At 38.0% G+C, this 72,089-nt stretch overlaps 3 protein-coding genes across 3 annotated transcripts; 1 reads left to right on the top strand and 2 right to left on the bottom strand.

Annotated features, from left to right (window-relative positions):
* Positions 1-9,457: 9,457 nt before the first annotated feature.
* On the bottom strand, positions 9,458-9,830 carry LOC110919175. The gene is made up of 2 exons (XM_022163452.1): positions 9,771-9,830; positions 9,458-9,727 (listed from the first exon to the last, which is right to left on the bottom strand). The coding sequence occupies exons 1-2, from the start codon at positions 9,828-9,830 to the stop codon at positions 9,458-9,460; spliced, it is 330 nt and encodes a 109-aa protein (XP_022019144.1).
* An 11,988-nt stretch (positions 9,831-21,818) lies between these two features.
* On the top strand, positions 21,819-25,373 carry LOC110918671 (dentin sialophosphoprotein). Its single transcript, XM_022162948.2, has 3 exons — positions 21,819-22,372; positions 23,019-24,283; positions 24,944-25,373. The coding sequence occupies exons 1-3, from the start codon at positions 22,052-22,054 to the stop codon at positions 25,131-25,133; spliced, it is 1,776 nt and encodes a 591-aa protein (XP_022018640.1). The 5' UTR covers positions 21,819-22,051; the 3' UTR covers positions 25,134-25,373.
* A 24,457-nt stretch (positions 25,374-49,830) lies between these two features.
* LOC110918766 (cellulose synthase-like protein H1) lies at positions 49,831-55,485 on the bottom strand. The gene is made up of 8 exons (XM_022163052.2): positions 54,966-55,485; positions 54,550-54,880; positions 53,831-53,956; positions 51,950-52,066; positions 51,659-51,868; positions 51,462-51,573; positions 51,160-51,347; positions 49,831-50,889 (listed from the first exon to the last, which is right to left on the bottom strand). Exons 1-8 carry the CDS (start codon positions 55,238-55,240, stop codon positions 49,981-49,983), a joined length of 2,268 nt encoding a protein of 755 aa, XP_022018744.1. The 5' UTR covers positions 55,241-55,485; the 3' UTR covers positions 49,831-49,980.
* Positions 55,486-72,089: the final 16,604 nt, after the last annotated feature.

Here is a 72,089-nt window from a genome sequence, read left to right as displayed (position 1 = left end):
GTCAAATGAGTCATTGGATCGGATGGTTGTCCGATCGGACGGTTGTCCGATCGGATTACCGGTCGATTGGATGGCATTTATGTGATAGTAGACAGATGGCTGCCCGATCGGATGGCCATCCGATCGGGTTGCCACTTGAGCTGAATTTCATAGAAGGGGATTAGGGTGGCTTATCCGATCGGATTGCCACTCGATCTGAGTGTAGGTATCCTGGTCCTCCCAATCGGATGGCTGCTCGATCGGACAGCTGTCCGATCGGGTTGCCATTCGATCAGACTTCCAAGTTTTGATTGTTTACCGAGTGTTTGAGAGTTTCAAGACAAAGGAAAGTGTCACTTGTTAGGGTGGTTATCCGATCGGACGGCTGTCTGATCGGGTTACCGCTTGATCAGGAGACCCTTGTTCTTGTTTATCATCTTTGTAAAAGTTTCTAAGTTTCTAGTTTAACGATGACAGCACGGCATGTACTGTGACAACAGTAACTCCTTAGCACACAGCCGTTCTGATCGGATGGGAATCACCCCTGTCTGATCAGTCGTCCGTTCGCAACAAGTTTATGTCAGAATCCGTCCCATGCTCGTCTTTTCTGGTAAGAACTCAGATCTAAGTCGAATTTAGACTATTCATCCAGTCCACAATCCGTTTAGACCCGGGTTCCACCGATTAATGGTGAAAGTTTGAGAAAAAGATGAAGATACTCAAGTTTTATGGGAAAATTCTAGATTTAGCTTGGATTTAGGTTAGATTTAGTTGTAAAAACGCATGAAACATCTTAGATCTGGGCTAGATCTTGCTTAGAATGACATCACATGTCAGTTTGTACAAACCTCCATGATGACATCACCCTCAAGAACTCAGATCCGAGAGATTTCACGGTGAAAAGTGTGATTTCAAGTGAGAATCACGTAGAGAATGATGTGTAGATCAAGAAAGTACAAGAATCTAGCTTAAAACGTACCGAAATCAGCAAGAAAAGTGAAGAATTGAAGAGTGCGCGTGTCTGGTCGAGCAGAGCTATCACATCACTCAAAATGGTGATGTGACAGGTCTATTTATAAGGTGGGATTGCATTAGGGCGGTGCAAGGTGGATAGGGTGGTAACCCGTTCGAGTGGTCATCCGATTGGATGGTCATCCGATCGGGTGGTCATCCGATCGGGTGGTCATCCGATCGGACGACCACTCTGGCCAATCCATCTTTTCCGCTTTCCCGATTTTGATTCGTTTTACGCGTTAGGTTAGGCGTTGCGTTGCGCATAGTTTATGTAAAGTATCTAGATTACGTTACAACCCAAAAGTTTCCAAGTTTCAAAGATTCCGCCAGTGACAAGGCTCCAGTCTCTCGTTCAACCAAGAATCAAGTTTCACGAGTCTAAGGAGTCAAGCACCAATTTAAGTCTCAAGAGTCAAGAATCATAGTTTCTCAAGCATCAAGAATCAAGAGGCCAAGTATCGAGTATCAAGAATCATAAAGAATCAAGAATCAAGTAACTAGTTTAATCATCAAGAATCAAGTGTCTAGATGAAGTATCAAGAGTCAAGTATCTAGATTATGTATCAAGTCTCATAGTTTAAGTATCAAGAATCAAGCGTCTAGACTAAAGAATCAAGCATCATAGCATCAAGCATCAATATTAATAAGACTCACGCCAAAAGTATCAAGGTATCAACATCACATAACTACAGGGACTAAAACTGACAATTAATAGGAGTTCAGGGGCTGATCTTGCCAAATGTCTAAAGTTTAGGGACGCTGGGCATTACATAATCGAAGTCGTGAATTAAACAATAGAACTTGATCTCCTACTCGAAATCATTAGGTTTAATGTGTTTATCATGCAAGTTTTTTATTCTTTCCTTACAAATTTCAGAGTTAGAGTATGCTTGATTCCTTAATTCGTCTAATTCATTTAATTGACAAAATCGATTTTTACCGGCAGTTTCAATGTCTAAGTTTACGTTTTTTAATGCCCAGTGGGCTTTGTGTGCTATTTCTACTGGCAAATGACAACTTTTTACCGTAGACAAGCTTATATGGGATGGGACCTATGGTTGTTTTATATGCTTTTCGAAAAGCCCATAAAGCGTCGTCTAATTTATTGGCCCATTCTTTCTTATTTAACCCTATGGTTTTTTCAAGCATTCTTTTTTAAACCTCGATTAGTCACTTCGGCTTGTCCGTTTGTTTGAGGGTGATATGCGGTGGAGATCCGGCGATAGACCCCATATCTTGTTAAGATTTTTTCAAGTTGATGGTTACAAAAATGGATACCCCTATCACTTATTAACGCTTTTGGAGTTCCAAAACGAGAAAATAGTCGTTTCAAGAATCTTACCACAACTCTTCCATCATTTGTTGGAAGCGCTTCGGCTTCGGCCCATTTTGACAAGTAATCCACTGCCACAAGTATATATTTGTTTCCTTTTGACGGTAGGAAAGGTCCCTTAAAGTCTAGTCTCCACACATCAAATATTTCACAAACAAGAATGCCATGTTGTAGCATTTCGTTTTTGGAAGAAATATTACCAGATCATTGTCATGTATCACATGTCTTGATAAGACTTTGGGCATCTTTTTAAATGGTTGGCCAATTGAATCCCGAATCAAATACCTTTCGTGCGGTACTAGCGGCACCATGATGTCCTCCGTATGGACCTTCATGACAATGGCGGAGAATTTTTCTTGCTTAGCTACCATGTACGCATCGTTGGATAAGTTGGTCGACACACATTTTGAAAAGATAAGGATCTTCCCAAAAATAATGCTTTACATCGACAAAGAATTTTTTTCTTTGATGATGTGACCATCCTTTTGCGACTATTCCACTAGCTAGGTAGTTGGTGTAGTCGGCGTACCATGGTTCTTCTCGGTATTCCCCCATTTTTAAGGACTCTGATGGGAATTTTTCATTGATGAGCTCGTCCCTAGTTGCCTCCAAACCTGGATCTTACAAGCGGGATAGATGATCTGCAGCGGTGTTTTCTGCTCCTCTTTTGTCTTTTATTTCAATGTAGAATTCTTGGAGGAGTAGAATCCACCTGATTAAACGTGGTTTGGCATCCTGTTTTTTTAAAGAGAAAACGAATGGCTGCATGGTTTGTATAAACTATCGTTTTAGAAAGAACAGGATAAGAACGAAATTTATCAAAAGCAAACACTACAGCTAGTAATTCTTTTTCAGTTTTTGTGTAATTTTCTTGTGCATCGTTAAGTGTTTTACTAGCGTAGTATATTGGGTGAAAATGCTTATCTTTTCTTTGTACCAAGACAGCTCCAACTGCAAAGTCACTTGCATCACACATGATTTCGAAAGGTAATTTCCAATCAGGCGCTATCATGATAGGTGCATTGACTAGCATTTCTTTTAGAGTTAGAAATGCTTGGTTGCAATCCTTGTCAAAGATGAACGGTGCATCTTTTTCAAATAATTTTGTTAAAGGTCTTGAGATTTTAGAAAAGTCTTTGATAAATCGCCTATAAAATCCGGCATGCCCTAGGAAACTTCTGATGGCTCTAACGGAGGATATGGGTGGCAATCGGGAAATGGTGTCTATTTTAGCCCGATCAACCTCCATTCATTCGCTTGAGATTTTATGACCGAGTACTATTCCCTCCGTTACCATGAAATAGCATTTTTCCCAATTAAGGGCGAGGTTAGTTTCCTCACATCGGGATAGCATTCATTCAAGGTTATCGAGGCATTGGTCGTATGAATCTCTAAATATAGAAAAGTCATCCGTGAAGACTTCCATAGTCTTTTCTATCATATCATGGAAGATGGCCACCATGCAACGTTGGAAAGTTGCGGGGGCAATACATAGACCAAAAGGCATGCGTCGATAAGCAAAATTTCCGTAGGGGCATGTGAATGTTGTCTTCTCTTGGTGTTCGGGAGCTATCGGTATTTGAAAGTAACATGAAAACCATCTAAAAAACAATAAAATTTGTGACCGGATAATCTTTCTAACATTTGATCAATAAAAGGTAATGGAAAATGATCTTTCCTTGTTGCCTCATTTAATCGACGATAATCTATGCAAACTCTCCATCCGGTGACGGTTCTTGTTGGTATTAATTCATTTTCTCGTTAGTGACCACTGTCACACCTCCTTTCTTAGGAACTACTTGGACGGGACTTACCCAAGGGCTATCGGAAATTGGGTAGATGAGTCCGGCGTCAAGTAGTTTTATGACTTCGTTTTTAACTACTTCTTGAACGTTTGGATTTACTCTACGTTGTGGTTAAATTACTGATTTATAGTCATCATTCATTAAAATTTTGTGCGTGCACATGGAAGGGCTTATTCCTTTAATATCTACAAGCTTCCATGTGATCACGTTTTTGTGTTTTTTCAAAAGCGTGATTAATTTTTCTTTTTCTAAATTAGTTAATTTTGAAGAAATAATTACAAGTAGCTTACCATCTTTGTCGAGAAAAGCATATTCCAAACCTTTTATGAGTTCTTTGAGCTCAAGTGGTGGGTCTTTGGGAGACTCCTTATTTGGTTGCTCATTTTGGTCAAGGACCAAAAAGGTTTGTTCAATAGCGACTTCTTCTTTGACAAAGTGGTCGATTTCATCTTCCGTATCGGGTGGTTCATCTTCATCTTCAATTAGGGGGTCGTCATTGCCGATTAGATATTTCATTGATTGTTCAAGATCAACATTTCTTTTGAAGGCTCCTAATTGAATGGGTAAGTTGTTTTGCTTCCGATTAATCAAAGCTTTGTGGGTTTTCACAAAAGGTCATCCCAACACAAGTGGAGCGTCATCAAGTATGAAAAAGTCGGTTGGGACTACCGTTTGATTTGTTTGGACTAACACATCTTCAACTACTCCCATTGATTTTATTATTTTCCGATTAGACAGAAAAATGGGTAATTGAAGTGGAGAAAAATCACCAATACTTAATTTTTTGAAAATGTAGTTTGGCATTATATTAACACAAAGATCTTTATCAGTTGTAATATTACTAATAAAGGAATTTTGAAAGAAACATAGAACCAGTGTAATGTTAATTTCAAATGGATCGTCTTTTATTAGCGTAGTTTGATCATTTGTTAACTTAATGCTTATCTTTTCGTCAATTTTAGTGTTAGTGTTTAACCTTTTTAAAAACTTAGCATGAGTAGGTACCAAATAATGGTTTTCGAAAGAAGGTGTTAAGAGATTAATTTCTTGAAAATTAGACTCTTTTTGAAAACTAGCGTTGTCGGACTTACCTTTTTCGTTGTTTGATTCATGCGTCGGTTTTCCACTTACTTGTTCTTCCATTTTTACCTCTTCTACTATTACCTCTTTAGTACAAACTACCTCTTCCCTTGCGCATGATTCTTTTATACAGCGTTCGATAGTTTTGAGGTGTTCTATTATTCTTTCGGCTACAGGGAGGATAGCTGGTGGTTCGTCAAAGTGAGCGGGATAAGTATCCCAAAAGCTTGAGTTCGAAAGTTCGATCCTTGGCTCCTCATAATACTCATATGAGGTAGATGGTTCATACCATTTTTCCTCATTGTAAGCATATGATGGAGAAGGTTCGTACCTTGGTTTTTCATAATACCCATATGAGGTGGGTGGTTCATACCATTGTTCCTCATAGTAAGTATATGAAGGAGATTATTCATACCTTGGTTCTTCAAGATATGAGTATATAGGTTCGTACCTTGGTTCTTCAAGATATGAGTATGAGGGAGAAGGTTCATACCTTGGCTCTTCATAGCGTGTGTATGAAGTGGTTGGCTCGTACCTAGGCTCCTCATGGTATGTATACGAAGTGGATGGTTCGAAGAGGTCACAATATTGTACCGAGTGAGGATTACCGCAAATGGTACAATACTCTTCTTCATAATCATCCTCTTCATAGTGATAATTGTAACCTCCTGAGTATTGATCCATAAGAATCACTTAGTAGACCACAAAAGAGTCTCGGGACCAGAAAACAAAAATAAAAACGGAAACAGAGGCTCACCACGGCCTCGTGTTCAGCGAGCACGGCCCGTGGTCAGATTCTGTATCTGGGCGTTTTAAAAAATGCAATTGGTTTTGTTCAGCACAGGGGCATGTTCAGTGAGCATGACCCCGGGTTCGGACTCTGTATCTGGGTATTTTTGTTATTTTTATGCAGCACGAGGGCGTGTTCAGTGAGCACGGCCCCGTGTTCAGGCTACTGTAATGCAAAATTTCCTAAAAAATGTAAAAATGTGCGCACAGTTTTAAAAAGGTTTTTGAAAAATGATTAGGCCGTCGATCTTAAGCTTTCTTAAAATCCTTGTGCCCCCGGCAACGGCGCCAAAAACTTGGTGTGTGCAAGGTGTAAAATATTTTTATTGATATTTTAAGCCCATTTTTGTACATTAGTCAAGTTTTAAATTTATAAAACACGATATTCTACTAACACTAAACACACACTTGGGCAAGTGCACCCATCGTGAGCGTAGTATAGCGTTGGTACGATACCGAGGTCGTCCAAGGACACAAGAGCTTTTAGTACCGGTTTATCCTCAACGTCTAATCAATCTAAATTTTTGAGAAAAGGTTTTAAACATGAAAAATAAAACTAAAAATAAAAATTAAATAAAAACAAATAGACAAGATGAATCACTTGTATCCGACTTGCCTTTTAAGTATCCTTTGATGATTTTTGCACTTTCGGACTTTTTAAGAGATTATCTTAGTTATAGTAGTAGGCCCCTCTTTTGAAGGTGACGTTACCCTCAACCCAGTGGTTTGAGTCAGCAAGGATACAATCCCAAAGGGTCGGAATATTGAAAGATAATTAATTACGTTATTAATGCGAAAATTGGTAGGCCCCTCTTTTGAAGGTGACGTTACCCTCGGCTAAGTGGTTTGAGTCAACAAGGATACAATCCCAAGTAGCCGGTTTAATGTATTAATAGCAGTTTACATATGAGGGGATCAAGCCATTCGCACCCCCGCCATCCAATACCAGTGGGTATTGAAGGAGGTTCTAGTAAGCTTGACCCAGGTCCTTGCAGGATCACTACACTGAACAAGGCAAGAACCTTACTAAACCATTCCCTTAACCCCCGACCAGGTAGCCAACATATCTCTATATAGACCGTAGAGATATGAATGGTGTAAATCTTTTACTTTATATAGACAGTAAAGTAATTCCAAGACACCACGGACAAATGATAAAGAAAATTCACCTTCAACATAAAAAACTAATTATTAAAGTCATTAAAACAAAACCAAATAAAAAGTGCCGAAAGATTAAAAATCAAAAGTAAACATAAAAGACTTGTCTTCACCAAGTGATGTAAGAGGCTTAGCCAAACATGGCCTTTGATTGGCAAGAACTCTTACGATCAATCTTGGATCCCGAGACTACTATACACACTCTAAGGTGGATGATGGATGATGGTGGTGGATGTGGGTGGTGGAGTGGTGGTGGAGTGGTGACAAAGTGGGAGAGTAGTAGTTTGCCAAGGGATGCCTTTGAAGTGAGCCAAGCACCCCTATTTATAGCCTGCACAGAACCCCAGCCACGGCCCCGTGTCTAGCGAACACGCCCCCGTGGCCATCCTTTTCTCTTCCTTCATTAAATGCTTTTGTCAGCATAGGGCTCCACACGGCCCGTGTTCAGCGGGCATGGCCCCGTGGGCAGAAGCGTATCTGTACTACCAAGATTTTGCAAGATTCTGCGTATCTTAGCGTTGACCACACCCCGTGCTGAGCTGGGCACACCCCCGTGGTGGGTGTATAAGCTTCTATAGCTTTGTCTTTTTTGTAGATACCTGACCACGCCCCCGTGTCCAGTGGGCACGGCCCCGTGGTCAGTCTTCTGTTTCTTTGTTTTTGCTTTGGGGATGTTGTCGAGGGGTTGGGCATGTCACATTTATTCCTTTTATTTGTATTTATGTTGGTTTTGGTTGTATATTTGTTCCTTTTGCTTGTTTAAGCTCATTTGGTCCTGTAAATTCAAAAGGAAGACAAAAACACACTTTTTCCAACAATAGTATTAAAAAAGGGTTATTTTTATGCCTCATTTGATGTAATTTATATGTTACATTTTGCACACATCAACCCCAAGATGGCTGAAGCTGTGATCGTGATTCAAGAGCAGTCCATTCGAATTCCAGATACGTTGGATCTGATGAGTTTTCATGAGGAAGATATCTTGATTTTAAATCAACACCAAATTCGCACGAATGATAGATATGAAGAATGTGCAAAGTCCTGGACAGGTGTGGTTGGGAACATTGTCAGGAATCGTCTGTTCGCTGATCCAGATCCAGCTCAAGGTGGACCTCAAAACTGATGCAGCAACTAATCCAGTAAACCTAGGGGGGATTGTTAGGCCCTATAGGTTTATGGATTACTAAGTTTGTGGGCATTAGTTGTGAGCTTATAAGTTTTGGGCCTAGGGTTTAGGGGGAATGCTCCCTAATCCCTTTCTATAAATAGTAAATCACCATTAGGAGCATGTTGTTGGTGAATTGTTTTAGAAACTTGTATTGGACAATCTATTGTATGCAAGTTTAAGCATCAATCAACAATCTTTCTTCTTCATCTCTTTTCTTATCTTTGAATCGTAGCTTGTTTGTGTGATTCCGCCACCAAACAAGCTTGTGTGATATCGTTGTGATCTCGTATTGGGACTTACAGGCATGCAAGTTTCGAACCGGTAACTTTTAGCAACAAGAATGGAAATATTAAAGTTAACTCCACATTTGAAAATGTCGTAGAGTTTAGAAGAGCATTGTCCCATTATGCAATCATGAATGAATTTGCGTACTTTAGTGAGAAAAGTGAGGCAATAGGTACACCTAATGGACTAATTATATCATCAGATATGCAAAAGAGTCTAGACATTGCAATTACACAAGTTTACCCTAATGTTGAGCATACAGAGTGCATTAGGCACTTATTTAGTAATTTCAAGAAGTGTTTTCTTGGTGATTTATTCACAAGAAATTTATGGCGAGCTACAAAGACCTATAGTGTTAACGAGCATGATCAATTATTAAATGAAATTGTTGGAGCAAATAAAGAGGCACTTACTTATCTTAATGAGAATCACAATAAAATATGGAGTCATTGTAGGTTTGGGGAGACATCAAAGTGTAACTATGTTACAAATAATATTTCGGAGTCATCTAACGCGTGGATAGGTGAGGTGCGATATAAACCAGTTCTTGAATTACTTGATTCAATTAGAGAGAAGATTATGATATGATTTGACAAAAAAATGGAGGCTTTCAAAAAAATGGAAGGTTATCTTAGTACCTAAAAATAAGACTTACCTCGACAAAATCTCTAAGGTAGTGTTTGGTATGAAAGAATGAGAGGCGGAATGGAATGGACTATTACGAGGGAAGGAAAAAACATGTGTTTGGTTGGTCAAGGTAATGGAATAATCCATTACTTAAGGCATTCCATTCCCTCAATTTCATTCCATCCACTAACCCTGTTTTTTTTTTCATTCCATTCCCTCTCACCCTTCTTCATCAACATCCAACCCACCACTCGCCACCACCACCACCCACCATCGTTGCCAATACCCACCGGCAACAACAGCCACCGCCATCCCGTGTCGTCGCTCGACCACCCCCGCCGTCACCCTCCACCACCGACCACCGCCACCACCGTCAACAACCGCCGCCGACAACCGCCACCCCCCGCCGCATCCACCAACCACCGTCACCCTCTCCACTGAACACCGACACCACCACTGACCATCACCACTACCGACCTCGGCCACCGCCTGCCACCACCACCAACCACCGCCACCCACCAACCACTACCACCTGTCGTCGCTGCCACCCGCCTGCAACAACCACTGCCCGACCATCGCTACCCACCGTCATAGGCGCCCTCCACCACCGCCGACCACGACAACCACCCACGACCACCACCGACCACTAACCACGGCCGCCGTCACCGCCGCCCATGCTGTAACAACTCTCAACAAAAGTCGTATTTATTAAAATAATTTGTCCAATAGGAAACCCTAATTGAGATACCCAAGTGATTCTATACAAACCCAAAAATTTTCAGAACAATCGGAATCAGGATCAGGGCCCCTAAAACTCAGGGGGGGGGGTAAACCCTAGTGAACGATTATCTAAATAAAACGTTGTCAAATTCGAATTTTACGAAGTTGTCAACTCAGCTAGGCTAGTCCCAGACGTGGCTACCCTATAGTTATTAGGTGTGCCTTACGGACCGTAAGGGATAAGTCTTACGGTCCGTAAGCATGTCCAAATTTTGGGTATAAATAGCGGACTTTGGCAATCGAATTTGGGCACTGAAACGACGAACAAAGTCGAAATATACACTGAGATAAGCTCTGTTTACCTCTAAAAACACACACGGATCACTAATTGCTGCCGCAATCAGGGTAATAACTCGATCGCTATTACGATACAACGTCCGATCGATTGTAACTATCCAACGATTGTTTGAGTGCTGCTCAAATTGAGTTTATACTTTGTTATTCATCGTGATTTCGACTTGAATGTTTGAGTGCTGTCCGAACTCGGGCTATACTCTGTCATTCGTTGTGAATCCGCTGAATTGTTAAGTATTGCACTTGTAAATCGTTGTGAGGGTTTAATCTCATGAATTGTCGTAACAGCTGTATTAGTTACTAACCCGTTTGTGTGTGCAGTATTATTTAAATTAGGGTAATCAAGGCTAATCAGTAGGCTTATACACTGCTCGTTAAATCTGCAATGTGAGTCATTCTATTTTTATTAACTATTTTACAATACTCCAAATTATTTTCAAAAGTTATAATTACAGGGACTAAGTCGTGGATATCTTGAATCACTGGCTATTGGGGTATTGTGCACATTACTAATTTTCTCCCAGTTAGGTTCATTGACCTACTAGGGATAATCATCACTATTTGGGTTCATTGACCTAATAGTGGTATGACCATCGTCACCATTGTGACATGTCACTATTGTGACACGGTGCCAGATAAATATAAGATATAAACCATTGTAATCGCTCTTATGCTGTAATCTATAACTAAGGGTCATTTTATAAAACCTGAATGAACTCACTCAGTATTCCCGCTGACAAAACCTTTTTCAAACATGTTTCAGGTGATCTGTTGTGAGCTAAGAAAAGTGCCGTGGAGCACTACCAGCTTAGAGAAGTGGCTCATTGTAAATAAATAAAGAAACATGTTTTGAAAAATAAAGATTTCCTAGTGAAATCACCTTATTGTAAATTACAGGGTTTTATCCCTAAATTATGTAACGTGCAGTTTAAATATTGAAAGATCCTGTTTTAAAAGACTTCCGCTGTCGTTTAAATTAAATACCACGGGATTTCTGTCCCGCGGCTCCTGGGACGGGTCAAACCGAGCCGGGGGCCGTGACAGAAAAAGGTGGTATCAGAGCCACTGATCAAGCCACTAATTTAAGCCAATTAAGTATTTAGAAAATACTTAATTTTTAATTGCTATTCTGTGATTATGTGTTTTATTATCTGACTAATTGTGTACAGTATGGGCAGATCTTTATATACTAGCCAAAATAGCAATTAATGCAAATCCTTAAATAATTTGACCCAAGTTTTAGTACCTTTATTATCTACAGTCTAGAAGCCTTATTCAGTAAATAAATAAATTTACAAATAAAACCTAGTGTGTTTTAAAATTTCCGTTGTTTTGGTAGTTACCCAGTATGAAATAATATTTAAAAGTTTTTCTATAAAATTTTGTTATAAATTTTAACTTAGTAATTGTGTGTATTTTGCTAAAACAGCATGAGTGACTTGTCTGACGCCCTTCAGAATTTAAATCTCTATCCGGTAAGAATAGAGGTTTCCAGAGATTTCAATAGGTATATACCAGACATAGAAGAACCTATAGAATTCAACGCTTTACCTCTCGAGAAACCCAAGCCTAAGAAAATGGAAATTGGGGAAAGTTCTAGGCAAATTGAAAAGTTACCATCTCAGGAAGAGCTAGATTTTATATTGGCAAGCTATAATACTATTAAGCCTGTTAATGAAAATGTTTTTATTCACTCTCTTGAAACACAACTACCAATTAACTTAAAACCAGCTATTCCAAAACCTTCAATCCACTCGCAACCTTTCGGAATAGACGAATGGTTGACTAATGAAATACAGTTACAAAACAATCCCTATAAGCTTTTTCCTCAGTTCAATTTAGAACCTTTACCAAATCCACCAATGAGTAACGAGAATATGGCTGAACTCCGCCACTTTGGCAAAGAACTGATGGATACTGGGGATAGGATCCAAGAGATTGGGGGACAGATCTCCTAGAAATACGATGAGAGGGAACTCCATTACTAGAATATCATCTAACAAAGGATAGGGGATTTATGGAACTGTGGTTGTGTAATAGTAATAGTCAAAATTAGTCTGTGAAATAACTACAAATAAAATTTTGTATTGATGCCTACTATAACATATAAAAATGGGAATTGAGAAATCGATAGTTTTGGCTATATGTATATTGTGAAATTGGTATGGTGATTTTGTATATAATTGTTATTTATTTGATACTAATAAGTTATATATATATATATATATATATATTAATTATCAGATGGAAAACGCGAATAATGAACCAGTTAATGAGGTTACTCAATCTGAGCAACAACCGGGGGATCAATATATGACTAGGCAAGATAGAGAAAATATCGTTGCTCAAGGGATAGCCAACACTATTCCAACAATAATTGCTCAAGGGATAGCCAACGCTATTCCAGCAATCGTTGCTGCTGTTAAAAATCCAATAGAACCGCAACAAATCGTTCCTAGCAAACGTATTTCTAAAGATAACTTCAGTAATAGCGTAAACGGAGACAATAATCATGTTAATCATGATAATGAACCACGACAAGCTCCGCTCCCTAAGAAAATGAAAGTTGCAACGCCTGGTTGCACTTTCAAAGAATTTCTTGCTTGTAAACCCATTGAGTTTGCAGGCAATGAAGGAGCAACTGCGGCACTGCGTTGGTTAGAAAAAACCGAGGCAGTAATTGCCATAAGTAAATGTGCTCAGGATGATCAGGTCATGTACGCGTCAAACCTTTTCAAAGAAGGGGCGCTAGAATGGTGGAATACGGTGTTACAAGCAAAAGGAAGAAGGATGGCGTATGCTATGAACTGGGAAGAATTTAAGAGCTTTGTAGAAAGAAAATTCTGTCCCGAATATGAAAAGGAACAAATGACAAATAAGTTTTTAACCCACCGGATGGTGGATGTAGATTGTCGAAAGTATACTTCGACATTCTTCGAGTATGCTCGAGTAGTACCAACCCTGGCTTCGCCAGAGCCGGTACTTATTTCCCGTTATATTTGGGGATTGATTGCTGAAATCCGTAATATCGTCAAGGCTGCGAAACCTCGCACAATTGATGATGCGGTGGACTTAGCCAATACTCTGACTGACGAACTAGTACGGACAAGAGAAGAAAATAGAAGGAAGGAAGTAGCCCAAAAGATTACCCAAGGATTTCGTCCGGGTAACCATAACAATTTCAAGAAAGGAGGGAACGGGCAATCTTCCACTAACCCATTTTGCAATTCTTGCAAAAGAAAGCATTTTGGAAGATGCAAAGGATATTGCAATTTTTGCAAAATTTCGGGGCATCAAGAAGAAGACTGCAGGAGGAAGAGATTTTCAGTCTGCTACAACTGTGGAGAAACTGGACATCTTAGGCCAGATTGTCCAAAACTGAACAAACTATCTAACAATAAAGCCGAACCCGCCGAAGAAGCAAAAAGGAATGTAAGAGCCTTCCAACTGACTGCTCAGGAAGCAGAGCTCATTCCAGATGTGATAGCTGGTACGTTCTTAGTTTACAACATTTACACAAAAATATTATTTGACTCTGGTGCAAACCAAAGTTTTATAAATACTTCATTCTGTCAAGCTCTTAACTTACCATTAGCCAAACTTAGGCAAATCTTTACAGTCGAAACGGCAAACGGAAAATCTGTTAGCGTAGATAAAATTTTTGCAAAAGGAAAATATAGAACTCTCAGGTCATAAATTCTTTGCAAATCTATTACCTATAAAATTAGCTTAATTTGATGTTATGTTAGGAATGGATTGGTTAGTAGCCAACCATGCTCGAATTCTCTGTGATAAGAATTTTATAGAAATTCAGGCACCCGCCGGAGAAGTAATTGTGATTACAGGAAATAAACCATGTAAGGTCACGAAGTTCATATCAGTAATGAAAGTTGCTAGTTATGAACGAAAGCAAGGAATAGTATATATGATTTTAGTAATCATTAGTACTAAGAGTAAAGAACTTAAGGAAATTCCTGTAGTTTCAGAATACCCAGATGTATTCCCAGAAGAGTTACCAGGATTACCACCAGATAGGGAGATAGAATTTAGGATTCATCTAATTCCAGGAACTATACCGATAGCCAAGGCACTTTATCGGTTAACTCCCACAGAAATGTTAGAACTGAAAAAGCAATTAGATGAATTACTAAGTAAAGATTTCATACAACCTAGTTTATCCCCGTGGGAGGGGGCATCAATATTGTTTGTTAAGAAAAAGAATGGTTCGATGAGAATGTGTATTAATTATAGAGAATGGAATAAGGTTACAATTAAGAATCGATACCCATTACCTAGGATTGATGATCTTTTCGATCAACTTCAAAGAACTAGATATTTTTTCTAAGATCGACTTACGTTCCGGATATCATTAATTGAAAGTACAAGAGGAAGACATACCTAAAACTGCTTTCATAACTAGGTATGGTCATTACAAGTTTACAGTCATGCCCTACGGATTAACGAATGCACCTGCAACATTCATGGACAAAATGAATAGGATCTGTAAACCATACTTGGATAAATTTGTAATTATATTCATCGACGATATAACAGGAAAAACATTTTCAACTCTTGCATACACTCTTAACTTTGTTAAGAAAAGAGAAGCTTTTTCACCCAATTCTGGAAGTATGAATTCTGGCTGCCAGAAGTACAATTTCTAGGCCATATGGTGAATCATGAAGGTATTCACATAGATCCTGGTAAGATAGCAGCAATTACCAAATTGAAGGTTCCGCAATCCACAATGGAAAATAGGAGTTTTGTAGGGTAACCGGATACTATAAACAGTTTATTAAGGATTTTTCCAAGATAGCTATATCATCAACTAAACTAAACCTGTAAAACAGTTAAGTTTGAATAAGGACCTAAAGAAGCCTTTAGGATCTTAAAGCATAAATTAACAAATGTCCTAATCCTAGCCTTACCAGAAGGAACAGAAGATTTTAAAGTATACGGTGATGCTTCAAAGCTAGGATTTGGATGTGTGTTAATGCAACGCAAAAAGGTAATTGTGTATGCATCAAGGCAATTGAAAAAGCACGAAGAAAGCTATACCACTCATGACTTAGAATTAGGAGCCATAAGTTTTGCCCTTAATAATCAGAGACATTATCTGTATGGAAGTAAGTTTACTGTCTATACGGGTCATAAGAATTTAAGATATATATTTGAGCAAAAAGAATTAAACATGAGACAAAGGAGATGGATGAAAATCGTAAGTGACTACGACTGTGATATTCAGTATCACGAAGGAAAAGCTGAAGACGGCTAGAGGTTGCCAGAAGAATTATACAGATAGTAGACGAAAGCCGTTGGAGTTTCAAGTTGGAGACAAAATGCTATTATCTCCTTGTAAAGGAGTTGTTAGAATTGGTAAGAAAAGAAAGCTAAGTCCAGGGTACTTAGGACCATTTCCAGTAATCAAACGTATAGGACCAGTTGCTTATCGTTTACAACTACCAGAAGAGTTAGCTGAAGTACATGATGTATTTCATGTATCCAATCTCAAGAAATGTTTATCAGACGAATCCCTGGTAGTACATCTTCAAGATATAGACGTAAATGAAAAATTTAAATTTGTAGAGAAACCACTACAAATAGAAGATAGAAAGATCAAATTTCTCAAAACACAAACGATTAGTGTTAGTAACCCTAATACACTTAGGAACTGGAATAAAAAAAGAAGTGAAAGTATCCTCATTTATTTCAGTAAATCTCGAGGACGAGATTTTTCTTAAGGTGGGGAGGATGTAACAACTCTCATCAAAAGTCATATTTATTAAAATAATTTGTCCAATAGGAAACCCTAATTGAGATACCCAAGTGATTCTATACAAACCCTAAAATTTTCAGAACAATCGGAATCAGGATCAGGGCCCCTAAAACTCGGGGGGGGGGGGGGGGGGGTAAACCCTAGTGAAAGATTATTTAAATAAAACGTTGTCAAATTCGAATTTTACGAAGTTGTCAACTCAGCTAGGCTAGTCCCAGACGTGGCAACCCTATAGTTATTAGGTGTCCCTTACGGACCGTAAGGGATAAGTCTTACGGTCCGTAAGCATGTCCAAATTTTGGGTATAAATAGTGGACTTTGGCAATCGAATTTGGGCACTGAAACGACGAACAAAGTCGAAATATACACTGAGATAAGCTCTGTTTACTTCTAAAAACACACACGGATCACTAATTGCTGCCGCAATCAGGGTAATAACTCGATCGCTATTACGATACAACGTCCGATCGATTGTAACTATCCAACTATTTTTTGAGTGCTGCTCAAATTGAGTTTATACTTTGTTATTCATCGTGATTTTGACTTCAATGTTTGAGTGTTGTCCGAACTCGGGCTATACTCTGTCATTCGTTGTGAATCCGCTGAATTGTTAAGTATTGCACTTGTAAATCGTTGTGAGGGTTTAATCTCGTGAATTGTCGTAACTGCTGTATTAGTTACTAACCCGTTTGTGTGTGCATTATTATTTAAATTAGGTTAATCAAGGCTAATCAGTAGGCTTATACACTGCTCGTTAAATCTGCAATGTGAGTCATTCTCTTTTTATCAACTGTTTTACAATACTCCAAATTATTTTCAAAAGTTATAATTACATGGACTAAGTCGTGGATATCTTGAATCACTGGCTATTGGGGTATTGTGCACATTACTAATTTTCTCCCAGTTAGGTTCATTGACCTACTAGGGATAATCATCATTATTTGGGTTCATTGACCTAATAGTGGTATGACCATCGTCACCATTGTGACATGTCACCATTGTGACACGGTGCCAGATAAATATAAGATATAAACCATTGTAATCGCTCTTATGTTGTAATTTATAACTAAGGGTCATTTTATAAAACCTGAATGAACTCACTCAGTATTCCCGCTGACAAAACCTTTTTCAAACATGTTTCAGGTGATCTGTTGTGAGCTAAGAAAAGTGTCGTGGAGCACTACCAGCTTAGAGAAGTGGCTCAATGTAAATAAATAAAGAAACATGTTTTGAAAAATAAAGATTTCCTAGTGAAATCACCTTATTGTAAATTACAGGGTTTTATCCCTAAATTATGTAACGTGCAGTTTTAAATATTGAAAGATCCTGTTTCAAAAGACTTCCGCTGTCGTTTAAATTAAATACCACGGGATTTCTGTCCCACGGCTCCTGGGACGGGTCAAACCGGGCCGGGGGCCGTGACACATGCCACCACCCCCCACCATCCACTGCCGACATCCCTCCACTGCCACCACCCACCATCCACCACCACCGCCACCTAGTGCCGATTTTATTCCTTCATCTTTTGTTGCCTACCAAACAACACAAGGTAATGATTCATTCCATTCCCACATGGTAACCAAACAAGACCATTCTGGTAATGATCATTTCATTCCTTTGTCAATTTCATTACGTCGTCCATTCCATTCCATTGCCCATTCCATTACCCCATACCAAACAGACCCTAAGGTTTGTATAATGTTCCTTTTTTACATATATTTCAAATATATTTTAGGTGAACGAATTATTAATATTCTGAATGTTGTATGTAGAAATTGGGTGCATATGAAATTTGTAGAAATGGCGAAAATCGAGCTGAGGTGAAATACGAGGACTAGCGTTGGGAGGTTTCACTTGATGAAAAAAAATGTACTTGTCGGGTTTGGCAGGTAAAAGGTGTTCCGTGTGTGCATGTGATGTATGTAAAATGCAACATATAAATTACATCAAAAGAGGCATTAAACTAACCCTTTTTAAGTATTAATGTTGGAAAAAGTGTGCTTTTGTCTTCCTTTTGTATTTTCTGGGTTAAATGAGCTTAAATGAACAAAAGAAGCAAAAATGCAGCCAAATCTAACGATAATACAAGAAAAGGAATAAACGTGGCATGCCCGACCCCTCGACAGCATCTTCCCAAGCAAAAACAAGACATCAGAAGGCTGAACACGCCCCGTGCCCAGCGGACACGGGGGCGTGCCCAAGTGTCTGCAGAAAAGACAAAAGGGTAGAAGCTTCTATTCTTCAAAACGGGGGCGTGCCCAGCTCCACACGGCCGTGGTCAACGCTAAGATTCGCAGATTCCAAGCAAATCTTGATAGTACAGATACGCTTCTACACACGGGGCCGTGCCCAGCGGACATGGGGGCGTGGTCAACTAATGCAGACAAACTGCATTTAATGAAGAAAGAGAAAGTGGATGGACACGGGGCCGTGCACACTGGACATGAGGCCGTGTCCGGGCTTCTGTGCAGGCTACAAATAGAGGTGCTTGGTTCACTTCAAAGGCATCCCTTGGCAAACCACCTCTCTCACACTTCACCCACCCTCCACCACCATCACAACCCACATCCACCACCATCATCCATCATCCATCATAGAGTGTGTGTAGTAGTCTCGGGATCCAAGATTGATAGTAAGAGTTCTTGACAATCAAAGGCCATGTTTGCCTAAGTCTCTTACATCACTTGGTGAAGACAAGCATTTAGTGTAATACTTTTTATTTTTAATCTTTTCGCACTTTTTACTTAGTTTTGTATTAATGACTTTAATAACTAGTCTCTTATGTTGAAGGTGAAACTTCCTTATCATTTATCCGTGGTGTTTTGGCGTTATTTTACTGTCTATATAAAATAAAAGATTTACACCATTCATATCTCTACGGTCTATATAGAGATATGTTGGCTACCTGATCGGGGGTTAAGGGAATGGTTTGGTAACGTTCTTGCCTTGTTCACTGTATAGATCTTGCAAGGACCTGGGTCAAGCTTAGTAGGACATCCTTCAATACCCACTAGTATTGGATGGCGGGGGTGCGAATGGCTTGATCCCCTCATATGTAAACTACTATTAATACATTAACCCGGCTACTTAGGATTGTATCCCTGCTGACTCAAACTACTTAGGCGAGGGTAACGTCACCTTTAAAAGAGGGACCTTCTACATTACGCATTAGTAACTTAATTAATTATCTTTCAATAATCCAACCCTTTAGGATTGTATCCTTGCTGACTCAAACTACCGGGTTAAGGGTAACGTCACCTTCAAAAGAGGGGCCTACTACTATAACTAAGATAATCTCTTAAAAAGTGCAGAAATAATCAAAGGTTATACTAAAGGCGAGTCGGATCCAAGTGATTCATCTTGTCAATCTGTTTTATTTTATTTTTATTTTCAGCATTTTTTAGTTTTTATTTTCATGTTTAAACCTTTTTCTAAAATTTTGATTTGATTAGACGTTGAGGATAAACCGGTACTAAAATCTCTTGTGTCATTGGACGACCTCGATATCTTACCAACGCTATACTATGCTCACGATGAGTGCACTTGCCCATATGTGTGTTTAGTGTTAGTAAAATATCGTGTTTTATAAATTTAAAACTTGACTAAAGTGTTAAAAAGGGCTAAAAATATACATAAAAACATATAACACGACACGCACATCAGCATGCAACAACTTTTATTATTTTCACAAGGGATGTTAACTGGCACATGCAGGTTGATCCATTTTATACTATTGAGAAGTTTAAATTAGCTTATGCTTTAGAAGTTGCTCCAATATCTATAAAGGATCAATGGGTGCATATAGATAATGAGGAGAAGATACACCCACCTTCAATCAAACGTCCACCTGGGAGACCAAGAAAGAATAGAATTAGAACAGGTGACGAGCCTAAAAAGGACAAATGTCCACGATATGGTAAGTATTGACACCGTGAAAAGACATGTAAAAACTCAGCACCTGAAGATCCTACACAACATCAAGCGTCAACAAGTAAAAGGGGACGCGGAAAGAGTACAAAAAATATGTGAAAGTAGAAGAATTGGGGGTTGAACGAAATTTATGTTTTTATTATGAACAGAATTTATGTTTTTTGAACGGAATCTATTATGAACGGAATTTATGTTTTTGAACGAAATTTATGTTTTTATTATGAGTATTATGGTTTTGTATGTATTGTTTGACAAGAGTAACAAGTAGAAGAATTGAGGTGATACTACATAATCTGGGTAAATATGTAATTGATTTTACATATGTGAATGGGAAAATATGTAAATATTCATTTAATAAGTCATTAAAGGTAAAATAGTCATAAATAAGAGTGATTTAAATGAAAAGGGGAAATGTGTAATATATATGAGTTAGGGAGGTGAAATATGTAATTGATTTTATTGTTTGGGGAAATACGTAAGACCATCCGTAGTCGTCGATGATGTGGGCATTTTTTGCCTGAAAATGCCAAAGCACGCCCAAGGCATGGCCCCGGCCCCCTGGCCCCCGTGGGCGGTTTTTTTTGAATTTTTTTGAACGGCGTTGTAAAAAGAACGCTTGTGCCCAGCTCGATTTTCGAAAGTTAACCGTTGAGAAACGGTAACAACATTTAAACTTTATTTTTTATTCAAAATTTAACCCTATATAAATCCCACTTTTCATTCATTTTTTTATAAACCTTTCATCTCTACTCTCCATTTTTTTAAAAACTTCTCCACTTTTCACCCACAATCATGAATCCCTCCCGACCTCCATTCGGTGTGCCTTCGAGACCCGGTAACCCCAACGCAAGATTTCGAAGAGATGAATCGACGCCTTCAAGATATTCGAGATCTCGGTCATAGGCGTTTACAAACTATCGAGGAAAGAGACGCTGAAAACAAAAAGTTTGTTGTGATACAAGAATCGGGACAAATGGAGAAAGATATCGAATTTTTGTCTAAACCTATCGACCATCTCACAGGCGACTCGTTGATCCTAGCCCAAATGCGTCGGGAACAAATCCGTAAAAAATACGGACTCTAGCTTATTTATTTGTTTTGTTTTTTTAGAGTAAACTGCTAAAACGGTCCCTGAGGTTTTGTCACTTTTGCCACTTTAATCCAAAACTCAAATCTTTTGAATCTAAATCCCTGTGGTTTCAATTTTGTTGCTATTTTCATCTAAAATCAAAATCTGGTTAGATTTTTCAGTCAACATTCAACTTTTTTGTCCCTTTCCTCTCTTTTAATGAAGGGCAAAATTGTCTTTTAATGTTTTATTATAACAAATTAAAAAAAAATCTGACAATTTTACCTTTTATTAAAAGGGAGGAAAAAAACAATAAAATCATGATTTTAACTGAAAAGTCTGACCAGATTTTACTTTTGGACGAAAATGACAACAAAATTGAAACCACAGGAACCCAGATTCAAAAGGTTTGAGTTTTGTATTAAAGTGACAAAGTGACCAAACCACAGGGACCATTTTGACAGTTTACTCTTTTTTTTTTATTTAATTGTTTCGGTTTTTTAGGATTTTATTTTTTTCTTAATTCTGTTTTTTTAAGAATGTAATGTTTTTTATTTAATGAAATTTTATTAGTTTTAATTAAAAAAATTTAATAATCATGTAATGATTGATGGGTATTATTGGCCATTATCATCACTACATTCGTGTGAATAATGCTTCTTTGATGACTACAATTACACGTGACGTAAAACGTGTCACCACTACATATAGTTTGATAAGAAGGATTAGGACGGGAAAATATGTTAAAAGTGACGAAAATGTAAATTTTTACATAGGCCGAAAATAAAAGAGAAGACCAGAGCAGTTATCAGCCCCAATAACCCTAAGCCCATCATCTAAACACTCAACTCCACCACACCACCACCACAACCGCCACCGGAGATTCTCAACAGCAAAACCCACATCCACTTTTGAACAAACTCACCACACACACACACACTCTCACACCAATCTACCAACCACAATGGACTTCGACACACCGTCAGATCTCATCCACAAAGCTCAGATCGGCTTCAAACAAGCCGCCGGACTCTCATCTTTCAACCGTAACGACACAACTCTACCGTCCATTTCCACCGTCGAAGCCTCCATATCCTCCTTAGACCCTTCGCCGCCCTACCTCAGATGCAAATTCTGTCACGGTAAGCTTCTCAGAGGCTTACAGTCACTCATTTGCGTTTACTGCGGTGAATACCAGAAGAAGGATCTAGATCCTGAACCTATATCGTTCAGTTCCACCCATGGTTATAGCTGGTTAATTCAATCATTGAACTTCAACGGATCGGTTAGGGTTTCTTCTCTTTTTATGTGTTTTTGTTCAATTCCAGTTTCTGCTTTTGTACTTGAAACGAGTAACATATGAAATGAAATCTGCATTCCAATTTCATCAAGAATACATTCTATTTTGTGAAACGAACACCACCTAATTGTTTATGGATGCGTATATAGGAACAAGGACTAGGAAGGTGTACAATGTACATTAACCACCTGGCTTTTGTTTGAGATTTGAGACGGTGAAGATAGATTTTGAAGTCCGATTTTAAGACGGTGAAGCTGTATTGTGATTATTCTTAGTTACATTTCGATTTGAGGACTCTTATATAGTTTGTCATTTGCTAATTAGTTAAAGTACTACTGATAACCTAATACGCGACAACCGATAGTTATTGTTTTATCCTCATGGATGTCATCATTTAGTACGTATCGTATCATATAACCTAAACATGAGTTTGTGATTGAATAATAAAGAGAAAGACACGAAACGTATATAAGAGTCCTCAAATCGAAATGTAACTAAGAATAATCATAATATAGCTGCGAATAGTTTTAATAATATCTTGAAATTTACAATCTGATGTTGTTTCGATGATCATTTTTGTTCCTGTATACTTCCATTATTGCCCTTATCATACAATTAAATTTACTTTCAGGAAAGAGTCGGGTCATTAGCTGAAGGAGGTGGAGTAAACGGAGGACAGAGTGCCGCAGAAGACGAATTAACTTTATCCGATCTTCTAGATTTAAAAATTTCATGGCGGGAGCCTGAGAAACCCGAAAGTAACATCAGTATCAAAACCTCTGATCATAACAGTTCTTCAAATCTCGATTCAACTGATTTTGACGACTTCTTTACAAAGTCAACGTCAAAGAGCGCAACCGCGCCAGATGTACTCAAACAACAACCAGTTGCTGTTGCCAGCAAAGCAGATCAAAATACGATCGTCGAGGATCAAGAAAGTCTTACTGACTGGAATGCAGAGTTTCAATTTGCGGATACCAAAATCGAAAGCGAGAAGCGCGAATCGGTTGACCTGTTTGCAGGTTCTGAAGCTGACGTGTCTGCAAACATAGATGCGGTTTTTGTACAGACAGAAAGCTTTGATTTCGAAAAACCGAATAGCGCTTCCGACCCGTTTCAAGATGATCTTTTCGCCAACATGCCAGATGTTGATCTTGGACAGACAGAAAGCTTTGATTTCGATAAACCGAATAACGCTTCGGACCCGTTTCAAGATGATCTTTTTGCCAACGTGAGTTCTAAAACGTTTCAGCAGAATGATCAGTTGGATTCAGTTCTTCAAGCGAAAGATGATTTACCCGGTGATCGAAACGATTCTAGTTTAAAACGTGCGGATGACGATTGGTTTAGTGACGATAACTGGCAGAAAAGTAGCGTAAAAAGCACATTAAACGATGTATCCGTACAGGACAATCCAAATGTTTCATCAACAGATTGGTTTGAAAATACCAACAATACGGCTACCATTAAAGAAGATAGTTTATTTGATATTAAACCACATGCAAATGACACGATTCCGTTCGAAAAGTCAGACGTTAATGACTGGTTTCAAGATAGTCAGTGGGCGATCGGTGGTTCTAGTTCTACTACTACTACTAACGTTGTGGTCAGTAACGTTGATGATGACAATGACGGGTTTGGTGAATGGAATGATTTCACAAGCTCTACTGGTAATCAAGATTCTGTTCAAGATTCTTGGAAAGAAAGTGGTACTGAGAAAGTCGATTATGGTAGTAGTGAAAAGATGTCGGAATTGGATTTGTTTCAATCGGCGGTTGATTCACAGGATGTGGATTTCGGCAACTTTATGCAGTCGGATATGTTTTCTGGTGATAAAAACACGACTGTTACTCAGACGGTGTATGATATCTTTTCGGAACTACCTACAGGAAACAGGTAAACACAGTTTTTGTTTATATTTTATAGAGTATAAAATGCCATTTTCGTTCTTGAGGTTTGGCCAGTTTTGCAACTTTCATCCGAAGGTTTGTTTTTCCGCATCTGGGTCCAAAAGGTTTAAAATCTTGCCGTTTTCATCCGGCTTGTTAACTCCATCCATTTTTCTCTGTTAAGTCGGGGGTATTTTCTTCTTTTTTCTCCGTTAAGGGTATTTGGATACTTGTACTTTATGCAAAATGCTTGTGCATAAAGTGAAAAAGATCGAATTGCCCTTTAAGTTAACAAAACAGACGGAAATACCCTGACCTAACAGAGAAAAATGGATGGAGTTAACGAGCCGCATGAAAATGGCAAGATTTCAAACCTTTTGGATCCAGATGCAGAAAAACAAACCCTTGGACGAAATTCGCTAAACTGGTCAAACCTCAGGACGAAAATGGCATTTTACTCTTTATTTTTATTTTCAGGAGTATCTCTTATTGTTTCAAGTTTGAAAAACGAATAAAAGAAGAATTTTTTTTAGGTTTTGAATCATATAACCAAAGCTGAATCTTTACTTGTTTCTTCTGATAACGAAAGAACAATTCATTACTATCTGTTAAACAGAATATTATAGCGTATAGTGTTTGTATCTGCACTAAATACCTACATATCCAGGATTGCTAATACTGAAGCTGGAAATAATGCCGAGGGATTAAACAAGGACGAAATTACCTCTACTGCAACCACAAGTCCGAAAGATGATGTACAAATGCTGATGTCACAGATGCATGACCTGTCGTTCATGCTAAAAAACGAGCTTTCAGTTCCATCAAAGCCCGATGATATTGGCACGTCTCACAGTTAAAGACCAAGGTGAGATGCATGTGTACATTTGAAACTCGGTGTTAAGTTTTTGAGTTCAACTTTTTAATGGTTTAATCACATTTTTAATCCTCTTGTTGTACCACTTGTATACTTTTGAGCTGAGTTATTAAGAGAATAGTGTGTAGATAATAGCTAAGATGACCATCGAGATCCGGTTTAAACTTTGCTTGATTTGTGAATCTGTGATTTTTTATTATGAATTTTGTTGATTTTTGGTTAATTTGATTAGCATTTATTTGATATTAGAAAGAAGGCTACCAAATTAACTTGTGGTTTTAATTGATTTGAAGATTATTTTGTTAGTTTGTGCTTCTGACTTGGGGTGTTACAAGTAACATATATTGCTGATAAACCAGCCCGGGTTTAAATTAGAGCTCATATAATAAACCAGCCTGGCCCGAGCCTCATATATCGAGTTTGAGTTTGACCAGGCTCGTGAGGCTAGACAATCCTATTATTTATATAAATACAATATATTTCGTTTAAGCTTGAAAACTTTTTTACGAGCCGAGCTTAGGCTCGAGCTCTATGAGGTTAAACGAGCTCGAGACTAGTTTTAGTTGGCTTGGTTAAAGGCCAAAACCAAGCCTATGACAAATGTTTTGGTTTTGGCATATATAACATAACTGATCGGTTTCAGTTACAAACGTTTTGGTTAATTTGGTTTTTGGAAAAGACAGTTGTTTGTTAACCGGTTCTCAAGGTGAGCAAATTCCAAGTCTTCTGGTTAATAAATTCAATCAAGTTTTGATCCAAATAAATAACCAAGTCTGTTATCTATGAAGAAGGATGATGCAAGTAATATATTTTATAAAGAGTAAATTACAAAATTCGTTCTTTATGTTGATACTAGATTGTAAAGTGTGTCCTTTGTCTTCCTAAAGTACACAAAACATACTTGACGTTTGTAAATTGTTGCAAGTTATGTCCTACAGCCCTAACTCAGTTAGTTGTCATGGTTAAATCTAACTAAATGGACCCAATACGAGGGTATTTTGATCATTATACTCTAACACTCAAATAAATAATAAACAAAACAATTTAAAAAAATATAAATATAAAGCCTCTTTCTCTAACTTGCCCAGCTTCCCTATCTCTCTAACTTCTACTCGTAACAACAATCCGACAACCACCACCAATATCTTCCCCAACCACAACAATCCGACAACCACCACCATCTGTCTCCACCACCACCACCCATAAACCCTCTCTCTCCATCTCAAGACACACACACACACACACACACACACACACACACACACACACACACACACACTCTCTCTCTCTCTCTCTCTTTCTCTCTCTCTCTCTCTCTCTCTCTATTGGAGCACCACCAACATCTGCCCACACCACCACCCATAAACCCTCTCTCTCTCCATCTCAAGACACTCTCTCTCTAACTACCAGACCATCACCCACCACCACCTATCACCACAACTACCACCACCCACGTGCCACCACCTCCACTCCACCACACTACACACCATCTGTCATATCACCAATCAAACCAACCACCCACGTCTGCCTCCACCACCACCTGACCACCACCCACCTACCCCCAAACTCCATGTTCCACAATATTCAGATATCAAATATCATGATTTTAAATTTGTAGATTATCCAAACTGATTATTCAAAAAACACATGATCACATTAAAAGTGAACTTTGTTGATTATCTAAACATGAACTTTGAAGTCTGATCAGAATTTCAGAACATCAAAATCATAAGTGAAAATATTATTTTTTCCATCTCTTTCTATTCATTGTATATTTGTATGTGTAGATTAAGTCATTTTGCACCAACACCAAAGTCAATATATGAATTGAGTACCACCAATTAAGTAAGAAATTCCAAAATTTACAAGATCAAAACAGAAATGAGGAACAAGTAAGTCTGATGAATCTCTTTTTATTATAAAATTTTCAGGTCAAAATAATCAACCACGAGTGATTCCATTGACAACAAGTATGGGTTATAAGCATTGTCAGATTAATATTTGTGGTTCTTGCGTCGTGTTTGTGTCAACCTTTGTATTCCATTTACAAACACCACCAACCACGGCTTCTAGATCTAGATCTGTGGAACAAACGACTGCGGTGGAGCTATGGAACGAACAACGACGGATCTGTGGAACGCACGTCGACGACGACTTTTAGGGTTTCGGCGATGACAGATCTATGGCGAGGTGCTGCTATAGCGGCCAGCGACGGATTTGTGGAACGACGACGAACGGCCGCTATAGTGGTGTTACACGGTGCTATGCTGGTACGTGTCAAATAAGTAGATGGGGCTACTTGTACATGATCATTAGTATAGGGGTTCTAGTGAATAATCCAAATGTACATATCACGTATCTTTGAACATAATTGTTAGTGCATTCATCTGTCGTCTTCGTCTTGTATCGAGTCTTGTACTAGATATGTTAGATCAGGGAGCGTTGTACGAGAAAATAGGAGGTTTTAGGCTTATTTGATGTAATTCCGCTTGAAAGTGATAGGTACACTTTCAAGCGAAATCAGAAGATGGTAATTCCGCTTGAGTGGTATATATGGAGATTTCGCTTGAATGAGATTCCGCTTGAGCATGTTCAAGCGGAATCAGAACAGTATATATAGGAGATAGGTGGTTCGAGCGAAATAAGTAAGAACAGTTCCTGAAAATCATACCGAGGTGCTGCCGGTTTGATTCTTGCGTGTAATCAGTGTTATATCAATCTAAAAGGTGTTTAAAGTGAAGTACAAGCTGTTTCTAAGTCAGTTTCTTAGTTTCCGCCTCTGAAACTGATCAAAACTTCTCTGAATGACTCGTTCGGGTCACACACACGATCCTACAAGTGGTATCAGAGCTCAGGAGGTGGAGTTCCGCAGATTACAGCTGTTTTTTCATTGTGTTTTCTTACTTCTACACCTTCTTTCTTCAATAGAACAAATTTTCAGGGTTAAAATAAGTTCAATTTCTCACAGATTGTGTAAAAGTGTGTTTTAACAAAGCCTTGAAAGAATCAGACTAAAATTCGCATTAAAAGTGACTGAAATGGACCAGAGAATTGATTCCGCTTGAACGAACATTAGACTTATTCCGCTTGAAAGGTGTTATTTCGCTTGAGAATTTCAAGCGAAATCATGTATTTCGCTTCAAGATTGCTATTCCGCTTGAGTTGTTCAAGCGAAATCAGTGAGTTTGTTTTAATCAGATTCCGCTTGAAAGTGTGTTGGTGATTCCGCTCCAAACCGCTTATTCCGCTTGAAATTGTTGATTAGAGATTTCGCTTGAAAGGATAGTTTGGTATTCCGCTTGAACTTAAATTGGGTTATTTCGCTTGAACTTGATTTCATCATGAGTGAAGAATTCTACAACGCGTTTGCAACATCCCCGACTACTCCGGTTTCCATTGCTCAAACATGAATTTGGAAAATGAGACTGGAACTACACAAAAACCCCCGAAGCTAATGAGCATTGAAGAGTATTACGGATGGAAAGATCGGTTTGAAAACTGGGTTCAAGCCAATCATCTGAAATCATGGGAGTGTATATTGAAGAGATATGTTCTACCACGTACTGAATTGCAAACTGAAAAACAAATCTCTGAGTTCAATGACAAAGAACAAGAAATGTACAGAGCTGAAAAAATGATGATCAGTTTACTTCAGCAAGCTATTAAAGAAGACATCTTTGTATTGCTTCAACATGACAAAACTTTGAAATCAATTTGGGATGCTCTTAAAGTAAAGTTTGAGGGTAGTGAGAATATGATTAAGAGTAAAAAGGCACTGCTTAAGAAAGAATTTGATCTATTCACTAGTTTGCCCGGGGAAGATACAAAGAAGCTAATTGAACGATATTGCCACTTAGTGCGATCCATGTCAATGCTAAGCATAACCAAAGATCGTGAAGAATGGGTCGGCAAGTTAGCTGACGCTTTACCACAAAAAGAGTGGGGTACGTACTTGATGATCTTGAAGAACACTGGAGTTTACGATGGTTTGACGATTTCTCAGTTTATTGAGAAGATTGAGGGTCAAGATCTGGAACAGCAAAAGATTGCAAGGATGAATAATCTGAGTGGTCAACAAGACGTGAAAATGTATTACAAAGGCAGTGTTCCAGAAGCTGAAAGAAGTCCAAGGATTCAAACTGCTTTTAGTGCTGGAGACCCATCTAAAAAAGTTGATCAAAATTCAAACAAAAGCAGTGGTTTTTCTTCATATCCGAGTGTTAATCCAAAAGATGCAACATCAAGCTTTCAGCATCAAAGTTCTAAAAGTTGAAATGGTTATGTGATACAATGCAACATTGCTTTGAATCTTCCTAATGGTCAAAGTTTCTCTGAAGAAGTTGCAAAAGATCACATGGCATTACTTGGTTCCGTGCTACTATCCTATGAAGGCTTGGTTGCAGGGAGGATCGGGAATCCTATGCTGACAAAAGAGGATTACGATCAGATAGACTCTGAAGAGATGGAGCTCATGGACATCAAATGGTGTCTAGCTAGTGTCCTGAGAAGAGCTGAAAAATTCAAACTGATCACTGGAAGAAATGACTTTCTTGATGCACATGTTTCAACTTTGGGTTTTGATAAATCTAAAGTTACTTGTTTCCGATGCAGGGAGAAATGTCATTTCAAGAGGGAATGCAAGAACAGAGAAGCTAGTGAAACAAAGAATCCATTCGGAAAAGATGATTACTACCGGAAAGCCATATATCAACAAGTTGGTCAACAACAACAACAAGAACCACAAGTGGCTCATGGTAGAAAAGTGATAGAGGATTCAAAGAGAGCATGTTTAGTGAATCAAGATCAAGGAAATTTTAACTGGAACAAATACATTTCATCCGACAGCAAAGCATGCCTAATCAATCAAGATGATGAAAGGTTACCTGAAGGCTTTAGCTGGGATATGTTTGTGGATGAGAAAGGAGAATTTAAAGCTTTCATTGCCAAGATAGTGAAAGAACCAGATATGTTTACAGAATGGATGAAATCTATTGGAGTCAGTGTGAAAAATGAAGATGAAAAATCTGTTTCATCAGAAGAATGCTCACAGAGTTCAGATGAAAGTTTACAAAGTGATGAAAGTTCAGAAAGAGAAACTGTTTTTGATCAAACACCATCAGATTCTGGTTATTCGGATGATAATTCTGAAAAGTCAATTGAGTTCGATCAATCACCAACTGATGACAGTAGTGATGATGAAGAAGAAAAACATATTAATGTTGCAAAATCTCATCTCTCTCCTGAAAGTTTTCACTTTTATTTTGCAGATCGTTTGGAAAAGCTGAAGGAGACGAGTAGCAAAAGAACAAAAGCAAATGAAGTCTGAAACGGTTGCTTAAAAAGATGAGATTGTTCAAAATGAAGAAGGTAAAAGTGTTGCTGAAGAGATTGTTGAAACAGAAAAGATGCAAGAAGCTGAAAGAGTTGTTGAAGTTGAGAAAATCATCGAAGTAGAAAAGATTGTGGAAGTCATCAAGCCTTGCTCAAAGTGTTTTGAACCTTGTAAAGAATGTGCAGCAAAAGACGAAAAGCTAGCTGAGTATGAGAAGATGAAAGAACAATTACTGTTCAATCTCAACTACGTGAAAGAGTCTTATGATGTATTGAATAGAACAGTAACTGGTCTTCAAAAGACAAACTCTGAAAGAGAACAAGCATTAACCATGATGAATGCTGTGATGATGGCAAAACAAAAGGCTATAAATTTCTATATCGAAGAAAGTGCAAAGTGGAAGCAAGAGTTGGAGATCGAGAAAATTGAGAATGAGAGAATCAGACGTTTATTACAAAGTTATTCTAGTTCTGATTATCTTATTGATCGAATTTATCCAACTGTTGCAGGTTTCGAAGCTTTTCAGGATGATATGCCAAAGAAGAAAGATACTGGTAAGAAACCGACTGTTAGCTATAACAAGTGTCCGCCTCCGATCCGGGAAGGTTATTCTCCCAGAAAACCAAATGAGGAGCAAGTCGAAAAGGCAATCAATATAAAGTTAAAAACCGATACAACTGATGAATTACCAGAAAACATTGAAGTAACTTTCACATCGTCTGACACTGATCATGAGTCTGAGTTAATCAAAAAGGTGGTCGATCAGGTGTTGGATACAGAAGAGGAGTCTGATTCAAAGTCTGAGTCTGGAGGTTCAAGTTCGTCAGTCAACAGTCCAAAATCGTCGGTTAAACAGGTTTACAGTAAAGAGTTTTTGTTATCAAAATCAAATTTGAATGATGAAACATTTGAAGTAGCATATACTTTAAATGATTCTGACAAATTATATTCTGACAAGGAGTTTCCAGTAAGAAGTGTTAAATTTGAAATGATCAAAAAGATTTTCAAAATGACAGAAATTAATATTTCTGAAATAAAAGATTTAAATCTTACTGGAAAACTTAAAAAATACACTTCAAGAGTTCAACAACAAAAAAGGTTACAATTCTGGTTCTGGTTTTCAAAAGAAACCAAACCATAATGGTAATTTCAAAAAGAAAGGTTTAGGTTTTATTCCACCTGAAAATTATAAAAATGATAAAAATTCTGAAACAAAAACAAAATTTGTTTCAGGAGGAAGTGCTGAAGAGGAACAGAAGAAACCTTTCTTGAGACAATCAAACCAGGAGTTTCTTGCTGAGAAGAAGAGAACAGGAACTGGAGTTTTTCATCCAAAAGAGACTAGAACCTGTTTTAAATGAAATGAAGTTGGTCATATTGCATGGAATTGTCCGAAAAATACCAAGACAAAACAGGGAGTTTCTGAAAAACTGAAAGAAAAAGTTGTCGATGGTGAACCACCAACGGAGAAATTCAAAATTTTTGAAAATTCGACATATGAAGTTGGCGAGAGTTCAAAAACAAGGTTTTACAAAAAGAGAGCTAAGCATGACAACCAAATATGGGTTGTTAAGAAGTTTTATGAAAAAGTCGGCAATGATTCTGGTTCCACAAAGCCAGAAGAGCCACATGTTGAGATCAAAGAAGAGAACTCAGTATCTTCAGTGAATGATGATGATTTTCCATCACTGAAGATTGAAAAAGTTAAACAGAAAGTTGGTAAGGTTGAGATCTCGGATCAATTTTACTCCGAGAAGAAAGAGTTTGATGTCGAAAAAACATTCAATGGGAATGTTAAGAAAATTTTTGGGAAAATGGTCGAGGGAAAGGCAAAAGGGGTTAAAGAGTTTTATGCAACAAAGAAGGCAACATATAACCCTACTGAACAAGAGTTAAAAACACCCAAGGTTGGTCAGACTTGGGTGGAAATTCTTTTCCCTTAAAAATCTGACTTGCCGGAGATCCCAAGTTTGTAATCGTGGATCAGGAATCGGCATCATTCTTAAAAAATTGTTTTTGTGAATGAATTTTAATGTTGAAAAATTTTACAGGATGAGGACTTGCCGGAGCTTCCAGGTTGGTAAGTGTGAAGCAGGAATCGGCATCTTTGATTGGTAAATTGATTTAGTGTAGATGTTTTATTCCTACACTTGGTACAGGTGATTGTGTTCTTAAAAGTGGTACAGAGTTTTGTTCTGACAAAGTGATTACTCAAGGTCATTAATTTGAACTTGATGTAATCTTCATACAAGTAATTAAATCGAACAAGATGATGAATCCGTCCCTACAAGTGGTAAAAACAAACTTACTTTTCGAAAAAATCATTTTGATTAAAACTAACTTAAGTGTTTTGAAATCTAAATGAGAAAATAGTTTGTTGAAAGGGGGAGTTCTGATTGTTTATGCCAAGTGGATGGCGAATTGAAGTGATTCGATATCGGTTGTCAATTTACTTGTACAGTTTGTTTTCAAATTTCTTTAAATGTGTTTGCATTTTAGGGGGAGTAAAAATTTCAGAAAATCTTTCAGAAAATCCAAAAACATTAGAAAATTTGAAAAAGCCAAAAACATGATAAAATAAAAAATGAGTATTGTTGTAAAAAGAGGAAATGATAGTATATCAGTGGACTATCGCAACATGCTAAAGAAATGGAAAGTTAAAAATGTGATAAACAATCTCACGGATGATATGCCAGTAGGTTTTTACACATTTAGTAGATTGTGACGAGATATAAACCTAAAAAATTCAAGCTTGCTTATTTCGTGGGTAACATTTCTTGGATATATGGGTAACCCCCGAAATCTTGTTTGAAAGGTCCCTCTTTCTGATATACTAGGTCTTTATGCTCAGTGAAATCGGGGGTATTATTCCGGGACTTCTGATTTTGCGGAAGCAATGACCTAGTCCCCGTATAATACTTTCTTCAAATGCTTGAAATATTGCACCTCCCTCAGTACAAAAAATGATGAAACATTGAAAAATGCTAATCATGTGCTGTTGAAGAAAAGATCCTCTAAAGGGGACACACCTAAAGTCGAACCGTCATCTCTCTACTGAACGGAAGTTTTGACCTGAGCTCTCACGGTTTCGCATCTAACCCTTTACAGATATCATCTGTGGTATATTCACCTGTAAGACTGAATATTGGGATCTGGATACGGGAGTATATTCAAGTAATGGGACACGCATATAAGTTTAAGTGTTTAAGACATTAATATCGTATCTCGAAACAGTTGAATTTTGTGTGAAAATTTAAGTGAACCAATATACTGACAATATAGTGAATTGTTTAGAACTTAAAATGAAATGAAGCCTAACGGTGTTGGTGATTTGTCACAAAAACTGATATGATCCTCTTACACAAACTCACAAAAATATTGTATGTAAATATTTCTTTACTACATTTCTTTACAATCAAAAATCTAAAAAGAATTTTAGTGTGTTTTAGCATAAACTTTCGAAAAATTTAAAAAGATTTTTGACAACTGGTGTTGAAAAGCTGATTTTCAAAGTTCCAAGTGCTAAACATGATGACATTTTTGTGAGGGGGAGTCTGTGTTTGGAAACAAATGTGTTTTGATCAAACCTACAAATGGTTCATCTAGATTATAGTCAAATTTGAGGGGGAGTCTGAATACTTAAATTTGAAATGTTAAAATGTGTGAAATTTATTTTGAGGAAGAGATTGCGCAGGTTTAAGTAGGAGCTTGTGTTTAAAGAGCCAGGTTCCGATACCTGAGGACTCTGTGGACAAAGTTTGAGCCAGGCAACGATTTTGAACCTGTGAAAGCCAGATTACGATCCTGAAGCAGATGATGCTGATGAACTTAAGGAATGCCAGCACATTGTTAGAGGGAGTCTGTTGATGCTGATAGAAAGAGTGAAGTCCAAAGACTGATAAAGAGTGAAGATAAGAAGACTCGACACTTACGACTCGTCAACATCTGAGGGGGAGTCTGTTAGTGCATTCATCTGTCGTCTTCGTCTTGTATTAGATATGTTAGATCAGGGCACGTTGTACGAGAAAATAGGAGGTTTTAGGCTTATTTGATGTAATTCCGCTTGAGTGGTATATATGGAGATTTCGCTTGAATGAGATTCCGCTTGAGCATGTTCAAGCGGAATCAGAACACTATATATAGGAGATAGGTGGTTCGAGCGAAATCAGTAAGAACAGTTCCTGAAAATCATACCGAGGTGCTGCCGGTTTGATTCTTACGTGTAATCAGTGTTATATCAATCTAAAAGGTGTTTAAAGTGAAGTACAAGCTGTTTCTAAGTCAGTTTCTTAGTTTCCGCCTCTGAAACTGATCAAAACTTCTCTGAACGACTCGTTCGGGTCACGCACACGATCCTACAATAATGATTAGCAAATTGATTGAGAAAACTCCTTCTTCCTCTGTGTTCTTCTTCTTCTTTAATCTTTCTCGCTCATTAAGCTTGATTACCAATTTGTATCGTAACAATGGTATCAAAAATCCCTTTCCTCTTGACCGTGGGTTAGAGTTAGGGCAATAACACATTTCTACAACAACAATCAATATTAGGCAATAAACTGGGAATTATTCGGCAATAATCAAATTAGGGAAAGAAACGGTTCAACCATCAATTCTGGTGATTCACAAAACTGTTTAGCAATCAAGAAATTATTGGATCAACATGGAAATGGCTTTGGAAAAGATCTTGTCAATAAGGCAAGAAGGTATTGTTTTCGATTACTGTAGTGTCTTTCAATCTTTGTTTGAAAGGGTTAAGAATTTTGAAGATATGAGTGAGGTATATGCTATATAACTTTTCATTGAGGTCTAGAACCAAGAATTAGAGAAGTGTTCATCACATGGCATCAATATAGTTATCATAAGGCGAAAGACTTTATTTCTTTAGTCTTGAAAATAGATGCTAATAAATTGCGAGATTCATTTTCTCCGTTTGATCCTAAATCTTCATTCTACATAAAGGAATTAGTTTTTGATTCTAGGAAAATTCTTGATGAAATATAGGAAGGTAATGAATCCTTTAAGGATGGTAAGATTCAAGAAATTAGCAATGAAGATAGGGTGTTTGATGAGTCCGCCTACAAGGTGTTTGATGAAATGCTAGAAAGGTTCAAATCCATGATGAATCTGAGAATGATAATGAGAAATTTGAATGATTATGAGAAATTTGAAAATGAAATGGTCTTTTTAAATGAAGATTTTAGTATTCAAAAATTGTGTGATAGTATTGATTCACGCAAATATGAAAATAAGGATGTGAAATTGAAGTGTTTGGATGTTCTGCAAGAAATTGTGTCAGTAGTGGATAATAATGAGATTTTTGAAATGCCTAAGATGGATAACAATGAAATAAACGGGGAGGTTGACTTGTGTTTTGATCAAGAAAGATGGCCAGCAAAAGTGTATACATGGCATAAATGGAAAACCAAGCAATTTATTTTCATTAGGTTGTTGAATCTTGATTGTTTAAAAATGAAGGTATATGTGTGGCTCAGTTGGGAACATATAGGGTCAGCAGTGAAGCACTTGTGGCACAAATGGAATCCAGATCCTGGTTTTTCATTAGGATAATGGGTATATATTGGTTAAAAAGGAAGGCAAAGGGTTATACATGGCACAAATGGAAAGCTAAACTGAGGATTGTCATTATGTTCATGAATGGTTACCGGTTCACACATGAGAATTGTCACACCCCAACCGATGGTGGAAACATCGGGATGAGACAAACAAATTGCTTAAACATCATAACGCTATGTGACAATATAATTAAAATTCAAATTTCATAAATGGACTCAATTTCAGACAAGATTCCAAAGAAATACAACATAGTTCAACAAAACATAACATCAAAAGTTAAACTAAATTTAGGTGTGTATCTAAGTCCACCTAATCTTTGTTTTTCATCGCATCATCATCAAACTATCACCCTGCAACATGTATTAAAATGTATCAACAAAAAAAGTTGGCGAGCATACAAGTTTGTTACATAGCATAATATAGTCTAAAAAGTTGCTCATATCCACATGAATCATAATATGCGAGTTACTAGCATGCCTGGATTGTGTAACAATATGTTCAAACCCGAGTTTCCAACGCTTTTAATTTTGCCTATCCCATAGTATCGCGGGAGGTTAACATGTTCAACTTAACAATACCCCAAGTCTCGTGGGCGGTGCGTTAATCCTATAGCGCTATAATTGTTAAGGTAGGCTAGCAAAGTTAATGAGCATATATCAACAAAAATAGTTTACATGGCATACGAGATTAACAAGCATCACACATAGTTTCGTGTTTCAACAATGGATAGAGTTTGTTCAAAATAGTTTCAAAGTGAAGTGTAGTTTGTGTAGTATACATGTTGCACCCAAAAGTGATTAAAAGGAAAAAGGGATCGAGTATGCTCACGGTTTTTGCAAGCTTTCCTACTTGAATCCCGCGAGTGGTGTTAGTTGTTTAGTTTGGAGCACCTTATCCTTCTACACAAAGGAACATAGATGTATGAGTTTGGGGAATAATGGAAGATTATGGATTTCGGAATTTAAATAACATGAAAATAGCCATATGAAAATAATCAGCCATCACATATGATGTTTAGATGATATACTTACTAAATTGACAATGTTCACTTGTTCATCATCAAGGGTTCGGTTTGTTTGAATATTACATAAGTATTATATAGAGTATACTATATCATATATGTCAAGCATGAGGTAGAAGATCAAAGTCTTCATTTAGGCACCTCTAAGTATCATAGAATTCATACATGAGGTAGGAAGAACAAGCTTCCATTTAGGTACCTCTATTGTTCACCACTTCACTTGTTGTTATGAACAACAAGGAGGGTCATGAACTTACAAGAATAATGAAATACAACATCTAATCTATGAGAAAACATCAAGAAGTGTGTGGATTTTTATGAAAGGTAGCCCAAGCTAGTCTAACAATCACACATTCATCAAGCTTCAAGCTTGAACACTTCTTGTGGGTAAAACCCTAACTAAAACAGAAAGTTTGTGAGGTTTTAACCTCTGATTTAACATGTCTCAACCTTGTTTTTAAGCCTAACTAACCATGTAACAACCCGCACCTTCGTGCGTTGTTACTACTCGATACACTCGTTACGCCTAGCACCGGAGATTCGGATCATAATGTAACTATATCAATTATATCGCTAAATCGAAGTATAATCGAATAATTACGCATATTCTATCGCTATTACAAACCTATTTTGCATAACACTCACGATGATGTCGAATATGGGCCTAAACTACCCTTCTCGATGAGCGTGAGGTGTCAAAATGTGAGTAATCAACGCTAACGAGGGTTATCGGGTGAGTACTATGACTCTAACCGTCATGACGATGATGGCAATATGAGTAAGTGGTGCCCCGATAATCATTGTGGCACATCACATCGTAGAACGCACTCGAAGGCACGCGTAACTCGATCACCGCACTGAGAATTGGATACATAAATACGTATATACGGCCCTTTTGTGATTAATAATAATAAATAATTTAATAATTATATAAATATATGAAAATATGGCTCAAACCGTCGAAATCGCACCAAAAACGGGATCAAAAGGCTTCCGAACGGATCAATTCGATCAGACTAGTCCAATTGGTCAGACCGGCCCAATCAGATAGGCCAGTCCGATCGACTGGGCCAGCCGATCGACTGGGCCAACCGATCGACTAGGCCAGCCGATCGACTGGGCCAACCGATCGACTAGGCCAGCCGATCGACTGGGCCAACCGATCGACTAGGCCAGCCGATCGACTGGGCCAACCGATCGACTAGGCCAGCCGATCGACTGGGCCAACCGATCGACTAGGCCAGCCGATCGACTGGGCCAGCCGATCGAACGGGCCAGCCGAACCAACTGCAGTTTTGCCTTCCTTTCTCCTTCCTTGCCTATAAATACCCCTCCATTCACTCCCAAACACTTGTGTTGCTGCTCCTAACCGAACAAGACGTTCCAGCCCTCAAATCTCTCGATTTCTTCCGAATCTTGTAAGTTTTCAACCCGAATCTTGTACTTTCTTGATCCAAATGCAATCCTTCATCTTTCTATCTTTCGAATCTCGATTTTTAACCGTGAAATCAACGGATTTGGGGTGTTCTAAGGTGATGTCACCACAAAGTTCTTCAAAGGTGATGTCATCCCATGAAGAACAACTCAGATTCGGATGATTTACGTACGATTCTTCATGAATCTCAACCAAATCAATGTTTTTCTAATCAAAAGGCCACGGATTTGGGTTGTTCGGATAGATTTCATCACAAAGTTCTTATGAACTTCAAGTGTTGACCTTATATCATCAAGAACAACTCAGATCCAGGGCATTTCCTAAGTAAAATCAAGGTTTTTACATCAGATCTAGTGATAAAATGATCGATTTCGAGTTAGACACGGAAAAACCGACAAAAACGACCAGTTCCGACGAACGGGGTGATTCCCGGCCGTTAAAACAGGTCGGAATTGACGGGATTTCAGTTGCTTAACACCTCATCATAACGTCCTAACCCAAAACGCTGAAAAACGCTCGAAAAATCATCGAAAACAGCCGAACAGGATGGCCAATCGAACAGCTAGTCGATCGAACAGCTGGTCGATCGAACAGCTGGTCGATCGAACAGCTGGTCCGATCGAACAGCTGGTCCGATCGAACAGCTGGTCCGATCGAACAGCTGGTCCGATCGAACAGCTGGTCCGATCGAACAGCTGGTCCGATCGAACAGCTGGTCCGATCGAACAGCTGGTCCGATCGAACAGCTGGTCCGATCGAACAGCTGGTCCGATCGAACAGCTGGTCCGATCGATCACGCCATCCGACCAACCAAGCCCATCCGACCGACCAGGCCCACTCGATCGAGTGGCCTGTTCGACTGGGCCAGCCCAATTTCATCATTTTACCCGATTTTAACCCAATTTTACCCGATTTCACGCAAATCGATACCGTTGAACGCATAGTAATCTATCACTCACATAAATTGTCTGAAATCAGGACATTCTCCGGCACCGATTCCGCAAATCTAACCGAATACGCGCTGTGAGTATACTTGACCCCTTTTATCGAATTTTGGGTGTAACATACGTTCCATAAAAACCAAACTTATCAAACGAATGATTTAATTGGACTATTTATCACTTGCGAATAACTGTTTGCATAGATATACGTGATGCTAGTACATGTATGCTAGGACTTATACTCGTGACGTCCCACCAAGACTAGTATAGTACTATTTCGCCCGACGGGGTCTAGTTATGCCATCAAGAGTCGAGCATCGAGGACTTAGCTGGTAGTATCAGTTTTGTGAGTGTATATGTTGTGTATTACGTTTATGCATGTGGAAATTCGCAGCACTTTCAATCTATCACACTATCACATATCAAACCTGTATACTCGCCAATACTTTTGTATTGACAAAGTTTTAACGTATGTTGCAGGTTTAGCCGAAGTATACATCAAATCAAGCTAGGAAGTCTAGAAACTCATCTAAAATCTAGGTTGTCGGATTTGAATTGTTCGAGAGGACAAGAAATCTGTGATGACTTACGTGATTGTATTGTTTGTTAGTATGGGATGACAAATGTAATAAATATTATCGCAATATAGTTGTTATGGATTCTCTTGAGCAATCTGATTCGCCTAGTGCCGCGCCCCGATGATTCCGCCATCGGTTGGGGTGTGACAGATTGGTATCAGAGCCATAACTATAGGGAATTAGGCAAAGTTTGAGACTCGACCTAGTCCGGGTCGATGTCTTAGAAAAATTGACCTAGTCTATAGTCTAAGTACCTACAGGCCGACTCTTACGAACTCGTTAGGGTTTGTTTGGGCCAATTTGCTACCCTCGATCCAATTTGTTGAAAAGTTACAACTATTGTGTGAACACCGCATACTACAGCTTCACACAAAGAGCCTTTCCTAAGGCTAGAAGGTTACCTAGCCTTTCCTAAGGCTGACACAATACACATGTTTTCAAAACTACTCGCATAACAAAACCGAGTGATCTAGTCGAGACCAGGTGTGAAAACCAATAACTCTCGATAGGATCACTCACTCAGCGTATTTTTTTCTAGCACGAGAACTCTTTGTTGAGCTAGGAGTGACATCCACATCTCGACAAGAGGTCTCCATTTCGAAATTCTGGTGGAACTCTCGGATTTATTCGATGAGCACAACCACAAATGGGAACGAAGTTGTTAAGCCAGGGGTGAAACCCATACCTTAATCAACTGATCCACTCTATAAAATGGTTTACAAAAGCTCTCACCAAGGACACGACCATAACAACGACTCAGGCTGCGCGAAGACTAGAGAGACAAATGTTAGGAGCTGCATCCCAGTGGAGGCGTGAGTCCTCTAGGTCAACGCGTATGCCCGAACCTGTTGGTTATAGTCGGGTTACTTGGGTAGTCAACGCCTAAACACCCAAGGCATTCCATCTAAGTTTTACGTGTATGGTTTACGTCTATGAATTTTCAAATTTAAGCTTTACGATTTACCAATTTCTCGATTTATCGAACTTACGTACCTCGATTTACAAAGCGCACAACTTGCACAGCCATCGCAATCTAAAACAAAGACCGAATGATCGCAACAAAACAAACGCCTAAGTACTCGAATTCGCTTACGCTATTTCTCTTATCGCGTCCTCACAAATTCTGAATCAATATCTATGTGTAACCTACAACTATATCTATATATGTATTAAATACAAAACGAATCAATTATGTGAAAGTTTAGGAATCTAGAATTTTCCTATGTGGCTCCTATGTGTTTAATTAAATTCTATAACAAGTTTTGATCGAATCAAATCGCACAAAAGCTCAAAATCATTATGATCGAATCTCATTCCGAATCCTTCTGTCTAGATGCCTTCCAACAACTCGATCTCGAGACGAGTAGCTAGGAGAAGAGCCCAACGACGCGCCGATAAGAGGATTGCCTCAATTGTGACCAAGGAAGTGGTCAAGCTCATTCCTCAAATTGTCGCGCAAGTGCACTCTCAAAGCCACTCTCGAGCCCCGGAAGACGTCAAGACGGAATCTGCATTCCTCTACAAACACTTCAAAGCCTGTGATCCGATGCCTTTCACGGGTGAAGGAGATGTTTCTCAATTACTCCAGTGGTTTGATGCCATCGAGGTTACCCTTCGTCAGAGTGGGTGCCCCGAGGACCTTCAAACTACTTGCGCCACCGGAGTATTCCAATCCCGAGCACTCGATTGGTGGACCGCCGAACGCAACAAACGTGGGATCTCCGCAGCTTACGCCCTCTCATGGGGTGAGCTGAAGGAACTCATGAAGGAAGAATATTGTCCCCCTCACGAAGTCCAGAAGCTAGAGAACGAATTTTGGGAAATCAAGCAAACCGAAGGTGACAATGCGAGCTATACAGCAAGGTTCAAACAGCTCAGCATAATCTGCCCAAGTCAAGTCGACACTCCGAAGAAAGCTATCGCGAAGTATATTCGTGGCTTACCAGAGTGTGTGGGTGATTTTGTCGAAGCTGCAAAACCTACTACCATCGAAGAAGCCTACCGTCTAGCCGCAGAGCTCAACAGCAAACGAGTCGTGGACGGATTCTCCTTCAAGAAGCCTGTCACACGAGCTCATCAAGCAATCATCATCCACTCATCCGACGATTCCTCTGGAGAATCGGCCGATGGTTCATCTGACAGCTCCTCGGAGGATTCTTCTAAGAATTACTCCGACGGTGCCTCCGCTAGATCGTCAGGCGAATCCGAAGACGACGCCGCATCAACTCAAGAAGCCCAACCGAGCCGCAAACGAAAGACCGTGAGCCCAGACTCTTCAACAACTGGACTGCCGCAACCCGAACCTCTCCGATCAGTTCCAGTTCAGTCAAAGCGAGCTTACAATGGATCTCATCCCCTGTGTTTCACATGCACGTATCATCACCCGCTAGAAGCAAAATGTCGCTATTGCGCAAACTGCAACTGGTATGGGCATTATACGTCGCAGTGCCGTACAGGACCGTGACCTGGAAGGAAGTCATCAGCAACCGCCGTCTCCGCAAGTATCCACAACAACGTTATTTTAATCCTAATGTTGTTGTAATAATGCGACTTAACGCTCTCATTTCTGGAACTTATTTCATATATCATCGTGTGTGGATTCTATTTCTCTTACAATCGAGCACTATCTAAACGCTAGCACTATGTACTATATTATGTATTTTATCCCTATAACACCCTTAGAATGAGCTACGGTATACGTGCAAGGGACAACTAATCACGGGTGCACACGGGATTACCTTGGTCAGTGCACGGAGATCGTAGTGAAGTTCTAATGGTGCCATAACGTTTAAAAGCACGGTCAAGGGTCTTGGTCGTGTCAACAAAGTGTGACACCAAAGCACGGGGCATAAGTAGTAGGGGTGACGCGGGAGTACGCTTTACCATACTACCGAAACTTCGTGAAGAAAGTGCCATAACGTTTCAAAGCACGGTCAAGGGTATTGGTCGTGTCAACAAAGTGTGACACCAAAGCACGGGGCATAAGTAGTAGGGGTGACGCGGGGGTACGCTTTACCATACTACCGAAACTTCGTGAAGAAAGTGCCATGTGGAGTTGGACGTTATTAGACCTATTATACTATTATGGTTAATTTGACACTCTACCATCAATCACAAGGCGTAACAAAACTAAACCGCATCACTGCGAGGCTTCTCGTAAGTCCGCGTACACAAATTGCCACATCGATGAACTTAGGTAAGTTCACCCCGAAGAGCAATTGGAGCAACGCGAGACTGGTCGTAAAGTCTAGAACGCAACTTAATCGCAGTTTTGCCGGATCAATCTCGCAATCAAATCATTCGATAAGTGGCTCGAAATCGCAATCGCATCATGTGTTTGTCTAGAAATCTCTAACGCTAGTTGTTGTCAATTGTGTGAACTTCTATCAGCTGGTGTGGATCGTCTATTGTGGATTCGCTAGACGAGTATCGAGAATCACTCGCCGCCTTCCACTCTTAACGCGCCTCGCACCTAATCCACCAACTCGATACTCTTATCATGGTTCGCTATTACTTATCAATGCACGCATTCTACTTGACATGTTAGCGCGCACGACCTCGCTTCACGAGATAAAATTAATAAGGTTGAAACATGGTGATGTTTTGACCATATTAGCTGACTTTTGTGGAAAAAGGCCGTGTGGGCTAGCCTTAGTACTATTCGTGGTGTAATCAGTTCAATCAATCGTCTATCACTCGCAACGCAACAATCGTCTCTATTCAATCTGTTGGAATCTATTGTCTATCGATGTTCGAATGTTACTTGGAAGTCATCGCAGGTGGTGTAATGTTAGGGTGCATGACATTGCTTCACAAGATAAAACTAATATGGAAACATGGTGTTTGTCATATTAGCAAGTCTTGTGGAAACGTGCCATGCGAACTTCGTGTGGAATCAAATCGAAATCTCATTTACCCGAATCAAAATCGTGTCATTCGTTGCCCAACCAAGCATACCATATCAGCGTTGTGCGACCGGACTACTCGCACCCGCTGCCTACGCTTGGTTTGCATCCAACTTATTTCTATTCAAAACTCGGTCTAGCACCTCATCGCTAGGATCAAGGGAATCGAAATTCTATCTGTGTCGTATCGGCACACGTGACACCGCCGCACGAAACCGAGATAATATGGGTAAAACATGGTGGATACGCCGCTGGTACTTCCTATATATAAGTGTTTTAGCCATATTAACGAACTTTTGTGGGAAGGTGCCACGTGGGGCCCGATGTAAGTTATTTTTCCATAGTATTAAGGAAAACCTATTTTTCTAAAATTTTTACTAAAACCGTTGGACAAATGAAATTCCTTACAACTTGGAGAAAACATTGAATCAGTTTGGCTCCGTGCCCAATGAAAATTTCATAAGTCCAATTCTTTTCTTAAAAACCTTTGCAATGACCGACAGGAATCTTCCCGAGAACGAGGGTTCGGCAGTCGAGTTCCGCTCGAACCCACGTTGTAGGAAAGTTTTCTTAAAACTTATTTTGCTACCTGATTCTTTTAAAATGTAAAAACTCAAAACCTGTTATCAAATAACAAAACCCTCCACATAGCGCTGGTGTGGACATCAAAACGGTCGACACCGCGCCATGAGGAGATTCTTCTTAATTAACTTCGGAAATTAATCGAGTATTGGTAAGTTTAAAACGCTATAAAATTGCTTTTTGTATGTGTTATCACTTCTAAGTAATCAAATCGTATGCTCTCTCTATTTTCACTCGCCAAATCGTAATCGATCGCTCGTTATCTAGACGCTATTAATCCCTTCCATCAATCGCATCAACCCTTACGACCCTACTATTGGATTAATTTCGGGACGAAATTTCCTAAAGGAGGGGATACTGTAACAACCCGCACCTTCGTGCGTTGTTACTACTCGATACACTCGTTACGCCTAGCACCGGAGATTCGGATCATAATGTAACTATATCAATTATATCGCTAAATCGAAGTATAATCGAATAATTACGCATATTCTATCGCTATTACAAACCTATTTTGCATAACACTCACGATGATGTCGAATATGGGCCTAAACTACCCTTCTCGATGAGCGTGAGGTGTCAAAATGTGAGTAATCAACGCTAACGAGGGTTATCGGGTGAGTACTATGACTCTAACCGTCATGACGATGATGGCAATATGAGTAAGTGGTGCCCCGATAATCATTGTGGCACATCACATCGTAGAACGCACTCGAAGGCACGCGTAACTCGATCACCGCACTGAGAATTGGATACATAAATACGTATATACGGCCCTTTTGTGATTAATAATAATAAATAATTTAATAATTATATAAATATATGAAAATATGGCTCAAACCGTCGAAATCGCACCAAAAACGGGATCAAAAGGCTTCCGAACGGATCAATTCGATCAGACTAGTCCAATTGGTCAGACCGGCCCAATCAGATAGGCCAGTCCGATCGACTGGGCCAGCCGATCGACTGGGCCAACCGATCGACTAGGCCAGCCGATCGACTGGGCCAACCGATCGACTAGGCCAGCCGATCGACTGGGCCAACCGATCGACTAGGCCAGCCGATCGACTGGGCCAACCGATCGACTAGGCCAGCCGATCGACTGGGCCAGCCGATCGAACGGGCCAGCCGAACCAACTGCAGTTTTGCCTTCCTTTCTCCTTCCTTGCCTATAAATACCCCTCCATTCACTCCCAAACACTTGTGTTGCTGCTCCTAACCGAACAAGACGTTCCAGCCCTCAAATCTCTCGATTTCTTCCGAATCTTGTAAGTTTTCAACCCGAATCTTGTACTTTCTTGATCCAAATGCAATCCTTCATCTTTCTATCTTTCGAATCTCGATTTTTAACCGTGAAATCAACGGATTTGGGGTGTTCTAAGGTGATGTCACCACAAAGTTCTTCAAAGGTGATGTCATCCCATGAAGAACAACTCAGATTCGGATGATTTACGTACGATTCTTCATGAATCTCAACCAAATCAATGTTTTTCTAATCAAAAGGCCACGGATTTGGGTTGTTCGGATAGATTTCATCACAAAGTTCTTATGAACTTCAAGTGTTGACCTTATATCATCAAGAACAACTCAGATCCAGGGCATTTCCTAAGTAAAATCAAGGTTTTTACATCAGATCTAGTGATAAAATGATCGATTTCGAGTTAGACACGGAAAAACCGACCAGTTCCGACGAACGGGGTGATTCCCGGCCGTTAAAACAGGTCGGAATTGACGGGATTTCAGTTGCTTAACACCTCATCATAACGTCCTAACCCAAAACGCTGAAAAACGCTCGAAAAATCATCGAAAACAGCCGAACAGGATGGCCAATCGAACAGCTAGTCGATCGAACAGCTGGTCGATCGAACAGCTGGTCGATCGAACAGCTGGTCCGATCGAACAGCTGGTCCGATCGAACAGCTGGTCCGATCGAACAGCTGGTCCGATCGAACAGCTGGTCCGATCGAACAGCTGGTCCGATCGAACAGCTGGTCCGATCGAACAGCTGGTCCGATCGAACAGCTGGTCCGATCGAACAGCTGGTCCGATCGATCACGCCATCCGACCAACCAAGCCCATCCGACCGACCAGGCCCACTCGATCGAGTGGCCTGTTCGACTGGGCCAGCCCAATTTCATCATTTTACCCGATTTTAACCCAATTTTACCCGATTTCACGCAAATCGATACCGTTGAACGCATAGTAATCTATCACTCACATAAATTGTCTGAAATCAGGACATTCTCCGGCACCGATTCCGCAAATCTAACCGAATACGCGCTGTGAGTATACTTGACCCCTTTTATCGAATTTTGGGTGTAACATACGTTCCATAAAAACCAAACTTATCAAACGAATGATTTAATTGGACTATTTATCACTTGCGAATAACTGTTTGCATAGATATACGTGATGCTAGTACATGTATGCTAGGACTTATACTCGTGACGTCCCACCAAGACTAGTATAGTACTATTTCGCCCGACGGGGTCTAGTTATGCCATCAAGAGTCGAGCATCGAGGACTTAGCTGGTAGTATCAGTTTTGTGAGTGTATATGTTGTGTATTACGTTTATGCATGTGGAAATTCGCAGCACTTTCAATCTATCACACTATCACATATCAAACCTGTATACTCGCCAATACTTTTGTATTGACAAAGTTTTAACGTATGTTGCAGGTTTAGCCGAAGTATACATCAAATCAAGCTAGGAAGTCTAGAAACTCATCTAAAATCTAGGTTGTCGGATTTGAATTGTTCGAGAGGACAAGAAATCTGTGATGACTTACGTGATTGTATTGTTTGTTAGTATGGGATGACAAATGTAATAAATATTATCGCAATATAGTTGTTATGGATTCTCTTGAGCAATCTGATTCGCCTAGTGCCGCGCCCCGATGATTCCGCCATCGGTTGGGGTGTGACAAACCATTGATGAGGTTATAAGCATTAAGACATAGGGTTGAGATGAGTTAGACTCAAGTTCAACTAAGATTTAACAAGTTTAGACTAAATCAGAAACAAACAGTCCACTTTGGAGTCTTTTTGGCGACATTCCAAGGCTTGGTTTTCCATGAAAAACCTCTGGAAACGTAGCTAAGGTCAATACAAAGAAGTAGGAAAAAGAATCGAGTGAATCAGATAAGAAATGAGTGAGTTATGCTCACTTTTGTGAAGGTTGATGCTTCCACTCGAACTTGAGATTTGCAGCTGATTATAGGATGATTTGAGAGTGTTTAGAGTGATAAGAAAAGTGTAAGAAGCTTGGATTATGTGTGGTATTTATAGGGAAGAGTTTGGTTAGTTGGTGGTTGGATAATTAATGTTATAGGTGAGTTTAAAACTAAAAAAGAACCAAAAAATCGCGCTAAAATGGAGCTGAAAACAAGCTGGTTGCAGTGATCAGGCATCTGAGCAAGTTGTTAAGGCATCTGAGCAAGTTGTTAAGCTGGTTGCGGTGATCAGGCATCTAACAAAACTAACTAGTTAATTAATAAAACTTTTTAAATAGATATTTTAATTAATTAAATAAAATAGGATTAGATAAATAACGATATTTATGAACGAGTTTAAATTTAGATAAAATCTTTAAACGATTATTCGTTTCACGAAGCTTCCGAATTTCATTATTTTAAGAGTTTTAACTAGTTTAACGAGTATCAAGTGTCGATAAATATAGAATCAAGAATCCTTGACTAATATTTTGTTCAAACAAGGAATTGATTAACAGTTGCACATAACTCTAATATGAATACACAAATTAGCTTCGTTTTCATTATGATCAATAGTCTCGAATTACAAACGGAACGAAAGTAGATTACAAAGAGGGTACAAGTGTCTAAATATGGAAAGTACAACATGACTTGTTAAAATAAGAAAGTGCGGAAAAGTGGAGCGTTACAAGAACATTCAAGTTTTATGGGTTGATTGGATCAAGAAGGATAAGTTTTATGAATTGTTCAGGAAAGTAGAATGAAGATCGGGGCAAATTGCAAAATTTGAAGTAGTGGTTGTATTGAATTTAGCCATAAATAATTTCCAATCATGGATTTTCCTTAATATCATGGGTGGGTGTTGTTCAAAAAGAAAGGCAAAGAGGTATACGTGGCACAAATGGAAGGCTAAACTGAGATTACTCATCATGTTCTTTGACGATGCACTTTGGTAACATTCTTCTTGCTGATATGTTTTGGTTTGTTCTCGCTAGATCTTAAATGCTGCCATTTTTTATGGGTTTTGTCATACGAGCTAGCTGATGCCCAAGTTTTTACTCAATAAAAGGCCTGTCATGGTTATATTGTACTTGGGGTTAGATATTGTCTTGGTTGTAGCATGTGTCACTGCCTAAAAGTGGTCAAATGAGCAATTAGGCGAAGTTCAATAGTTCATCAGTAGAAAATGTGGCCTTGGTTGCTACTAACATCATGTACTCAGTTTTACATGGGCTGATGTTTTTAGATTTCATAGTGCCGGTGGGTATTACTAAAAGGAACCTGGGTTTAAGAATGATTAAATTGGTTAGGAGTTGTTGATATGAGTACAGTACACCATGAAGATTGCAAAAGCTTCAAAGAACAACCATGAACATTTGCAAAATTTATTCTTTTCCTTTCTGGTCTGCGAGAGAAATGGTTCCCATATGGATACATGGCTGGCTAGTGGTGATCGTTTTGTAGTTCTTAAGGTCAAGAACTTTATGTAGGGACGTGTCAAATAAGTAGAGGGGGCTACTTGTAAATGATGATTAGTATAGGGGTTCTAGTGAATAATCCAAATGTACATATACACGTATCTTTGAACATAATGGTTAGCGAATTGATTGAGAAAACTCCTTCTTCCTCTGTGTTCTTCTTCTTCTTCGTCTTCTTTAATCTTTCTCGCTCATTAAGCTTAATTACCAATTTGTATCGTAACATATGCGGTGGTTCTATGGGTGGTTGCCCCAAATTGTATAGGGAGAGAGAGAGAGAGAGATTTTGTAGAGAAAGAGAACGAGAGTTGAGAGAAAGAGAGTGATTTTTGAGAGAGAGGGAGGGAGGGGGTTTTTGATTATTTACTTTAGTGTTTAGGGTAAAATGATCAAAATACCCTCGCATGAGGTCCACTTGGTCAGGTTTAACCATGAAAACTAACCGAGTATGTTTTTTTTGTACTTTTTGAAGACAAAAGACACACTTTGCAATCTAATGTCAACATAAATGACGATTTTTGTAATTTACCCTTTTAAAAGATTATAACAAGACCTTTTCGTATTTAACAATTATAAAAATTAAAGAGAGATATTTTGTAAAAATCATCTTATAAGACAATCTCATCCAAGCTTTCAAATACATTTCTAAAATCTTTCTACTATAGTAACAAGGTTACAATTTGGTCTAAAATCGGTTCTTGAACAATATTGTTGTACTCAAATTATACACTAGACATAAATCACATATAAAATAATCTAAAACCATTGAGATTATCTTCTACATATCTGCACAAACAACAAAGCTAAAGCTCCCGATTTCCAAATCGTGGACGAGGGAATCCCATATTTCCCATTCCGAAACAACCCTTTCAAGTATTCCCAAAAGCATAGTAACACCCAAACGCTACAAAACATCTCTCCTAACCCCAATTTTGATACCCCCATCCAGTTTTCACTATAGTCAACCTTATACAATCTTAACATACCGTTGACCAATGCCATTATGTTGATCAGCAAAATGACGACACCTGGCATGATCATGGGTGAGTTGTCATAAGTAAACCTACCAACACTTACATTATCATTATCATCATCATTCGACACGTGTTCCTTTTGTGTTACTTCAAAAACCGTGTTTGATAAACCGATGAGCTTTAACATCACACTTACAAATGCAAATAACCTCCCAGTCATAGTATTCACTCTCTCCATTCTTTGTAAATTCCACCACATACGAAGCGATATACCTATACGTTTACACTCCCAATAAGCATAAAGATTGTAAATGACAAAAATGCCCATGAAGATGAGAATAGCCCGTTCGTTGACTTTGGGCAAGAAATGTGAGTCCTTGATGATACAATATGCGGGAAGAGATGCATAACACAGCTCAGGAACTGAACGAACTGCCCACAAACAACAATAAAAATAAGCAAGGGCTTGTCGAAACCAAATGTTTCCTTTTATAGTAAGAAGTAACGGGTTTTTATCGGTGAATAAGATTTCAAAAAGGCCCGTGAACCATCTTTTTTGTTGTGTTAATGAAGATGGATATGTTGTAGCCGAACAACCAAGAAACGCAAGTGGGTCAGTTGAGGTAATAGCGGATCTCCATCCTCTACCATGGATATTGAGTCCCGTTAGAACATCTTCCGTTGCGGATCCATAAAGCCCACCAATCTGAGAAAATATTTCAAAATCTATTAAATGATATTGTATTAGATTTTACTATGCTCAATCATCTTTAATATGTTACGGGTGTTTTGAAAACCTTGCAAATTTCGAGAATATATATAGAGGGTCGTTAGTAGAGAACGACAAGAACCTTATAAACACGTATAGATATTTCTATGTAACCACAAAACCGTCTCTCGCCTACTATATATGTCATGCACGATGTACACGTGCTATATGGTCTCCGCAATTATGAAATAATTCCATCTTAATTACCTGTGTACCCCAATAGGTGCCATACTCATAGCTACAACTTGCAACATGGGTTGCAGCCTCAATGAAATTAGAGGGGCAGCTTCGGTTTTCTATATTCGCATTTGTTTCTGATAATATCTGAGCAGCTGTCTCTTTTAATTCAGTTGATTTTCCAAAGATTTTATGTAGATCTTCATTACTGATGTTATCTGTTTAACAAAAGAAAATGTGAAGAGTTAGATCAAGGGCCAGAGATACACTACAAAAATGACTATGAAGAGAAAAACAGGTTTTAATACAATACAAAACGTTAATAAAAATACCAGATTTTGTTGAATCGTTTGGAGATGAACCGTAAATAACCTTTCGTCTGTGAAAACAATTTGATCCTGCGTAGACGGTCCCTTGAATTGATGATATTCCATTTATAAGATACTGATATAACATGCCAAAAAGGTTAAAGTTAATACAGGAAATTTCCAAGAACACAAAATCAAAACAAATATAGTAATATACTCACGAAAGAATCAGCGAGTTGATTCCCAAACGGATCATCCTTCAATCCATCATAAAAAGCTTGAGGAAACTGAAAAAACGCACAATTATCTTCATCCTTGAAGCCAAACACCATACACATTGCATGAAGAAAAACTTGTGGATTATTCGCATACATATCACAATCTACATTCAGCATCAGAGGTGCATTTGTCATTACTCCAGAGACCCTAGCCTGGTTATTGTTTAGAAAAAAGTTAAAAAACGCCACACACATTAATATTGAATGCTCTTTTTTAAACAAAAGCCAACTAACCAAAACATTCATAGCTCCAGCTTTGTAATGATGCTGGTGTTTGGGGCTCTTCTCTCTTGAGATGTATATTACATGGGGTAGATCGGTTGGACTACCTTCTTTGTTCTCCGATACAACCTAGAATAATTACCAAATGGAACATAAATCCTAGGTTGCCAATAACAAATGTAAATTTCCTATTTCAATCAGTACTGGATAACCTTCTAAATCGTGTAAGAGTTCACTTTCAGATTAAAGTATACGAAATCAATAATCAGATAAGACAGATAGTATTTTGCAAGAACGTGACGTTAATTATTATTTTTTTTTTTGTAAAAATTGAATTGTTAATCTTCATGTGTTCGCTACTAGAAGACTGCTACTGTTCCTACCTCAATTTCTGTCGGAGCAGTTACCCACGGATTTCCCACGAAAACGGGTTGTAGGAATTTTACTCGTGGGTAACCTTTTCTGACGCATTTAGTACAGATTTTCTTACTCATTTCCCACACAAATGTTTCATTGGAATGTTCCTACTCATTTCTGACGGAATTAATTTTATTAACTTTCCATTGTATTCCCACATAATTTTTTTTAATTTTGTGTTTAAATCAATTATAATTATTTTTATGTTATAATTTTTATATATTTTAATTTCTTACATAGTTCCTACGAAATTATTTTTTTCTTTCTACACAATTCCATAACGAAATGAATTTTTTTCCTACACAATTCCAACAGAATGTATTCTTTCTTCCTATGCAATTCTCACGAAATTAATTTTTTATTCGTTTTTCCTATGCATTTCCTATGAAATCATCTTTTTTTCCTACACAATTCCAACGGAATGTGACGAACCTGTTTAATCTTTCTCCTACACATTTCGTACAGATACATGTAGAAAAATAAACAAAAAAAATAAAAATAAATAGAAAATACCTGTTTTTTTTTCCTATTGAAAAAAGCACAATGATAAATATGATTCGAAACTTAAATTCAGCAAAAACAAATAACATAAATACGGAGCACAATTTATAATAAAAAATCACCATTGTTAAGCATAAAAATCCGAAACAAATAACATAAATTCTGAGCCCGTTTAAATCACAAAACCGATATTGTTAAACATAAAGATCCGGATTAATTAAAAATAATATATGTATGCATTACAAATATTTTTTAAGTACTCCGTCAGTAATTTGTTGGAATTTCCGACTCGCTTCCTACGAATAGTAATAAATCAATTTAAAAATAACATACATTATTTTTATAAATAATAAAACTTTATATTTTAATATCATTAGTTTTATTGATTATGAATATTCTTTTTATGATAAATCAGATTCGTACGCATTTTCTACTAATGGTTAAAATGAAAACGAATTCCGTTGGAATTCCGTCATAAATTTCCCACACTTTCTTACGCATACCGATTCCTACAAATATCCGACTAAAAACGAATTCTGTTGGAAATCCGTCAGAAATTTCCCACTTTTCCTACGCATACCAATTTGTTGTTTTTTTTGTCACAAGACTAAAACCCTTTCTTGTTCGTCGGAATCTCGTGGGAAAAGTGTCGCCATTTTCGTTCGTAGGAAATGCGTAGGAAATTTTGAGTAGTGGTTGGAAAAGTGTTGGCATTTTCGTCGGAATATTTTTCTTTATATAGTGGTCGAACCATCACACCACTTCTGTTGAATCGTTGCAACCCTTCGTGAAATGATGTGACAAATGGGGTATAACAAACGGTGGTTACAACATACAACGTACTGCTTTGCATATATTAGTTGAGTCGTATCAGTGGAAAGTTTCAATACCAAATATTTGATACCTTACGATGTTACCAGACTTTGTGTGTGTGTGTGTGTTTTAACAGCAAATGGGAATGGTTGGACGTAGTACCTTAATGATGGTTGGGTGGTCCGAGCGGTGGACACCACAGAAAACACCAAAATCCGAATCATCATCACATGGGAACGGTCTCTGAGCTGCATGGTCAATCTTCTTGTAAAGATCTCCATACTCTTTCTGAATTCAGATGCAAACAAAAGAGGTTGTGAACCTAGCGAAATTGACATTCTCTCTACAATATCTTTGTAAGCCAATTTATATATTTTTTTTATAAGAAGATATTAATAGAGTGGTTGAAAAGAAAAATAGTCACACGGGTGACATATTTAACCTATTTAATTGAACAAGTCAGGTTTGGCATGACATTTTTCACTGTTCTATTACATGTTGACCCATTTAAAATAGAATAATATGAATTACACCTAATTTATCGCCCTTAAACTCATTAATTACAACTTTTTTTATGGCACTACTACAATTTGAGTGCGACCAATTTACAATCTATCTATCCATTTACGACTAATGACTTTGATTTGTTTAAATAAATGAGTTATATTGGTTTAGTGTAACCGACTTAAGTGTGCTTTTGACACACACACACATATATATATATGTGTGTGTGTGACGTTTGGATTAATATTTCAACCCGCCGATCCAAAACCTAAACCTGTCAACCATACAAATCGAAGAAAGACACCACTCTAAAATCTCGAGATAGGTTTTAAGAACATATTTGAAGATTGAAGTAATATAACATTCGAAATTAGTACCTTTATCTTTTTCCATTCTTGTTGGAACTCCAACAAATCATTTTTCAAAGGCGTGGCCTTAGTATTAAAGTATCGAAACGGAGCTCTAACTTGAACGTTATACTTTTTGCAAAAAGGGACCCAAAGTTTTGCAAATTTAGTTGTCTCAACAAGCGAATAAAATGTAAGAGGCGAGCAACCATCATCGGACAGATAAAGAGCTAACTTGTTGGCTGGATAATCTACCGCTAACAAAGATAACACGGTGTTCATTGTTATGATAGACGGCTCAAGGACGGGATCAGCAGTGGTGACAAAAATATCCACAGCTGGAAACTTTGATTCGCTTACCCTGAAACGCATGATTATCAAAGTCATCACAAGGAATCAACAACATGATGACAGTTGAGATGTCAAAGTTTTGGAGTTAAATTTACCTCTTCAAGAGTCGGTCAGGGTATGTTTTCGTGGTGCATTGATTCCATTTAATACACACGGCAACAATCCAGTTGAAAGTAAACCATGACTCACACAGAAACGCTAGCAACCATGGGAGGTATTGTTCTTGGTCATTGAAATAAACGACTCGATAAACAAGCACAGAGACAAGAAGAGAAAGATTCACAAGCTCTATGGCTCGGGCCGTCTTGTTGTTATGAACAATTGTTTCTTGTAGAGGGAGATAATACAAGTCTTGAGTGTTTTTAGCCATGTATATGGAGCCAACAAAGCTCTCTAGAGTGATGTTCTTGAAGAAAATATTTGTGTAGTAACATTGGTGTGTTGAAATAAGTTTTTATAGAGGATTTTTGTAAGTGTTGAAGAAATTAGTATCCAAATGTGATTAGAATACCAAAAACGGTATCATCCACAAGCTACCCAAAGGTTGAGGAAGGCTGCAAGAATGTAAGTGGTCTACGATATCATCTATATCCATTGAAGTATGACAAATTAATAGTTATTTGGGTGGTGGCAAAATTATACAAATACATGTATTCATTTTTTTTCCACGTAGCTTGAAACAGCGGTGAGAAGAGATAGTATCCAAATGTGATTAGAATACCAAAAACAGTATCATCCACAAGCTACCCAAAGGTTGAGGAAGGCTGCAAGAATGTAAGTGGTCTACGATATCATCTATATCCATTGAAGTATGACAAATTAATAGTTAGAGTTAATTGCCAAAGTCGTCCCTGAGGTTTGGGCACGTTTGTCATTTTCGTCCAAAATGACACTTTTGTTCCAAATTGCCCCCAACGTTTGTAACTTTTTGCCATTTTCATCCGAACCACTAACTTAGTTTATTTTTTCTGTTAAGTTGAGGATATCTGGATGAAACTGACAAATATAAAGCCACAGGGACGATTTTGGCAATTTACTCAAACCATTTTTAATTTCTTTTATTTAATTATTTTTGTTACATATATAATAAAAAGGAATATACATTGAGTTTTTAGAAAAAAAATTAATAGTTTTGTCACATAATTTTTATAAATTTTCATCCAAATCACTAACTCAGTTTATTTTTTCTGTTAAGGTGAAGGATGTTTTAAATTTTATAAATTAAGACAGAAATTAATTTACAGTTTCTTTATATAAATCAGTTTTATAAAGAGAAAACGACATTGGTGTGCAACACATAACAATCGATGGCTTTTAGTATTTATCAGTTGTAGAGATAGAAAAAAATTGTAAAACGTTACATATTTTTTAAATGTGTTGAGCACCTAGGAAATATGTTGGTAAAAATAAAATATTTATTTAATTAAGATTATGAGGGTAACTAACTAATATTTATTATGAGTGGCTTGAGTAAATAAACTTTTGGTTCAGAGCATTATAATTACAATTTGGTGGGTGAAATTTTAAGGTTTGGTAACGATACGTTGTTTGATAGGGGGGGGGGGGAGACTGGCTTCTGTTTTTCCTTATGAGCGAATTTAAAAGAGTAGAAGATGAATTACAAACTTGGTACATATGATAAATTTTTTTATTTGACCTTTTTCAATAAGGTCACTAGCATTTTAGTTTTATAAAATTTAGAGATTTAAGTAGATTTTAAGTTATAAAACTGGTCTATATAAAAAATTAGAAATTAATTTCTGTCTTCGTTTATAAACATTCTTCGGCTTTAGTTAGTGGTTGGATGAAAATTTATAAAAAGTATGTGACAAAGCTATTATTTTTTCATATAAAAATTGCATGTATATTTTTTTATATATGTAACAAAATTAGTTAAATAAATGAGATTTAAAAGAGTTTGAGTAAATTGCCAAAATCATCCCTGTGGTTTTATATTTGCCAGTTTTGTTGGTGCAGTTGTCTGTCGACTACATCTTAGTTTGAGTCTTAGGTTAGGGCTGATTGTATCATGCACGGAAATCGAGAAATAATGTTTTAGACATGGTTCCGCTTATGTGTCATAGGGTAGTTTTGCTTGTGTGTCATTGGGATGGTTCCGCTTATAAGGTAATGATGTAGTTCCGCTTATACGTACATGTACGTATAAGCGAAACCTACTTGCCTATATATAGGGTCATTCAAGCGGAACTATGTAGCTGTAGCAGTTGTGTTGTGTAACGGCGAAGCCCTGCCGAATCGTCTCCAGAGCTTGTAACTTGTTATAAAGAGCAATAAACAGAGACAAATTAGTGAAATCAAGCTAAATAAAGACTGAATCAATGAATTCCGCCTCTGATTCAGTCTGAGCACTCTTCTGATCGACTCGTCAGGTCGTCTAACGATCCTACACCTTCTTTTATCAGTTCAGGAAGTTTTACTGGTTAAAATTGGATCAAAATTTCACAGATTGTGTGTTAGTAGACATTGACAAACCCTGGAAAGTTTTGGATCAAAATACGGACTAAAAATGGATCAAATCAGCTTCGGACTTGGTTTCGCTTATTCGTACACCTGAAAGTATCGCTTATTTGACCATATAGTTTCGTTTCTGTGTCAACAAAATCCAGGGGTTTCGCTTGTAAGGTTTCGCTTCAAGGGTCAATTTTGGAGTTTCGCTCGAGTAGTTCCGCTTATAGATACACTTTTCAGAAGGTTCCGCTTCAAAGATCACATAAAATTCGCTTATTTGAACATCGGGTTCGCTCATAAGTGCACTAAATCTAAGATCCGCTTGTGTGAACATAAATAGTTCCGCTCCAAAGATTTCGCTTGTTCGGACATAAATCGTTTCGCTCATTTGAACTTGGCTAGTTTCGCTTATTTGGACAATAATTGGTTTCGCTTATTTGGACAATTACTTGTTTTGCTTTAGTGAACAACCAAGATTTGTCGGGATTGTTTAGAAAAATGGAAATGATATTTGATGAACAAGAAAACAATGATCTTAAAAGGTTAAATGATTGGTATCGAGGATATCTTAGTAGTTCTTATCAGAAATTGCCCAAAGGGGTTTGGAGTAAACGTTTCGAATGTTTTCTGAGTAAGAAAGATGAAAAATTGGATGATTTGGAGAAACGTTTTGATCGTTTGATTGATTATTTGAAGGAAAATCAAATAGTAATAACAGAAGCTGATATGATATCAAAGTTTGCTAATGGATTATCAGCTGAATGGGATGATTGCTTGAAAAATTTGAGAGAAGATTGTAGTTTTTCAAAATTATCTCTGAATAAATTCATTAGAAAACTTAAAAATCACGATTATGAAAATTATCAAAAGAAAGGAGATGTGTTGGAAAAGATAAAAATGAATCGGGAAGATTTGAATTTAGATGTGATAAATGAAATAAACAAAAGAATCAATGTTTGTTGGGCAACAAAAAGAAATTTGATATATGATATGAAAAGAGGTTGTTATATTGATGATAATGAAAATCCTATTGATTTTGTTACAATCTTTGGTGTAGGTACATATAAGATAGAAAAAGAACAAGTTCCAAAGGTTGAAGAATCTGTGAAGAATGAAATTTCAAATGTTGAATCAGTGTGCTTTAAATGTGATAAACTTGAGGCTGACAATGGCAAACTATTGAAGGATGCGGAAAGTTTGACATCGGAAGTCAAGAAGTTGAACAATGAGAAGCAAACTGATGAAAAACAGATTCTAGTTTTGCAGGGAAATTGTGAGAAACTAAAAGCTGAAAATGACAAACTATTGGACGGTTTGAACAGTTTGAAATCTGAAAACAAAAGTGAAAAAGAAAAGGCAAAAGTTTTGGAAGAAAAGATTAAAAGTTTTGAAATTGAAAAATCAAGAATTGAAAAAGAATTTCAAAATCAAATAAAAATTCTTGAAGACGGAAGAAATGTTTTTAGTCAAAACAACATTGAAAAGCAAAAAATGATAAATTCCCATCTTCAAAAAATTATTAAACTTGAAAAAGAAGGTGAATGTGCTCGAAAGAAAATCAAAGAGTTAGAAAAAGACGTTGAAAGCAACAAGAAATCCTCAGAAAATGAAGATTTCTGGATAAAACTTGAGAACAAAAACTTGAAAGCAAATGAAACGAAATTTCAAGAACAGATAAAAGATTTGGAAAAAGAAAAATCTGTTCTTGAAAACATGAAGAATGAGAATAAAAAATCAATCAAGTCTCATCTTGAAAGAATATCTCAGCTTGAAAATGAAGCTAAGAATTCAAGAAACAAGATTGATGAACTTGAGAAGAAATTGATAGGTTTTGTGACTGCATCAGACAGTTTGAATTTTCCCTGTCCAAAACCGATAAATTTTGTTCCAATAAGTGACGATGTCGCAAACTTTGACAATGTCAAAGTTGAAGATTGTGATGAGAAATCTGATGATGTAAATAAAAAAATTGAAAAATCGAAATTAAAAGAAAAATTTCAGAAAACTGTTTTACAATCGACTGAAAAGAGAGAATGCTCTAAGAAAAAACCTTTGAAGAAGAAAGTGGAACAAAAACAAAAGGGTAAAAATTTGAAAAATGTTCAAAAAGAGAATAACAGCTCATCAGATCGATCATCCAATCAAAATCAAAAATTACAAAAAGTAAAAAATGATAACTCAAAAATTGTTGGTAATAAGTGGTGCAGGTCGGACCACAGTGCTCAAAAGCCAAATCCAGCAAACATGAGGAAGGAATATCACCAAGCCAGACAATGTTATGATCTGAGCGTTTGGTGTGAGGGTGGTACATGGTACGATAACAGAGTGTGTTACCAATGCGGTTATCAAGGACACATTGCTGTAACTGCCAGAGAAGGAATTTTGAGACGAGAAGATGCTTTAACTGTCAAATTAGAGGTCACATTGCCAGAGATTGCCCAAGGAGATCGAATGACAGATTGAGGGCTAAGTCTCAGAAATTGGCAAAGATTCCAGTCAAAGTCAAGCTCCATGAACAGAAGGTTCTAAAACCTAAAGTTCAAGAACAGACAATTCAAGAAAAGAAAGTTAAACTTTCACAGGGGCAGAAAGACAGACTGAGGAAAAAGAGGAAGAAGGCGAGAGAGTATATTGAGAAGATATTGTCCTCGGGTTCATCTGTTGGTAAAAATAAGAGTTCTGATGAATCGATTCCTTCGATTGCAAAGTCAAGCAAGACGAATTCATCGGATACAAATCTGAGGACGAAAGAGGAAAAGAAAAAGAAGAAAATGGTCGGCGATGAATCTGACATGTCAAAGTCAGACAAGCCACCTTCAGGCGATGAATCTGACAGGCCAAAGTCAGACAAGCCATGTGCTGGCAATGATTCTGGTTCTTTAAAGCCAGAGGAGCCATTGATTGAGGTAAAAAAAGGAGAATTCAGGTTTAACAATGGATGATGTAAACTTTCCACCATTGTTGAACAGGAATTCGAAATCACCCAAGGACCGTCAGGCTTGGGTGAATCTATTTAAATAAGAAAAACCTGACTTGCCGGAGTTCCCAGGTTGGTAAAAGTGGAACATGAATCGGCACATTTCTTGAGAAATTTCACTCTGGTGATTTTTCGCCTTACATGTGGTAAATCAGGGACATTAGGTTGTACTTGATTTTCTACAAATGGTTTATGGTAGAACTGGAAATGATAAATCTTTCAAATGTTTGGTAAACAAACTAAGTTTTCCGGAAAAACCATTTTGATTAAAATAAACTTAAGTGTTTTGAAATCATAATGGGAAATTAGTTTGTTGAGAGGGGGAGTTCTGATTGTTTATGCCAAGTGGATGGCGAATTGAAGCGATTTGATATTATGTTGTCAAACTTTATACAGTTTGTTTCAAATTTTCCCAGAAAATCAAAATTTAAACATATTTTGATTTTCGGGGGAGTAAAAATTTAAAAAATTAGAAAATTTGAAAATGTCAAAAACATCGGAAAAATTAAAAATGAGTTTTAGTGCGAATAAGAGGAAATGATATTACATCAGCTAGACTGGCACAGTACGCTAAAGATTTGTAATGAATAAATGCAATTAAGCAGTCTCGCTAAAGATGTGTCGATAGGTTTTCACAGAATTATTAGATCAGTTTGGGATATAAACATAAATTTCACTTGCATATACGTGGGGAACACCTCTAGGATATATAGGTAACCCCTGAAATCCTGTTTGAAGGGTCCCGTTGACGGGTGGTCTGTAGGACAACCCTTAAGTGCCTTAAAAAGATTAAAAACCCATGCTTTACACGTTTAATTGTTTGAACTTGGTAACTACTAGTTGTTTGGATGTGCATGTGCAAATGGAGCTTAAAAGGGAAGGAATTTGGAGCATCAATGAAAAAATAAAATTTTGGATTTGAAGAACTAAGAATATTACATGATAGAGGATGAAATTACGAGAACGTGGGCGAAAACGGCGAAGAAAACGGAGTTGAAATGAGAAAGTTTTAAAGAAAAAAAGAAAAGAAGTTCAGTCAGTGGCGTAACCTACGGCTTCTGGCGTAGGTTACGGCCCTCCACCTTTTTGCCTATTTGTCCGCCGTAGGTCAGACTCAAGCCGCCGTAAAGGATTGATGAGTGCCGTAAGCTACGGTACCTGACATAGCTTACGGCGCTGTTTTAACTTTGTAGACTTTGCTGACTGCCGCCGTAGCTTACGGCGCTGACTGATTTCAAAATGTAACTTACACATTTATTGGCCATTTCATGAGGATTTATGGGGTCTTATCATGGGTATTCGGCTACGGAAGATGGGGGACGAGTTGGGAGAGTATATTTGAGGCACTTGGAAATGAAGAACATCATCTTTTATCTATCTTTTATCTAGTTTTTGTTGCTTTTGATCTTGATGAACATTGAAACTCTTGTGATCATGTTTGTTCAAGCCATGAGTGGCTAAGTGTTTTATGACTATCTTTGGTGGAAGGTTTGCAAGACATTTATGTTTATTTCCATATTTCTAGAATAATAATCTTCTCTTTATTGAATTGCTTGCTATGGTGTGTGATTACTTGTTAGTAAATTGTTAATCCTTGTGCTAAATCAATTAGAAACCATACTTTCTTGGTGCCGTTGGCAATCGAGATATCATGGGTATAGTTAGGCTTGGGTAAGGGTTGATTGATCATCGGGTAACAACCTCACGTTCTAGGAATCTGAGTACTTAGTTCCCTTTCATCACTGCAATTAGTCACACATGAACTATGTCTATGTAGTTCCTTCTAGTGGAATGTTAGTATAAGTGTCAAAGAAAACCGGAAACTAGAGGTGGTCATTTTTCTCCAATTTGTTTACAACCAAACTTTTCTCTTGCAATTTACTTAGTTAAATCTAGTTCCTAAACCAATTTATTCAAATCAATTATTGAACTTTATTTTCTTGCAATTAGTCTAATTTAGTTAATCTAGATAAATTCTCAAATAACACATATTCCACAAACTCCCTATGTTCGATACCCACTTACCGCTATCTACTTAGTAGTAATTGGATTAAATTTGATTGTGACCACGACATCACGTCAAATTTTGGCGCCGTTGCCGGGGAGTAGTGCGCAATGTGTGTTATCTTGTGCATTAGTTAAAAAAATAAAATAAAAAATAAAATAAAAAAATTTAAAAAAATCCCAAAAATATTTTCTTTGATGTTCGTGATTTACACTTGGTAGTTAAGTGGTGTTATGCAGGATGACAGTGCATTACACAGATTTCAGCTTCTCTACGTGTAGACTGTGCGGGGGTCCACGTCATCCGTGTATCGGTTGCCATGAGGCCCACTACAGGAGGGCACATGGAAAACCGGTGTCTTATGTTTCACAGCTTCCACCTCCATCATACGTTGATGATTATGAATCAGAAATGGAGGATGATTATTACTCGGATGGATATGATCAGGACGAGGATGTTTACTATAAGACAAGGACGGATAGTCTATGTTTTTGTTGCGGTCGCGATCACACTTATGATTATGATGTGTGCACGGTGTATTCAGAAAACCCAAAGTATTGGAATAAAAAAATGATGGATGCGCGCCTCTTAAGACCGTATCAGGGATATCGACAATATCATCCCGAAGAGTATTCTGAGCCCGAAGGTGTTTATACTTATCAAACCGAAGAGGAGAAAGAGCTTGCTATATTGGAAGTGACTTTGTCCAAACTCGAGCAATATTTAGCAACACCCAACCTGTCCGATGAAGATCGAATCAGCTGTTTAGTTTCTAAGTGTCATAATTTAAAAATGAAGATAGAGATAGAACAACGCCTCTCACCATTACCTGGTGATATTAGAGATTATTTTCACATGAAGGAGGAGGTTGTGGAGGATAACACCAAACCAATGAGTCCTTTATCTGATGAAGAGTCACTGGTGGATCAGATGGTGTGTGCAGATGACGAGGAAGAACAGTCTGAGGAGATGAATATGTGTACCGAACCTCATCCCATATCAATCATTCAAAATAACAAGTGTGGGGAAGAGGGTTCGAGGAAGAAGATGAGAAGGGTGAAACCACAAGACATTAGGGTATACATCATGAAGTGGATTAGTGAAACCCGCAGGTGCAGTCTTAACATGCCAATTATACTGACAAATCTATGGAGATGGCATGTAAATTTCCGGGCATTCGTTGGTAATGTTTTGGGTAAGTGTGCATTGAGACCACCATAACACATATCAGGTATGGTCTGGCTGAAGACCTTTAAACTTAGCGCTCTCGGGAGGCAACCCGAGGATGTAGAGTATTGTATTCGTGTTTTGTATTTTGTTTTGTTTTGTTTTGGTGTTGTGTTTGTGTTTTTGCAGGTTACTATGTTTCAATCCTCGCGGATGCAATGATTCAAGTGGTGGGGATGTTTGGCAACATCCCGGTTGAGATATCAGCGAATCCAAGAGTTGTTTATGTTCCTGTCCGATTACTGAAGCTGCATCACTACCAACACTGCTGATTTACTAATCAGGTCGTGTCTTGTTCTCATTTTGTGCACCTTTGTATATATTCATGTTTAAGTTTATGGTTGGGCGGTTGGGTGGTGTTTTGATGTGTTTGTTTGATGGGTTGTGAAAGTTGGTGGTGCTTTAGTAAGCAAAATATATATATATATATATATATATATAGAATAAAAAAAACAAAAAGAAATTTAGGGTTTAAGAGTATTAGCGAAAGCTAATGTTTTTGGGTAAAAGCGATCTTCCCTTCAAAATCATACATTGGGACAATGTATCCCAAGTGTGGGGATGGGGGGAAATTTTTGAGAATTTTAAAATTTGTGAACCAAGCGAAAAATGGTCGAAATTTGAACACTTGATATTGTTTCACTTGACACACCGACACCCCTTTCTAGTCATTTCTTGGTGAGTGTTTGAGACACATATGATTATTAAAGATGTTTTCCTAGTTTTGAGTGGCGGTGTGTGTATTGTGTTAATAGAACTTGTGTACGAATTCTTGTTGAAGCCTAGGATTAGCATGCTTGTGAAAATGATAGGGGACTTTTAGGTAGCCATGTCTAGATGTGTGAGAGTGTGGGAATTGGGGGTTGGACCTCATACGTTACATATATGAGCTTGGTATTGTGAGGGGTGGGGGTTTGGTCCTTAGAAAGCCATGTTGAGCCTTAGACCATTCGATTGCGACCCGAGACTACGTCCTACAAAACTTTACCTTTTGAGATGACCCGGTTTAGGAAATTTAGTATGAGATGTTGATGTTCTTGTATATATTGTTGAGTTCTATGCTTAAAAAAAAAGAAAAAAAAGAGAAAAAAATGAGAAAAATACAAAAAGAAGGATTTAGTTGCAATAGTAGTTGAAAATGTTGATGAAGTTGTGTATATAGTTGATGTTTGCTTTGTTTAGTAGTAGAAATAAAAACCGGGTCGAATCAATGAGCTACTTTCACGTTCCCACTATTTCCTACCTTTACACATAGCCCCGTTAAAACCCGAATGTCCTTTTGATTCATAAGCATGCTAAATATTTGATAGGAGAAGATTTGATTTGCATACAAGCTTATTGTCGCACAATCACACACGTGCATTGAGCGTTTTAGCATAATGTGCTAAGATTTCTTGTCACTGAGAGTTGTTGTGAGGGGTGTGTCTTGTGGTGTGATAAAAAGTTAGTAAAAGGACGATACATTTTAGCTTGATTTGCATGTTGATCGCTTATGGTTTTGAAATGGTTTTTGAATAGGTTGCTTGGGACAAGCAACGGGTAAGTGTGGGGATGTGACGGGTGGTCCGTAGGACAACCTTAAGTGCCTTAAAAAGATTAAAAACCCATGCTTTACACGTTTAATTGTTTGAACTTGGTAACTACTAGTTGTTTGGACGTGCATGTGCAAATGGAGCTTAAAAGGGAAGGAATTTGGAGCATCAATGAAAAAATAAAATTTTAGAATTGAAGAACTAAGAATATCACATGATAGAGGATGAAATTACGAGAACGTGGGCGAAAACGGCGAAGAAAACGGAGTTGAAATGAGAAAGTTATAAAGAAAACAAGAAAAGAAGTTCAGTCAGTGGCGTAACCTATGGCTTCCGGCGTAGGTTACGGCCCTCCACCTTTTTGCCTATTTGTCCGCCGTAGGTCAGACTCAAGCCGCCGTAAAGGATTGATGAGTGCCGCAAGCTACGGTACCTGGCGTAGCTTACGACGCTGTTTTGACTTTGTAGACTTTGCTGACTGCCGTAAGCTACGGCAGGCGCCGTAGCTTACGGCGCTGACTGATCTCAAAATGTAACTTACACATTTATTGGCCATTTCATGAGGATTTATGGGGTCTTATCATGGGTATTCGGTTACGGAAGATGGGGGACGAGTTGGGAGAGTATATTTGAGGCACTTGGAAATGAAGAACATCATCTTTTATCTATCTTTTATCTAGTTTTTGTTGCTTTTGATCTTGATGAACATTGAAACTCTTGTGATCATGTTTGTTCAAGCCATGAATGGCTAAGTGTTTTATGACTATCTTTTGTGGAAGGTTTGCAAGACATTTATGTTTATTTCCGTATTTCTAGAATAACAATCTTCTCTTTATTGAATTGCTTGTTATGGTGTGTGATTACTTGTTAGTAAATTGTTAATCCTTGTGCTAAATCAATTAGAAACCATACGTTCTTGGTGCCGTTGGCAATCGAGATATCATGGGTATAGTTAGGCTAGGGTAAGGGTTGATTGATCATCGGGTAACAACCTCACATTCTAGGAATCTGAGTACTTCCCTTTCATCACTGCAATTAGTCACACATGAACTATGTCTATGTAGTTCTTTCTAGTGGAATGTTAGTATAAGTGTCAAAGCAAACCGGAAACTAGAGGTGGTCATTATTCTCCAATTTGTTTACAACCAAACTTTTCTCTTGCAATTTACTTAGTTAAATCTAGTTCTTAAACCAATTCATTCAAATCAATTATTGAACTTTATTTTCTTGCAATTAGTCTAATTTAGTTAATCTAGATAAATTCTCAAATAACACATATTCCACAAACTCCCTGTGTTCGATACCCACTTACCGCTATCTATTTAGTAGTAATTGGATAAAATTTGATTGTGACCACGACATCACGTCACCCGTATTCTGAGATACTAGGTCTTTATGCTCAGTGATATCTGGGGTATTATCCCGGGACTTCTGCTGTATGGAAATATTGACCTAGTCCCCGGATAATACTTTATGCAAAAAGCTTTGAGAAATAAGCTCGCCCTCAGCATGCTGATGAAACAATAAAATTGATAGTCGCTGCTGTTGAAAACAAAAGATCCTCTAAAGGGGACCCACCAAAAGTCGAAGCCTTCATCTCTCTGCGTATACGGAAGTATCGACCTGAGCTCTCACGGCCCTCGCACATTACCCCTTAACAGATATCAGCTGTGGTATACTCACCTGTAAGACTGAATACTGGGGTCTGGATACGGGAGTATATACTGAGGTGGGACACATGTAGAGGTTTAAGTTCTAAAACACTAATTCTGTATCCTGAACAGGTTGAACATTTTGTGAGAATTTAAGTGGATCAGAATATCGACAATCTATGCGAATTGTTTGAAAGCTTAAAATGTAATAACAGCTTAACGGTGCTAGTGTTTAGTCGGCAGTTGATATGATTCTCTTGCACAAACTCACAAAAATATGTTTGTATATATTTCATTTCTGCATTTAATTTTTTTGCATTTATGTTTCATATTTTGAAAAATCCAAAAATATTTTTGTCAACTGATGTTGGAGAGCTGATATTCAAGATCTCAAAGGCTAAACATGATGAACAGAGGTTTGGATAAATGTATGGTTTTGATGAGAAGAATAATGCAGTTTCAAGTGGTTCATCAATATCTGGTTGATTGATTTGTGATAAGTTTTAAATGTTGTCTATATGCTAAAATTGTTTGTCATAAAATTTTTGTTTGTGATAGAGTGTTTGAGTTATCCAGGTGTCTGATCCTGTTGCTACGGAAAGCCAGGAGATACATCAGAACCTGAGAAGAAGTTTATACTGATAAAGCCAGGAGTTGATTTCAATGGTAATAACGAATTCCAGACGGCGATCCCAGCTTGATGATAGGGGGAGTCTGAAGAAAGTTAGAGCCAGAGAAAGATCCGGGTATATAATTCCAGGAAGAGTTCCTGAAGAAGATCGATTAAGAGTAAAGAGCTGTCATGCTTGAAGACTCTCACTGAGGATTCCGTCAACATTCAAGGGGGAGTCTGTTGGTGCAGTTGTCTGTCGACTACATCTTAGTTCGAGTCTTAGGTTAGGGCTGATTGTATCATGCGCGGAAATCAAGAAATAATGTTTTAGACACGGTTCTGCTTATGTGTCATAGGGTAGTTTCGCTTGTGTGTCATTGGGATGGTTCCGCTTATAAGGTAATGATGTAGTTCCGCTTATACGTACATGTACGTATAAGCGAAACCTACTTGCCTATATATAGGGTCATTCAAGCGAAACTATGTAGCTGTAGCAGTTGTGTTGTGTAACGGCGAAGCCCTGCCGAATCGTCTCCAGAGCTTGTAACTTGTTATAAAGAGCAATAAACAAAGACAAATTAGTGAAATCAAGCTAAATAAAGACTGAATCAATGAATTCCGCCTCTGATTCAGTCTGAGCACTCTTCTGATCGACTCGTCAGGTTGTCTAACGATCCTACAAGTTTCATCCAAATATCCTCAACTTAACAGAAAAAATAAACTAAGTTAGTGGTTTGGATGAAAATGACAAATAGTTACAAACGTTGGGGGCAATTTGGTACAAAAGTGTCATTTTGGATGAAAATGGCAAACCTGCCCAAACTTTAGGGACGATTTTGGCAATTAATTCTAATAGTTATTTGGGTGGTGACAAAATTATACAAATACATGTATTAATTTTTTTTCCACGTAGCTTGAAACATGTATTCATTTTTACTCTTATAAATATATACAGGATGATTAAAATAAAAACCAAGTTACTAAAATAATATGTTACTTGAACCCGATTTCTATCAATCATAATTTCTGATGCATTTTTTGAAAGGAACCTACAAATTCCAAAGTCAAAAATTATGTGGAAAGCAGAAATTATGAGACCTTGGAGTGCTGCAGGGTCTTGGAAGTCAGATTTTGATGTACCTGCTCTATCAGATAGAATGATGCATCTGATACCAGAAGATTCACCATACAGAGCAGAATACCTGAAGATGTTAAGCAAAAAGGCAGAAAACAAAGAAGGTTTTGAAAATGTATCCCCCATGGAGCACGATGCACAAGAGTCAAGCACACAAAGAATGGAGCAGCAGGGTGAATCTGATCCTCATCCAGCTGATGAAGATGTGAATATGAGTCCTGTGGCAGAAGAACATCATGCTGAAGTCTCACATATGGGAGAAACAGGTGCACAACACTCTAAACTGAACTTATTTCATTTTTCTGAGGGTGATTCTGATCAATCAATTCAAGGAATGCATGAAATTTTACATAGAGGTACTGTTTCAACAAAACAAAATGTGAGTCAATCCAAAGACCCATTTTCTGAATCAGATTCTGAGGAGGAAAATGCAGTGGCAACAGGTGGAGATCAGTCTACTGATCAAGGAAACCTGGATGAGAAAACTAAGAGTTTCTCAACAACTCATGGAGAGCCTGAAAAGGTTCAAGGATATGAGGAAAACCAGGACCTGAATACGTTTCAATTTTCTGGTGAGGGTACAGAGAACTTGGAATTTTCCAATCCTCTTAACCTTAGAACAACAGATAATGTGTTTTCTGCTGGTGTTAGAAGAGGAACATCTGTTGTTTCTCCTATTTCCCAAGGACATCAATCTATGTCCCCTAAACAACTTCATAAGGAACTTGAAGATACAACTGCAACTGAGAAAACAGCTACAGAAAGAAAACTTGATCTGATACTGGAAGAAATCAGAAATAAAAAATCAGAGATCAATGCCCTATCAAAAACTGTAAAAGCTGTGCAGAAGCAAACAGAAGATAACACTGCATGTTGGTGCATCTAGTGTCTGTTAACTTCGTCTTAATCAAGTCTTATGTTTGGATAGGATAAACGAGCACACAATAGGGTTTGAAATTAGGGTTTTACATATTAATGTGTGTGATTCCGCTTGAAGGTGTCATTGGACATTTCAAGCGAAATTAGACTAATTGTAATTCCGCTTGAACATGCATTAGGGGTTTCACTTGAACTGGTTGAAGCGGAATCAGGGTCCGCTTGAGTGTGTTTCAAGCGGAATCACTAGGTCTATAAATAGGTGATAGGTATGTTCATTTAGAGCGGAATCTGGTCAATTGTCTCTGAGTCGAGGTGCTGTCCGTTTGTCATTTGAACGTGTAAAAGCTTAGGATTTCAGTAATAGAAAAGGAATTGAAAAGGAACAAGCTGTTTGACATTGTTTGCATTGATTCCGCCTTTGTAAATGATGATGAACTACTCAACTTGACTGTTTAGGGTCACCGGATCAATCCAACAAGTGGTATCAGAGTTCAGGACGAGGAGTTCATACCAATTCAGCTTGATTTTACCGGATTCTCTCACTTCTACACCTTCTTTTCTGATTTGAACGATATTTTACGGTTGAAATGGCCTGATTTTGACATATATCAAGCGAATCATAGTGTTAACTAATCCCTGAGAGTTTTGGACCTTAATTCGAAGAAATTCAGATAAAACAAACTAATTCCGCTTGAAAATCATTCGAATATGATGACGTCATAGTTAATTTCGCTTGAAACTATTTCTGATTTCGCTTGAAAAATCATATTCCGCCTGAAAGTAACTATCTGATTCCGCTTGAATCAGATTTCGCTTAAAAAAATATTGTTTGATTTCGCTTGAGCTGAGATTTCGCTTGAAATTTCAAGCGAAATAAGAGATTTCGCTTTAAAAGCTATTCCGCTTGAAAAATTCCTGCTGATTCCGCTTCAAACTGATTCCGCTTGAATTGACTGTTTTCAAAATTTTAAAAAAAAATTTCTAAGTGTTTGTTGATCGTTTCAGGTACTTGGAAATGGATGATCTGTTCATGAATCCTTTCTGTGATGTGTTTGCTTATATTAGTGGTTCGGGAGATGGCCCAACGAATAACACGAATGAAACTACACCAACAGCGAATGTGAAGAAGATTATTTCTGATGTAATGAGCGTAGAAAGTGCTTATGGCACATACAATAAGCCTCCTAAACTGATGGCGATCGAAGATTATAATCGGTGGGCTACGAGATTTGAGGAGTGGCTTAAAGCATTCGCATATCCAAGCTGGAAATGTTTAAAGAATGGTTATACTTCAGGAGAACTTGTTGGTGAAAGATTGACAGATACTGATGTAGGATCGTTGTTTGACCCGAACGAGTCGTTCAGAAGAGCTTTATATCCGAATCAAAGGCGGAATCAGTGAAACGGACGTGGAAACAGCTTGATACTCTTTAATTTGTCACTATGATTGATTTAGCAAAGATTACAACCTGGACAAATTTTGGCAGCACCTCATTACAAGTTCTGAATCCGTGCCAAATAATGACACAAGTGCTCTATATATACTAGTGCTGATTTTGCTTGAACTGGTCAAGTTCACTTTCAAGCGAAATCTGATTATTCTGATTTCGCTTGAAATGTCACTTGACACTTTCAAGCGGAATCACCTCCTATTTCATCAACAACAGTTTCTCGCAACTTGAGCACTGGTTATCCTATCCTATCTTATTACATGATACAAGACGAAGTCAACATACATAGTGCACTAACAACTGATGATGTTGAAAGATATGTTGCTGAACAAAAATGCATAGTGTTGATTCATCAGTCAGTCAGAGATGATATAATTTCATTGATCGAATATGAGAATTCGAAAGATCTTTGGGAAAAATTGAGGCTTAAGTGTGTAGGTAGTGCTGAGATTGTAAAAAAAAAGAAACTGTTGCGTAAAGAGTTTGATTTATTTGGTTGTATGAAGAATGAATCTGTTTGTAAAATGATCGAGAGATTTGGGCATCTGAAGATGGAGCTGGCTAGACATGGAATCACTTATACTCAAGAGGAGTTGGTCGAAAAATTGTTTGATTCGTTGCCGAATGATCAAGATTGGCAATACTTTGCTTTGATGTTGAAAAACACTATCAAACCGCCCGAAGTGTTGATTGCGGATTTGCTTATCGAAAGACTAGAAAGCCATGAGTTGGAGATCAAGAAATCTAAAGTCAACAACACAGCTCATCAGCAGAATGTAGAGCTGTATTACAGAGGAAATCTACCAAAGATTAGATCTCCTAGAACAACGTTTTCTGCAGAAAGCTCAAATACTGTGAACCATGAAACTTCCCATAGTGGTTTCCATAGTGGATCTTCTTCAACACCTTCAAACCAATCTTCATCAAAGAACTTATTTCAATGCAACATCGCTGTAGATTTGAAAAATGGTCAAAATTTCAGCAAGAATCTGCAAAGCAGCAGATGGTTTTCTTAGCATCTGTGCTTGAATCATACGAGAGCCTTGTGGCAGGCAAGAAAGGCAACACCAACCTAACAAAGGAAGACTACAATCAAATAGATCCTGAGGAGATGGAATTGATCGACATAAGGTGGTGTATGGCCAGTGCAGTTCGACGGGCACAGCGTTTCATGGAGATTATAGGAAGAAAGTCTATTGGTGGACCTTCTACCAAGTTAGGCTTTGATAAATCAAAAGTGACCTGTTTCAAGTGTAAACAGAAAGGTCATTTTAAAAGA

This window comes from Helianthus annuus, chromosome 16, assembly GCF_002127325.2.
Source record: "Helianthus annuus cultivar XRQ/B chromosome 16, HanXRQr2.0-SUNRISE, whole genome shotgun sequence".
NCBI classification, from domain to species: domain Eukaryota; kingdom Viridiplantae; phylum Streptophyta; class Magnoliopsida; order Asterales; family Asteraceae; genus Helianthus; species Helianthus annuus.
Note: the sequence above shows the minus strand (reverse complement) of the source record. Positions and strands in the feature narration are given on the sequence as shown.

What these genes read in the sequence shown, in the direction of transcription:
- LOC110919175 (XM_022163452.1), bottom strand. Translation starts at nt 9,830, where the DNA reads ATGACGGTGGGTAGCGATGGTCGGGCAGTGGTTGTTGCAGGCGGGTGG. An exon ending in GCGGGTGGCAGCGACGACAG is followed by an intron (nt 9,728 to 9,770) that starts GTGGTAGTGGTT and finishes TGGTGGTGGCAG; the next exon opens with GCGGTGGCCGAGGTCGGTAG.
- LOC110918671 (XM_022162948.2), top strand. Translation starts at nt 22,052, where the DNA reads ATGGACTTCGACACACCGTCAGATCTCATCCACAAAGCTCAGATCGGC. An exon ending in CATTGAACTTCAACGGATCG is followed by an intron (nt 22,373 to 23,018) that starts GTTAGGGTTTCT and finishes ATTTACTTTCAG; the next exon opens with GAAAGAGTCGGGTCATTAGC. An exon ending in GAACTACCTACAGGAAACAG is followed by an intron (nt 24,284 to 24,943) that starts GTAAACACAGTT and finishes CTACATATCCAG; the next exon opens with GATTGCTAATACTGAAGCTG.
- LOC110918766 (XM_022163052.2), bottom strand. Translation starts at nt 55,240, where the DNA reads ATGGCTAAAAACACTCAAGACTTGTATTATCTCCCTCTACAAGAAACA. An exon ending in AAGAATGGAAAAAGATAAAG is followed by an intron (nt 53,957 to 54,549) that starts GTACTAATTTCG and finishes ATCTGAATTCAG; the next exon opens with AAAGAGTATGGAGATCTTTA. An exon ending in GCACCTATTGGGGTACACAG is followed by an intron (nt 50,890 to 51,159) that starts GTAATTAAGATG and finishes ATATTTTCTCAG; the next exon opens with ATTGGTGGGCTTTATGGATC.